At 37.6% G+C, this 72,089-nt stretch overlaps 3 protein-coding genes and 2 long non-coding RNA genes across 6 annotated transcripts; 3 read left to right on the forward strand and 2 right to left on the reverse strand.

The window, feature by feature from the left end:
* Window positions 1-2,744: 2,744 nt before the first annotated feature.
* Window positions 2,745-5,958, reverse strand: LOC103423567 (NADH dehydrogenase [ubiquinone] 1 alpha subcomplex subunit 13-A). The gene is made up of 3 exons (XM_008361654.4): window positions 5,395-5,958; window positions 3,186-3,257; window positions 2,745-3,072 (listed from the first exon to the last, which is right to left on the reverse strand). Exons 1-3 carry the CDS (start codon window positions 5,607-5,609, stop codon window positions 2,928-2,930), a joined length of 432 nt encoding a protein of 143 aa, XP_008359876.1. The 5' UTR covers window positions 5,610-5,958; the 3' UTR covers window positions 2,745-2,927.
* A 13,697-nt stretch (window positions 5,959-19,655) lies between these two features.
* LOC139192790 (uncharacterized) lies at window positions 19,656-21,049 on the forward strand. Its single transcript, XR_011577157.1, has 2 exons — window positions 19,656-20,047; window positions 20,162-21,049. It is a non-coding gene; the product is annotated as an uncharacterized lncRNA (long non-coding RNA).
* Window positions 21,050-32,523: 11,474 nt separating this feature from the next.
* Window positions 32,524-32,952, forward strand: LOC103405338 (S-protein homolog 21). The gene has a single exon (XM_008344307.4). The coding sequence runs from the start codon at window positions 32,524-32,526 to the stop codon at window positions 32,950-32,952; it is 429 nt and encodes a 142-aa protein (XP_008342529.1).
* Window positions 32,953-54,728: 21,776 nt separating this feature from the next.
* On the reverse strand, window positions 54,729-55,621 carry LOC114822280 (probable leucine-rich repeat receptor-like protein kinase At5g63930). The gene is made up of 2 exons (XM_029096608.2): window positions 55,225-55,621; window positions 54,729-55,156 (listed from the first exon to the last, which is right to left on the reverse strand). The coding sequence occupies exons 1-2, from the start codon at window positions 55,619-55,621 to the stop codon at window positions 54,729-54,731; spliced, it is 825 nt and encodes a 274-aa protein (XP_028952441.2).
* A 12,687-nt stretch (window positions 55,622-68,308) lies between these two features.
* LOC139192955 (uncharacterized) lies at window positions 68,309-69,410 on the forward strand. Of its 2 annotated transcripts, none has more exons than XR_011577542.1 (3): window positions 68,309-68,468; window positions 68,733-68,830; window positions 69,006-69,410. It is a non-coding gene; the product is annotated as an uncharacterized lncRNA (long non-coding RNA). The 2 variants fall into 2 exon arrangements; XR_011577541.1 differs by lacking the exon at window positions 68,309-68,468 and adding an exon at window positions 68,595-68,649.
* The last annotated feature ends 2,679 nt before the right edge of the window (window positions 69,411-72,089 follow it).

Raw genomic sequence — 72,089 nt, forward strand, 5'->3', positions numbered from 1 at the left:
GAGAATTCCTTGATAGTTCGGTCAAAACTGCAACTCGAGGAACTAACCTATCCCGACCTCAAAAACCTTCCAAAACTTTTTTATGATCTTTGTGAAGTTGTTTTAAGACTCCCTTGAGCTTTGAAACTCCGTGAAACGCCCACGATCATGACAGAGTTGCAGAGCACCTTGCTGGAGCTCACTAGTTCCCGAGGTCCTTTCTCTAAACTAATGGTATGACTGTGTTCCTGGACTTGCAAGGAATTCGAAAATGGCCTCCACTAACTCAATCTGTGTAGGATGAAGCTGGTCAATTGTATGGATGTATGGACTATATGGACGAGGGAAGGATCTCGAGAGAGGGTGAAGGTATGTACGTGCGTGTACGTGTGTGCGTGTGGTCCGAATTGGGTATATATAAAAAATCTTAGGCCCTAATTGGGCTACCAAGTCTAGAGCTAAAATTAATCCAAAACAACCCCATTCCCAATTGGATCCAAGGAAATAGGAAGTGAAATAATTGGTCCATTTTCTTGGCACGCTTGTACATTCACAATACATCGTTTCAAGGGCAAAATCATCATTTCCACATTTTCAAGGACAAGATATATTTTAATACGGGACGGGTCGTCACTCGTCTACAGAACGTATACAAGGGTATGATCATCCTAGGCTAGGTCCCTCGTTAAAACCTAGCTAAGTAGCAAAAACTAAAGGGAAAATGCCCTTACTCGTAGGAAAAAGAGTACATTAAGGTCAAGTAAGTATGCTTCAGAATACCCCCCAAAGTTGCAAATCAGAAAATTTAGGCATACCAATTCATTGAACATCACATGCTTCTGGAAAGTAGACTTCAACAGTGACTTGGTGAAGCGGTCAGCTAAGTTGTCATGGGATCGGATTTGTTTAACTTCAATCTTTTGTCGTTTTTGTTGCTGATGGGGAAAGAATAACTTCAGCGCAATATGCTTGGTGTTCTCTCATTTGATGTATCATTTCTTAATTTGATTGATACAAGCAGCGTTATCATTATTAATCGTTGTAAGGACATCGACGATGAAAGAAACCCCACAATTTCTTCGAATTTGCTCAACTATAGCTCTCAGCGAGAAGCATTCACATATAGCTTTGTTTATGATGAGAATTTCAATATGGTTTGAAAAATTCATAACTAAAGTCTATTTGGTTGACCTCCAAGATATTGCGGTATCTCCAACGGTAAAGACATAAACATTTGAGAACGTGCCTTGTTCGGGTTAGATAAGTAACATACCAAAAAAGCAAGCATCATTCCCAAGCCCAAGATGGTGTGATCTCTTTTGAGATGCATAGTGATAGAATAAACCCAAATCCAAAGTACCCTTAAGGTAACGAATGATATCTTTAACACCAGGTGTGTTGCTATATCTTGCTAGAAGATTAACATTGAAAGAGATGTCAGGTCTAGCACATTGAGTTAAGTACAATAAAACACCAATTACACTAAGGTATGGAACTTCATGCTTCAAAACCTCTTCCTCATCATCTTTAGGATGGAAAGGATCTCATTTTTCATCTAGCATTCAGGCAACCCTATGAGTACTCCAAGGCTTCGCTCTATCGTTAAAGCTTTCGCAACACCTTTTGGGTGTAGTTTGATTGTTGGACCAGATTACCTCTAAACAATGCTTAAGCTCCAATTCGAGACTGTTGTGAACGTGTAAATTTTGGTGAAAATAAACGTTTGCTAACACATTAAATCTCGACATGTTAGGGCTTACGTGGCACACAACATGTGTCTCACAAATTGTACACATGGCATGTGACTCATAAAAAACTAGACAAGTCATCAAGAGGGACATGTGTCAATAATTGGTGGAAAGTAATTATTTGATTTTAATTTTAATTAATTAATTAATTAATTAATTTTAAGTCAAATCAAATATTAATTGATTGAGTCAAATCACGAACCAAGATACAAATCAAATCTTGGTTCTTTCGTAGGAAAAGCTTGGAGAGCCTGTAAATGCAAGGCTCTAAGACAAAGAAAGTGTCCAGAAAAATCTTTCTCACATTCAGACACTAAAGCTCTCAAGCCCCCCATACTCACAATTCCTAAACGACATAAAAAAGACTTAGAAAACTCTCTGCGTTCTTCATCAAACTCGTGAAGAATCATCAAGCACCACTACATGAAATGATTCTTGCATCGCCACAAGCCAAACCATTGTGGCATCCGTTCATCCGAGATTAAGTTATTACGACCCTTAGATCAATCACCCCCTACACACACTTTACATTCCAGACATCAAATCAAATGATTCAAACTGTAAACAGAGATTGTAACCCTACATTTACATTAATACTAAACATTTATTTTGTACACTTAGTGTTTTCCGTTTTATACATTCCCTTGAGACCTGAAGATTTTGTATCCCTGAATTGTGCATTATTCATCTTCACTCAGGGCAATAGCTAATTAGTTGTCCCCAAACGTATAGGTATGTCTTTCAATCCATGGGATCCAATCCGCTACCGGAGTTTGCCCCGCTGCACTCATACTTATGTAACAAGTAATCTAACCCTTTCTGAAGTAAAATTAATGCTTGTAAAATTTGTTCAACACAATCAGATAAAAGATCATCTGTTTTAGGCATCGTTAAATAGCGCTTACGGACATCTCATGACTCGATGTCTGTTACAATCACTAAACATTTTATCAAAATCCCGCATTGAACAAAGTCTTCCTTGTGCTAACTCTTAATCTTAGGTAATGAAGAAGAGAATGATGATAAAGGGGATAAAATAAGACAATTACTGTTGTAGTATTTGCAAACATGTGAAAAAAGGTTTTCTGCTGCATTTTTATTTCACAACAGAGCTATGACATCCCACCAAAGGAACCATGCAATAAGACAAAACAAACCAACTGGAGCCAGCTGCAGACGCAACTGTAGTTGAAAAATGAATCACCACACTTCAGGGCGGAGCTCGCCCGTTGCTGGGGGCATCCATTTTCCAGAGTTGTAGACACTCTCACCAACTTTCCAATTAGGCACATCCTTCATGACTTCAGCCTCATAGTCGAGATACTTTTTCCACTCTTTGACATATCTGAAGAAACAGAACAGACAGATAAGCGGATCCATTTACTTGGAATTCATGGAGATGAAGATTACGGGCATGATATGACTGGAAGGGGACAACCAATAATATAATCAGATTACCTTTCATCTTCTTCAGCTTGAAGCACCGGCAGTATTGCTCTGCGAGCAGCATACTTTTCTTCCTTGAGCGCCCTACATAGAGCCAAATTTTAAGCTTGTAATATACCATATATCAAGGAAATCCTCGACAAGAACAAATAGTTGGCTTTGCTTACCCAAATAATCAATTACTTGTTACTATGACAGGAAAATAGAGTAGGCTAGTGCCCCAACAAAACCAAGCATTCTCCTAAAGGTGTAAAATGAAATTTAAGTAAATCAATATTTCCATCTTCCACCCTAACCCCATCCCCGACCAAAAATTAAAGTCACGAGCATGAAATTTAAGAAAATATGTCCGAATAAAGATAATCAATGCTGTCCAAATAGTCACGAAGATAACCATATTTTAAATTATCATATGAAAAGTCAACATATACGAATCTCCTGGATCCCCCAAGTCCACGAAATGATTTTAATAGCCAGAAGACTTAGAAACTCATCCAAACATTTTCATCCCAAAGAACAAAGATCACCGTCTTATGATTATCAAAAATCTAAGAGGGCACATATCCAATGGAAGCATCCAATTTTGACAGACATAATTTAATTTATAATAGCTTTTCACATCTTGTGGAGAAAGCCTCATGCAATGTATTCAAAATAGACACACATGACAACCTAGTGGAGTAACCTAGCCAAATGTTTGACTTGAAGAAAACCTTCCAATAAGCAAGGACTATAAATGCTGAGGAAGCTGCAGGGAAAAGTGGATGGAAGAACTCACCAAGAATACCTGCCAATTGGCTCCAAGGATCAAAACTGACAATGCAAATTAAATGGTAACATGTAACAAGTAAGAAACAACATGAAAAGGCACGAGAATTTCCACCTTCTGGATTTGTTACGGCATCGACCACAAACATCCTTATTCACATATGAAAAAACATAGACTGAAAAGCCTAGTCTATATAGCACAAACAAAAAAAAACTTGAAACTAACCATTCGTGGTAGATTTACTTCTTGAGTAAATAAAGAAGTGAAAAGTAGAGGCTTTTAACTCTGCATTGACTTCCTTCTCATTCTTAGCACTAAACAAGTGGAGTGAAAACCATCATCTTCCATTCTTTTATTTTTTGGTTTTATTTGAACACACAGAAAAACACACACAAAATGAAACTAAGGAGAAACCTCTACTCTGATTCTTCGTCTTAGTTGAACACTTATCCTGCAGACAATTTCAACATGCCTCCAAGTTTATTTCTTTTCGGGTCTTATGATACACTAGATCAATCCATATTCTGATTATGCAAGCTAAGTTAGCACACCCATCAGCACTGCACCAATAAGCATAGATTGGGGATAGGATGGTTACTAGAGTTGGGATGGCTGGTTATGGCTCCAATCTGGTGACTGGTGGGTGCAAGGAGATGTGGGAGGAGGAGGGGCAGCAGATCACAAACACCTGTGCAAACAAGGCAAGGGAGAGGATTAAGGGGCAGATGGAGTGGGGATGATTATACGGAAAAAGGGAGCAGAGGGTCTAAGAACGCCGTTACTGATAAGTTATTAACTTAATACTCTCCAGCTGTTACTCGCACCCACACCTCTATTTGTTAATAGTGTGGATACCATCCAGAGTGGCATCCAGATAAAATAGGCAATGCTAAGTAAAATCATTCCAAATATGGAATTCAAGCTATCCGATACCATTCTTAGTTGTTAACATTGTCTTACAGTCCGCAAAATGAGCCCCTTAGCAAATTATGAATGTATTGGCGTCTATTTTCGCTAGTATCAAACGGACTACCCTAGTAGTCGAGCATAGAACCAAAACTCTCGGACCATGTGCTTACCACACGGCTACACCTGAATTCTTCCCCTTTACCCCTTCATCCAAAATGCTCTTTTTACTTGATTCTCAGATCAACCCAAATTAACCGTAATCTATACACCATCCTGCATATCATCTAACTATTCACATTTCCTCAACAATGAAGAATTAACAGTTTGCATATTATGCATACAAAAATTGATAAATAGGAATTAAAACCCCAGAAATTGTAATCTAAACATCGGAAATTACAGTAATTTATCAAACAAAAAACACGAATCCTGTAACAATTGCAAAAAAATTCAATGAAACGAAAAGGAAAAGTAAAAAAAATTAAAACAAAACCCATACAATCAAATTTAAAAATAAATGTGAAAAAGAAAAAAAGCTCAGACCTGCGGATCTTGTTGCCCTTTCCGACTTGGTACATGCCCCAAGAGAAGGTGCCGAAGGCGGCGAGGAATATGGCCACTGAGCTGGGACCCTTGTTGGGGATCCGGCGAGCGTACCGGACCGGAGCGAATCCACCCGGCGGCGGACCGTCCTGGAGAACCGGCATGTCCTTCACGCTCGCCATACCCGGCTTATTTCTTATCACTGCCTCTGTCATTTTCGGAGCTGCTTTTGCGTTTCACTGATTCAGAATCTCAGCCGAGTCTTGTTGGTTGTGCTGTTTCGGGAAGATTGAAGGGGAAACAAAGTGAGGGGGGTAATCTGCGGTGATGGTGCTGCCTTGAATCGATGCAAGAGAAACTTCAATAGCTATGGATTTTCACATTTAGCCCTAATATGTGAAGTTTTAATTTGGTATCGGTATTGGATTTTCTGTTCACGAGATTCGAACATAACATCTCTCATTTTCAGGCAAAATTTTATATTTTTTTTTTTTCAAACAATAGGTTTTGTTAGATTAAATGTTAGATTAGTAATCGATAAGATTTGAACTCATACCGTTATGCAAGACCTCAACATATTTCTACTACTGTATTTTGTATATGTGTGGTCATCCATTCGATTAAAGACTAGTTTGGTATAGCAATGTTTTTGTTTAGACCCAATATTAAATCATCGGTACATGCAATCGAAGTAAGATAATTTTTTTAATTATTATTGAGGGGTAATATTGTGATTTTAAATCATAATTATTTCTTACTAGTGTATTGAATTATCTTGGTATTTTCTTATACAAGATAAATGAGATGCAACCTATATTTCCAATTTACAAGGAAGTAATACAATTCAAATTGATCTGGGATTCTTACAGGCATTGTGTGAAACGTGTAAGGCAATTGCCTGGCAAACAGGTTATGTCTGTCGTGTACATGTCGTTTTCGTATAACATCTGTTATCTTAACGAGTCATATCGTGTCACATCCGTTATCTTAACGGGTCCTTAACAGGTCGCGTCACTTTACCCAATAAGTAAAGTGACCCAACCCGTTATGACCTGTTAAGAAAAATATTTTTTTTTCTTAAATTTTCACATACCACACATTGCTACATAAATATTACTTCAAAACATTAAAACACATTTGTCGTTTAAGTACTACATCTACATTCGAAAATAAGAGACTAATAAACAAACATTCATACACTATTAGTCTATTACAAAATATTAAATGTGCAAGGATATACAAAATGAAAGAGTTTTTGTTTTCAAGGTTGTGAACCCTTTCTCAAAAGTTTAAACATTGCCAATGGAACTCAAAGCTTGCATGTTATTCCTTTCACAAAATCCTCAATTTTCATCAATCATCATGACATAACATTTTGTGGTATCCACTAGTGTAAATATTTTAAATTGAAGATCGAATTCATTCATTGTATTCATATAGGATCAAGTAGTGTAGCTGTAAAAAATCATCAAAATCGGAGTTAAAGAAATCGTTAAATCGTGATTTTTCGTTGATAATCGTCAAAAAGTTTTGTCCCGTTACTTGATCTCTGAATGTTTTTTTTTTTTGCGATTTTTGGCGTATGCGATCTTGAAGAATATATAAACAAGTTTGACATTTGGATAGTTGAAATTAGTTTCGTACAATGCGTATCTCATCAACACGATATATTCACTAACACTTGGAGTTTATTTATACTTTCATGAAGTATAACATAAGATTTTGTGGTATTCACTAGTGTAAATATTTTAAATTAAAAATCGAATTCATTCATTGTATTCATAGAGGGTCAAAGAGTGTAGCTATAAAAAATCATCAAAATCAAAGTTAAAAGAACCATTAAATCGTGATTTTTCGTTGATAACCGTCGAAAAGTTTTGTCTCGTTACTTGATCTCTGAATGTTTGTTTTTTGCAATTTTTGGCATATACGATCTTGAAGTATAATCAAACATGTTTGACGGTTGAATCGTTGAAACTAGTTTCGTAGAATGTGTATCCCATCAAAACAATAGATTCACTAACACTTAAGAGTTTATTCATACTTTCATTAAGTATAACATAAGATTTTGTGATATCCACTAGTGTAAATATTTTAAATTGAAGATCGAGTTCACTGATTGTATTCATATAGGGTCAAGGAGTGTAGCTATAAAAAAATCATCAAAATTGGAGTTAAAATAACCGTTAAATAGTGATTTTTCGTTGATAACCGTCGAAAAGTTTTGTCCCCTTACTTGATCTCTGAATGTTTGTTTTTCGCGATTTTTAGCGCATATGATCTCGAAGCATATACAAACAAGTTTGACGGTTAGATCATTAAAATTAGTGTCGTAGAATGCGTATCCCATCAAAACGATAGATTCACTAACATTTAAGAGTTTATTCATACTTTCATTAAGTATAACATAAGATTTGTGGTATCCACTAGTGTAAATATGTTAAATTGAATATCGAGTTCATTCATTGTATTCATATAGGGTCAAGGAGTGTAGCTGTAAAAAATTATCAAAATCGGAGTTAAAATAACTGTTAAATAGTGATTTTTCATTGATAACTGTCGAAAATTTTTGTCTCGTTACTTGATCTCTTAATGTTTGTTTTTTACAATTTTTGGCGTATGCAATCTCGAAGTATATACAAACATGTTTGACGGTTGGATCGTTGAAACTAGTTTCGTAGAATGCGTATCCCATCAAAACAATAGATTCACTAACACTTAAAAGTTTATTCATACTTTCATTAAGTATAACATAAGATTTTGTGGTATAATGTAAATATTTTAAATTGAAGATCAAGTTCATTCATTGTATTCCTATAGGGTCAAGGAGTGTAGTTGTAAAAAATCATCAAAATCGAAGTTAAAATAACCGTTAAATTGAGATTTTTCGTTGATAACCGTCGAAACGTTTTGTCCCTTTACTTGATCTTTGAATGTTTGTTTTTTGCGATTATTGGTGTATACGATCTTGAAGAATATACAAACAAGTTTGACGGTTAGATCGTTAAAATTAGTTTCGTAGAATGCGTATCCCATCAAAACGATAGATTCACTAACACTTACAAGTTTATTCATACTTTCATTAAGTATAACATAAGATTTTGTAATATCTACTAGTGTAAATATTTAAAATTGAAGATTGAATTCATTAATTGTATTCATATAGGGTCAAAGAGTGTAGCTGTAAAAATTATCAAAATCAGAGTTAAAATAACCGTTAAATTGTGATTTTCGTTCATAACCGTTGAAAAGTTTTGTCTCGTTACTTGATCTCTGATTGTTTGTTTTTTGCAACTTTTGGCGTATACGATCTTAAAGCATATACAAACAAGTTTGATGGTTGGATAGTTGAAATTAGTTTCGTAGAATGTGTATCCCATCAAAACGGTAGATTTACTAACACTTCGAGTTTATTTATACTTTCATTAAGTATAACATAAGATTTTGTGGTATCCACTGGTGTAAATATTTTAAATTGAAGATTGAATTCATTCATTGTATTCATATAGCGTCAAGGAGTGTAAGTATAAAAAATCATCAAAATTAGAGTTAAAATAACTGTTAAATCGTGATTTTTCGTTGATAACCATCGAAAAGTTTTGTCCCGTTACTTGATCTCTAAATGTTTTTTTTTTGCAATTTTTGGCATATGCGATCTTGAAGTATATACAAACATGTTTGATGGTTGGATCGTTGAAACTAGTTTTGTAGAATGCGTATCCTATCAAAACAATAGATTCACTACAACGTAAGAGTTTATTCATATTTTCATTAAGTATAACATAAGATTTTGTGGTATCCACTAGTGCAAATATTTTAAATTGAAGATCGAGTTCATTCATTGTATACATATAGGGTCAATGAGTGTAGCTGTAAAAAATCATCAAAATCGGAGTTAAAATAACCGTTAAATCGTGATTTTTCGTTGATAACCGTCGAAAAGTTTTGTCCTGTTACTTGATCTATGAATGTTTGTTTTTTGCGATTTTTTGCTAATATGATCTCAAAGCGTGTACAAACAATTTTGATGGTTGGATCGTTAAAATTAGTTTAGTAGAATTTGTATCCCATCAAGTTCAATGGTATATATATATTTATTAAGTAGATTTAAATTTATTTATTTTTTAAATATAACACTTAAGAAATTGAATGGTATGTAAATTTAAGCTGATCCAATGGTCACCAATTTTTAATATTTAATTTAATATATAATTATATATATAATTATTATAGTTTTTAGGGGTATAAAATTGTTAAATTAATATATATAATTTTTATAGTATTTTTTAGGGTTATAAAATTATAAAATTAATATTTTGTTTATCGTGTATCGTGTTACCCACGTGTATATCCGAACCAACCCGTTATCTTAACAGGTGCTTATCGGGTTACCCGATAATGACCTGATTCGTTATCGTATCGACCTGAACACTTGTTAATTTTGTGTCGTGTCGTGTCAGGTTATCGGATCGTGTCAGGAATTGCCAGGCCTACTTCGATCTGAAGGATGACAATGATTCGAAGATATCTTTCGATATGAAGGACAATAACGATTTGAACTAAAGGATAACAACGATTCGAAGCCTTCGGTATGAAGGACGGCAACGATTCGAAGCCTTCGATCCGAAGGATAGCAACGATTTGAAGCCTTCAACTGAAAGTCGCCAGGCTTCTATCAGAAGGATGACAACAATTCGAAGCCTACGGCTGAAAGTCGCCAGGCTTCGATCAAAAGGATGGCAACAATTCGAACCCAACGGTCATGAAGGTTAGATGCGACATGAAGAAGAGCGATGGAGAAAGCTTGGGGAGAAAGAGGAGACAAGATCTTAAGGGTTCAAATTCAAAGCTTGGCCAATTGAAGGAGAAATTTTTAATTGTGATGGGAACATAAGTGGTACACCACGTGTTTTAATAGAAATTGTGGAAAATTTCATTTTTAAGTTATTAACTTTTTAGCACATATATCTCACAATTTGTATAATGATATGTGATGTATCATCTCATGTACTGGTCATACTGAAAAATCTCTCCAATTGAAGGAAGACTAGGTTGTCGGTTGTCCTAGAGGTACCCTGCAGGGGAAAAACGAGAGAATAGGAAAGAGAGAGAATGTTAGGGACAAAGATTGTCATTTTGTAAAAATGACGAGGTTGTTATTGGAGTTTTGAAAGTTTCACTAAACCTTCACTATTGCTTCATATATTTAACATACTACTTAGTACTACGGTCTAGTGGTATTCTTCTTAACTTGGAAGTGAGAGATCTTAGGTTCGAATCTCGTGAATGACTAATTCGATACCAAATTAGGCTGCTCATTGTGTCATGAACTCCCATTCCCTTAGTGTAAAAATATCAATGTACTTAAAAATAAAAAATAAAAAATAAAAAAAAACCTTTAACATAAAAAATTATAAAATAAAGGCTTTTTAGCCAAAATGGTCCCTAAGATTTGCATAACACATCACTTTGGTCCCTAAGATAGTTCACCATCCATTATTTTGGTCATTCCGCTAAAAACTCCGTTAAGTGTCTCAGAGCTCTTGGTCTGAAGTTTGGGCCATTTTCAAAACTTTATAACTCAATCGTTTCTTAACCAAATTCGACCCATAATATATCAAAATAAAGATAGGAAAGTGTAGAAAAAGATTATACCTATTTGGAAGCCCAATAGTTGTCGTAGATGGTCGGAAAATAGCCTGAAAAGTGACTGGTCCACAGAAAAACTGAAAAATTCACCGGAAACTTGGTAAAATTTAAACATTCATAACTTATTCAATACTTAACAAAATCGAGTGATTCAAAACAAAAATCATACTTCTCAACGAGACAAAGAGAATGGTACCTTCAGTCACATTTTAGATTATTTTTTCGACCGTCTCCTGCAACGATTGGGCTTCTAAATGGATATAATCTTGTTCTACAATTTCCTATCTTCATTTTGATATATTATGGGTTGAATTTGGTTAAAAACGATTGAGTTACGAAGTTTTGAAAATTGCCCAAACTTCCGGCCAAGAGCTCCAGGACACTTAACGGAGTTTTTAATGGAATGACCAAAATAATGGATGGTGTACAATCTCAAGGACCATTTCTATTGATTTTCAATCTCAGGGACCAAAGTGATGTGTTATGCAAATCTCATGAACTATTTTGGATAAAAAGCCTAAAATAAATTGCTTTTGAAAAGCACAACAGTCCTAAATAAGTACTAAAGTTTGCTAATTCAAATCGCAATGGTGGGTTTTGTTGACTAAAAAAAAAAACAAAAGTAAAAAATGTTAAAAATAAACTAAACTGCAATTAATTGGTATCAATTATGGTTTTGAATTTTTGTAAAGTGACTTAAATCGAAAGGACTGGCCACTCCAAATTTTAATGATTTCATTTTTCAAGTATTGTCTTTTTATTGGTTAAGACATTAGATTTGAAGGTTGATAGAAGCTTGAAGAGCTTTGACATGTAACTATCTTTATTAAGTTTTGAAGGTTGATGGTGTGTTGTTTTTTGGATAGTTTCATGTATGAGTGCGTTTTTGTTCACCTCCTAATCCAAGATAACTGTTACCTTCCCTCCAAAATTGTACCACGTGTCCATTTAACTAACTATCATTACCTTATAAATTTAATTATGTTATAGATATTCTAGATTATGATTGTGTAAATCCTAGATAGATTTGATTACTAGTTATTCTTTCCATATAACAATATGTTTACTTGGAGGACAAGTTATAAATAAAGGCACTGTGTGGGGGGAATAACAACACACAAGAAATCCCTACAATTCTCCATTCTCTCTCTTTGGCTGCGCCCCTCTATTCCCTTTCAGTTAAATAGGCAACAACACGTTATCATCATGCTCCTCCACTGCACTTAGGAATCTGACGAGGAATTTTCTGCTACAAATCAGTTCATCAATATCATCACGCAATCAAGTTTTTCCAAAACAACGATCTTAATCTTGATTATTTTTTCAGCCATGATTGCAAGAACCTTCACCATAATGCATGACCTAACTTTACATTTTACAAAGTTTAGATTCTACATAAATTGTTTTTGCATTATATCCATAATTATGCAATTATTGTAAATTGATATTATGAAATAATTGAAAAAAAAAAAATTAGGGTTCTCGAAAACACCATCGCAAGCAATGGCTTTGAGCCGAGTCGTCGAGTAAGCATAGAGCCCTATAACCCAAGCCACGGAGCCAGTAGCTCCAGGCCTACAACCCAGAAAATCCCAATGACATATTTGGCATCACCACTGATAAACCATCGTGGGCTTGGAGAAATCACCTTTCTCCGTTCATATATGTGGTCACCATCAAACCACATATATGAAAGGCATAAAGTGAAGCTTTCATTGTCTATCATGAAATTGATGTAAATGATACTGATTAGTTGCTTGTTTATGCTCCAGCTCCTCATAGTACTTCACTCAATGTCTCTAACATTGAGACATTAACTGGTTCAAATTTTAAGAAATGGAAGAAAGATGTAGAGATAGTTTTGGGACTGATGGATCTTGATTCAAGCACTAAGAGAGGATCAGCTTGCAGCTCCCATTGATTCAAGCAGTGCAGATCAAAGAATCAAATTTGATAAATAGGAGAGGGCTAATAGGATGTCTCTGATGATAATGAAGAAGGCTATGACTCAGTATGTGAAGGGAGGCATTCCAAAGCATGCCAATGCAAAGGAGTTTCTTGCTGCCAATGCAAAAGAGTTCGTTGTAATTTTCTCATACAAATTTGTACCAAGTGGAGTATCTTGCAAATAAAATTTAACTTTGTACAGTAGACTAGTCAAATGAGCTAGTCAACTAGTTACAAGTTAGTCAGTGATATAAAGAGTAATTGCAATAAAAAAATCCTGACTAACCAATACGTCCAACTAATTAGAGTCTGCCTAGATTAGTTTCACAACAATAATTCCTAAACTTGAACACCTTTACATATCAGTTCATTATGCAAACAACAATGGCAAAGCAATTATGAAACAAAGTATGCTAGATTGACTAGTCAAGCTCACCAGTCAACTAAATACAGATTCGTCAATTAATCAAATGCAAATATACAAATCAAACTTAGTTCACTACAAGTTATCCTAGTTAACAACAATATAGTTCATTTCTCATAATATGCAGTGTAAACTTGGTAGCTAACACATATCATAGAACAACTTATACTGATGTATGAAACATATTCAAGTAAGTAAGATATGTGGACAAGTTTAAGAGACAAGGAGCACAAAAAGTTTTTGGCCGGAAAAACCCACCTTTGGGTTAAAAATCCGGGGACTCTCCACTGAGTCCAATCCACTAGTGTAAACAAGCTTCATACAAAGACCACACAAGCTCAATTCCTATATATCTATCTACTAAGCAGCTTTACCTTTATGCAACCTTGCCTTACACAAAATGAACTCCTTCGGTCTTCATGAAGTCATAGCTCCTCTTGAGCTCTTCACCTTGTGGCATCGATATCAACACAACCAAATGATATGACAATGATGGTTATGAAAAATCTAGATTCAATAACCAGGCAGTTTCTCTAGACAAATACTTGAAGGATAAAACTGATGAGAATCCAAAACGGGTCAGTTTAAAGATTTGAAACTTGAAGAAATTGACCACAAAATTAAAACAAAACCATTAAGACAATGATACCCTAATATGCAGTGATTGGGTGTTTGATGCATAAACATAGTTTTGTGGCTAGGGTTTCAATGAAGAACACAAGAGGTAGCTCAAAGCTAAAATTGTAATACCCTGAAAATTTAAATATATAAATTTTATATTCATAATTGTTAATATGTGAAGAAATCGAAATTAAATCGATGTACGGTCCCAAAGATAGAATTGGGAAAATCATAAAGTTTTGTTCCGGGAATTATTATAATGTACATATTCGTGGTATTGAGAGTTTATATTATTTTTCAGGAATTTATATTAATTTATTTGAGTTTTAAATTAAACTGCTTACGAGGTTTAAAGTTTGGAAATTAACTATTTAAAATCCGTAGACCTTTTTAGGTCACCAATTATATTTTTGAATAGGGCTTGAACTCACAAACGCGTAGGTACAAACCATTAGTGAAACGAAGTTATAACGAAGAAGTTATTTATGTTTAAAGTCAGGGATAAATTAGTAATTTTAACCATCTTTGGAAGGCTCCAGAAAATCTGGAGCCATGTGACATGCCACGTGTGTGGCTGGGATTAAAGGGAAAAAATGAGATGGATGACTGTGATGAAAAGAAAGGGTTAGAAAGGAGAGAAAGGAGGGAAAAGGAGGGGGGAGCGAATGAATGAGGGGGAGAGGAAAGGAGAGAAATAAGGAAAGGGAGAAGGAGGGGAGAACCAGACCCTCCCTTTTACCTAAGACCCGACTCGGCTCCCTTAACTAATTCTGGTAGTTTTTAGATGATTTTTCCTGCTAATCATGACCTCTACCCATGGTGAAAACACTCCCCATCGTTCCCTCATCCCATTGGACCCCAAAATCATAGGAATTTGACATTGAAAACGGAGAAACCGCACCAGTGGGTGTTCTTCCCGTTGAATCTACAATTTTTGAAACAAGTTCCCTCAATTACCACCACCAACCTACTCCTTTAGAACCCAGGAACAAAGCCCAAACAAGTTTAGGGGTGTCGGAGCTGCTATGGAGTCGAATCGTGGGCACCCAAATTATAAGGTTTCCGGCGGGTTCGAGGTAAATTGGAGCCTTTCCCGGCCAAATTGGTCTTGGCCACAGGTATAAAGTTTGCTCTACTCTTTGAGATCTTTATTTTTGTAATTTTTGAGAATTTTTAGAAATAGTTATATTTTTCAGCAAGTCAGGGCAGCCGACCGCCACTTACGGTGGCGCGTGGCCAGTGGCCCGATGTTGCCATTTTATGAAAATTCTAATATCATAAATATGAATTTGATATCCAATTCATGTGTTTTGATTATTTGACCCAATGTTGGTTATTTTGGTTATTTGGTTGTGATATGTGAAATTGAATGAAATTGAAGTGTGAACTATGATTGGCTTGATCCCCTCGATGGGTATGTAGGCAGTCTAACGAGACGTTAAATGCAGCCATAAAATATGTGAGGTTAAATAAATCCAAGATTAAAGGTTACTAAAATGGAAATTGGTCTATAAGGGGAAATGACGTTAAAATATGAAGATAATGTCATACATTTGGTATGGAATTATAATTATGGAGCGTTAGTGAAACTTAAGTAGAGATTGTAATTATGGATAGTTAACTAAACTACATTAAATATTTTGGGCATACTGACAAATTTAATTCCTAAAAATAAATATTTCGGGGTCGGGGTCGGGGTGTTACAAATGATATCAGAGCGAATGATCCTACTCTACGAGATGCACTATTCTTGAGTTTTGTTGGTCTGAATTATGACATGCATTGTGGTTGCATTAATTCACATTTTTAGGAATAAAGTGGCATTCGTGTTTTATATGTGAAATACATATATAAATTGTATTATGATTGTGGTGCAATTTCCTTGGTAAATATGAAAGTTTCGTTAATGGGAATTGTGATTTGCATTTATATTGCATTATTTCATAAGTTCTATGAGTATGACGGAAATTATGTGGAATACATATATTGTGAGTTATGATGCTTTGAATTGAATTGAATGGGAGTAGGAAAATTTTAAATATCGTATTCATGGTATATCTTTGAGGGTGAGCATTTGATTAAAGTTTTGGATTAATCTTGAATTGAATCGATATTATGTTATGCACTATGAAAATGTTGAATGTTAAGGTGATTGTGAGGTGGTGATAAGTAGATGGAGAATTTGTATTATAACTCACACTTGAGAAATTGAATTGGGCAAAAAGGCCCGTGGATATAAGGGTGGATGTGTGAATTGGGCAAAAGACCCGTGGATGTGTGAATTGGGCAAAAGACCTGTGGATATGTGAATTGGGCAAAAGACCCGTGGATATAAGGGTGGATATGTGAGATTGGGCAAGAAAGGCCCGTGAATGTGAAATGGGGCGAAAAGCCCATGGATGTGAAATTGGGTGAAAATGGCCCGTGGATGTGAATTCGACGGAAAGGGCCCGTGGATGTGGAATTGAAAAAAAGAAGAAGAAGAAGAAGAAAAGAAAACGAAAGTGTGATGTGTATTGGCCATGTATATTACAATCTTTTCCAACCTACTAGTCACTGTTGGAGATAGAAGAAAATGGTGGTGGAATCATTGTGTTGACAATGATAAGTGTGGTTAGAAAATTAAAATGTTTGGCAAATGATAATTGTGGTTGGAAATTTGGTATTCATTAAAGTCATGACAATTTATCGAATGAAAATAAAAAGTATATGTTGTGGTTATGGATGAACATGAATGAAAATATGGAATGAGATCTTAAGTTAATTTAATATAAACGTTTTCCAGTGAGTTTTTGTGCTTGATGAGGAGAATTGACGAGAAAAGTTTATAATTATAAAATTGATTGGTTTGGTTTGCCTTAATGAATTATGGCTTGAAATTTGATATTTGATTGTGCCAATATCGTTTATGGCCATAATTTCTGGTATTCGTGTTGCCAAAAGTAATGGGAAGCGGATTACCAATAATTACGATGTAAATTTCCAAATAGCAGGAATGGAATTTCGTATGAAAATTCATTGAGTGAGAATGGAATCATAAATTGAGGTTATGATTTGGTTATTATAATTTAAAATGGTGGAAAGACCATGAAGTTTTCTTCATTTATTGTTGGTGGATCTAAGTAAAATTATGAAACGAATTTTTGAGTTTGTTTAATATGAACGAATTTTCAGTTGTGTGAGATGTGAAATTTTATGAATTATGGAAATAATTGATGGAGAAAGTGTATAATTATAAATGTGTTGTTTTGGTTGCCATGGGTCATTGTTGGAAATTGATATTGCGAACAAAACTGATGATAAGCATATATTCTCTTGGCTATGTGATTAGTAAGGATTAATTCCGTTGACCGTTAGGGTCGTAAAATGTAAATTTCTCTTATGTGGTTGACGAAATGTAAATAGTACTCTGGAAGTGCAGCTCTCTAATTTATTCGAGCTGTGGTTACATTTTGAAACAATTTAAAAGGGAACAAATTGACAAAAAGAAAAAAGATAAAGTTTTTTAATTTACTAAGGATAATTTAGTTAATTGTGGATATGCATGAAATCCTAGAATGAGAGTTTGAGTTCGTTTAGTATTGATGATTGACCAGTTGTATTTTACGTTCAATGAAAAGAATGGATGAGGAAAGCTTGTAATTACAAAAATTATTTCTTGGGTTGCCATATTCAAAAGTCGTCGTTGTTGGATTCGATATCACGAACTGAACAAATGAAGAACACATGTTCTTATGGTTATGCGATTAATAAGGTTTAGTTATGTAGGCCAATTCAGTTGTGATATATATAAATTATCTTCTTTGGTTAATAGAATGTGAATGGTGCACTAGAAGTGCGAGTCACTAAATTATGTATTTGTGGATGCACTTAAAATTAATTGGAAAGAAAAACGATAAAAAAAAAGATTTAAAAGGCTTTAAATTTACTATGTGTAACTTAGTTAATTGTGGACATAAAGAAAAATCATAAAGTGAGATTTTGATTTCGTTCCATGCTAACGGTACTGTGGATTTGGTTTTAAACTTATTTCCATTACCTAGTGAGTGTGATTGGAAATTTCCATGTTTTGGCTGGAATTCTTGATATGTGTTTTGTCAATTTGATTGGGTTGGTTTGAAATTTTGATAATTACTTAGCCACTGATGATTCTGCCTTGAAATTCTGATAATTAATTTACAAAAGATGGGTATAGCTAGAATTTATGATAACCGTGGTTATTATGCTAGTATGTATCTAGCCGATGGTTGATGTTTTGGTATCTATTTAGCCAACGAGAATTATGGTTTAGGGTTGATATTATTTTTGCCAAATGGTTTGGATATTTATTTTGCCAATGAATGTAGCTGAGAATTTGAGAGTGTGAGTGAGAATCACGGTTATTATTCATTGAATGCTTATTTTGGAGCCTAAATAAAGTCATAAGACTGAGATTATGATATCTTTCACTATTAAAGGAATGGTGGAAACAATTCTAATTCTTTGTCACTATTCAATGGTTGAAATCTCGGGGACGAGATTTATTTTAACGGGGGGTGATTGTAATACCCTGAAAATTTAAATATATGAATTTTATATTCATAATTGTGAATATGTGAAGAAAATCGAAATTAAATCGATGTACGGTCCCAAAGATAGAATTGGGAAAATCGTAAAGTTTTGTTCCATGAATTATTATAATGTACGTATTCGTGGTGTTGAGAGTTTATATTATTTTTTGGGAATTTATATTAATTTATTTGAGTTCAATTTTAAATTAAACTGCTTACAAGGTTTAAAGTTTGGAAATTAACTATTTAAAATCTGTAGACTTTTTTAGGTCACCATTTATATTTTTGAATAGGGCTTGAACTCACGAACGCGTAGGCGCAAACTATTCGTGAAACAGAGCTATAACGAAAGAAGTTATTAATGTTTAAAGTCAAGGATAAATTGGTAATTTTAACCTTCTTTAGAAGGCTCTAGAAAATCTGGAGCCATGTGACATGCCACATGTGTGGCTGGGATTAAAGGAAAAAAAAATGAGATGGACGGCTGTGATGAAAAGAAAGGGTTAGAAATGAGAGAAATGAGGGAAAAATGAGGGGGGAACGGACAAATGACAGGGAGAGGAAATAAGAGAAAGGAGGAAAGGGAGAAGGAGGGGAGAATATGACCCTCCCTTTTATCCAAGGTTCTAAAAAACACTAGGCGCTAGTCGGGCGGCAGGCTAGAGCTTAGCGCCTAGGCGGTTAGGCGGGGACTAGGTGGGTGCCTAGGCGGTCTAGGTGGATTTAAGTAAATTTCTTTTATATCTTGTAAATAAGTGCATATTGACACTTACAAAAAATTATACTTGTAAAAAATACATAAATAAGATAATAAAAGAATGATAAAATGCAAACAAAATATCTAGCAAGTCCAGAATTTAAAAACATAATAAGCATATATACCATATAACTTAAGACATTTTAAATGACTATATCTAATTTTTAAAGATTAAAAGTAAAAATCCAGTTAGGTGGTTCATAATAAAAAGAATTCTGAAAAGGTGCATATGCATCCTTTCCCATTTCATAAAGCACTACGTGTGTGGTGTGGTATGACCCCTTCCCTCCAACCCTAGTTCCCATGCCTCACATCAGCCAAGACCCATGCCTTACATCAACTAAGACAGTCAGAGACTCCCAAACCAAGGAGTCTATTTTGACGCCTTGAAAACCAGAATCTTTTATGTTTTTTTATTCTTTCCTTTTCCTTATCATCTTAGTCTTCTTTCCGTTCACTCTTCTTCTTCTTCTTCTTCTTCTTTTTTCCATTTTCCCTCTGTAAACTTTCCTTTTTTTCTTCGATTACTCCGCCCGATTCCCTATCTTCTCCACCTAATTAAGTTTCTCATTTCCTCTCCCTTCATTCTTCTTCGATTGCTCCACCTGATTCCCCATCTCTCTGCCTAATTTCCATCATGAGTCCAGTCAATTTCCTCAAGCATAGCGAAGAAATCCTCTCTGGCGAAGAAATATGGGCTTCCAGGTCATAATTCTCTTTTTTTTTTTTACTGCAATTGCACTGTTATTTAGATTCCTTTTACATATATCTCTCAAGTTTACTCTTCCCTCACGCTCCAGTCAATTTCCTTAAGCATAGCGAAGAAATCCTTTTCGGCGAAGAAATATGGGCTTCCAGGTCAAAGTTCTCATTTTTTTTCTTGCAATTACACTATTATTCTGATTCCTTCTAAATAAATATCACAAGTTTACTCTTCCCTCACGCTCTCTCGATTTCTCTTTCGTCACCATAGCATATCGGTGTAGTGAGATGGAAAATTTTAACAAAACCACCGCAGAGGCCGCTTAGCCCGACGCCTAGGCCGCCTAGGCACCGCCTAATACCCATTCTGATTTCCTGAATGTTTTTTAAATAATCGTAGTGGTGGCCAGGTGCCCAGCGCCTAGGTGGTCACCCAAACTGCGTTTTAGAACATTGCTTTTACCCAAGACCCGACTCGGCTGCCTTAACTAATTATGGTGGTTTTCTGATGATTTTTTGGACTAATCACAACCTTTACCCACAGTGAAAATACTCCCCATCGTTCCCTCATCCCATTGGACCCCAAAATCAAAGGAATTTGACATTGAAAACGAGGAAACTGTACCAGTGGGTGCGGGTGTTCTTCCCATTGAATCTACAATTTTTGAAACAAGTTCCCTCACTTACCACCACCAACCTACTCCTTTAGAACCCAGGAACAAAGCCCAAACAAGTTTGGGGGCGTCGGAGCTACTATGGAGTCGAATTGTGGACACCCAAATTCTAGGGTTTTCGGCAGGTTCGAGGCAAATTGGAGCCTTTCTCGGCCAAATTGGTCTTGGCCACAGATATAAAGTTTGCTCTACTCTTTAAGATATTTATTTCTGTAATTTTTGAGAATTTTTAGAAATAGTTAAATTTTCCAGCAAGTCGGCGCATGGCTAATGGGTCGACATTGTCATTTTATGCAAATTCTGATATCATAAATATGAATTTGATATCCAATTGATGTGTTTTGATTATTTCACCCAATGTTGGTTATTTTGGTTACTTAATTGTGACATGTGAAATTGAATGAAATTGAAGTGTGAACTACGATTGGCTTGATCCCTTCGATGGATGCGTAGGTAGTCTAATGAGACGTTAGATGCAGCCATAAAATATGTGAGGTTAAATAATCCGAGATTAAAGGATGCTAAAATGGAAATTGGTCCATAAAGGGAAATGGCGTTAAAATATGAAGATAATATCGTACATTTGGTATGGAATTATAATTATGGAGCGTTAGTGAAACTTAAGTAGAGATTGTAATTGTGGATAGTTAACTAAACTAAATTAAATATTTTGGGCCTACCAACAAATTTAATTCTTGAAAATAAATATTTCGGGGCCGGGGTGTTACAAAAATCAACTATTTTTTGAAAATATAAACCTCTTAGCCAAAACAAATGAGCATATAAAACGAATTTAAGCAAGCAATTTCAAAGATAGATTTAGAAATATTCGATGAAGAACATTACCCATAAAATATGCTTGATGCTCCTAGGGGGTTTGAGATGGAGATGAAAAACAATGTCTCTCTCTAAAGTTAATTTCTCTCAACCAAAGAGGATGAAAACCCTAGCTAAGGTTATGTAGACAAATGTCATTTTTGCACATCCAACAAGGACAAAAACCACTTGTCAACCAAGCAGACAATCTAAGTAGATCAAGGGCCAGAAACAGACCACCAATAAAAAGGTGTCAGTCAGCCCATGTGGGCTATCTTAATTTGTATGTCTAGACAGCTAGAAGTCAGCACGCAAAACTGACTAGACAATCAAACTAGACAGAATGCAAAACAAATAAAGATATGAAATGCACACACATGAACAAACCTTTTATGATGATGATTGTTCTCAACCAATACCCTTAGACGCAAAATTCAGCAAGATAAACTCATAATAGAGTTGTAAATTCAAAGACTATCTAAAAGGATGTGTGGTATCATTTACAACTTTTGACAAGGAAAGCCAAACAAATAAATCTAGATTTTGTATTCTCCTCCTTTGGCTTTCATTGACAAAATAATCCCAAAACCTATAACTAAAATCACACAATCCCACATTCAAGAGAACATCAATCAACAAGAGAAGACCAAGTAACAACTCTTGCAAAAGAACATTCCTTGGCAAAAAACAAGTGAAATTTTATCATGGGCTAGGAAATAAACCATCATTATTTTCAAAACGTGCATAAGGTTTTGCAATGTTTTCTCCAACATTATGTCATGGTAAGACAAAGACAAGGCGGAATATCACACGTAATGTCCAAAAAACATAACAAATAAGTAGGAGTAGCAACAACACAACAGATCAAAATTAGCAATAAATCATATAAGCATGCCCAAGCAAAATGAAATAGTAATTTGACTAGCAACAAGTAAGCGCATGTAAATGATACAACTCCCCACAAAGGATGCATGCAAGACAAAAGAACTCCCCCATACATGATGCTCTTGATATAAACAAACTTCCCCATAATCATAGACACGGCTTGAAAAAAAAAACACAACAAACAAACCCTTAGAAGTTTGCACTTTTCTAACGAGAAACATTGACTTAGCAGAAAAAGAGGATGTCGTCCTTTGAAAGCAGATTTAAGCAAAAGCATGACACAATAATCCTAAGTAAAGCATAAGTGATGTAACTTATAATGCAAAGTCCTACAAGGAAAATTACTCCCCCAAAATTAGTACTCACGTAAGGCAACATGACTCCCACGTAATACCCAGATGTGAAGATGAGGAACAAGGCATAATATCAACACAAATTGATAGAATGATACATATGACCACTTAGGAGACAGTCAAACTTAGTGGTGTCAGCATAAGTGAAGACAAATTAGTCATATGGTGAAAACCTGAGAGATGTGACTGAGATGATTCCATGTCAAAAGCAGATAAGAGCATTCCTTGCAAATTGACAATTTCAAATGACCTAAGTAATCCTAAATTTTTTCACTCTTCTGACGAGAACCAGTTACTCGACAGATAAGGAAACATGTCCATTTAAAATTGTTTTTGTGCAAGAGCACACAACAATGTACCCAAACAATTTGGACAATACACAACAAAAAATTAAGATCAAGGAAGATATGCATAATCTCAGCACTAATAAACTACAGCTAACGAGACAATCCACAAGGGAATTGAAACACAAAGTAGTTTGAATATCTATGCTTACAAGTTATGATTAGCAATTCAAGAACTTGAGAAATAGACATGCAGTGCAGCTTTCAAAAGACAAATCTTCAAAGGCATACATGGATAGTAAAGCATAGATTAATACAAGCTCATAATGCAACAATGTGTCAAGGTATAGGAAGAGGGACATGTGATAGCCTTCTTGAAATCATAGCTCCATGCCACTAGGCCCAAGCTTAATTCAAAGGCTAACCAAACTTTTAATAATCTATTAAGTTTAACAAACAACACTTCCTTCATAATATGAACAAAGGAATAGACTCACAAAGCGCAAGACACAAGCCTTGAAAGAAAGTGACTTTGGTGTGGAACTTTGAGTGAGGCACCAATTTGAGATATGTCAAGGTCAATAGAATGAAGGTAAATATTAGACACCATTTGATTTTTAGAAATTCGAATCCATGACCTGTAGAGGGGATCTTGAAGCACAACTTCATGACATTGCAAGGAAGGCCAATTAATGGGATTTTCCCATTTTTGATGATATATAGTTTCTTTTCGAAGACACCCCTCTCATAGAACACTTTCCCATTTGAATTTTTGATTTGATATGGGAGAGGAAAAAATGAAGAAAAGAAATGACACTTGGTCCAGATTATAAAGTAAGTAAAGTCACTACAACTTAATCAAGACCAAAGTAAACTTAGCGCTCAAATCAACCCAAGCTATTGTGAGGTAAGAAAAATGTTTTTCAGGGGCTATCTGAAATAATAAGAACCATTGACACCACAATGGAAAACATTATCCAAGGTTAATCCACAAAATACTAAAAATGTATGACATTTAAAAGATGCATATAGAGAGAAAAATACAATTGTCTGATGAGTCAATTGACAAAGTAGAAATATGCATAGAAACTAGACATACTAGAAAAACTTGGAAGCTTAGTTATTCAACCTATTTAATTTAGCACAAAGACAACTAGCTGTTTTTAAGTTGGCACAGAGATTAAAGTAAGAAATTTACCCTTCATGAGATCTCTAATGAAGTGATGTTACATGTCAATATGTTTGGCTTTTGAGTGTTGGACTGGGTTATTCGAAATGTCAATTGCATATATGTTGACACAAAAACAAGAGATTGTTGGATCCCCAAAACCAAATATCTGAGAATCCATTTAACAGCTTCCCAGTGGTCTTTCCTTGGATTAGAGAGAAACCTGCTCACCACACCTACTGCATGAGTAATATCTGGCCATGTGCACACCATTGCATACATGATACCTCCTACTGCTGAAGAGTAGGGAACAACTGCCATTTTCTCATTTTCTTCATATGTTTTTAGACACGACTCTTTGCTCAACTTGATATGATTAGCTAAAGGTGAGCTTACCGGTTTGGCTACTTTCATGTTGAACCTTTCAAGCACCTGTTCAACATACTTTTCTTGTGACAGCCACAACTTCTTGGATTTTCTATTACGAATTATCTCCATACCCAAAATCTGCTTGGCTAGCCCTAAGTCCTTCATGTCAAAGAACTTAGATAACTCTTCTTTGAGCTTTTTAATCATAGAAGCATCTTAACCGATAATCAACATGTCATCAACATAAAGCAATAAAATGATGAATTTACCTCCAGAAAATTGTTTGATATAGACACAAGAGTCAGCATGAGTTCTCTTGTACCCATTACTCACCATGAATGAGTTGAACTTCTTATTCCACTGTCTCGGAGCCTGCTTAAGACCATATAAGCTTTTCTTGAGCTTGCACACCAAATTTTCTTTACCTTTGACTTCAAAGCTTTTGGGTTGCTCCATATATATCTCCTCTTCTAAATTGCCGTGGAGAAATGCAGTTTTAACGTCTAATTGCTCGAGCTCAAGATCCATGTTTTTCTGCCATTTGGAAGCTTCACCAGCTCATAGGTATCATTCTTTAACTCCATTGCCTTCATCCATCTGTCATTGTCATTATGAGCTTCGGCCTCCTCATAAGTTTTGGGCTCTCCATAATTAGTCAACATGATATACTTTGATGAAGAATACTTGGTAGACGGTTTTCGACTTCTGCTGGATCTTCTGACCTAGTCTTCATTCTCTTGCGAGGCTAGAGGCTCCCCCTGATTAGGTTCCTCTTGAATCTGCTCTTCAAGTTCCCTTTGATCAACAATTTCATGGTCTGGCTCATCTTGATCAGGCTCCCCCTAATCAACATTATCTGGTTCTGCAGGCACTTCATTAACAAGTGTTTCAGGGATGTCACCGTGACTTTCTTCATCTGAAGCTAATGGATCAACTCTTTTGACTGCGCCATCTGGTTGTGCCTCTTTATCCGAATCCCCAATTGTTTGATCTTCATATAATACCACATCTCTACTTTTGATAAACTTCTTTTGGTATGGGTCCCATAATATGTAACCAAAATCTTCACCGCCATAACCAAGAAAGATGCACGGTGTAGCTTTGTTGTCTAACTTCGATCTCTGCTCTTTGGGCACATGCATAAAAGCTTTGCAACCAAACACCTTCAGATGAGAGTAAGACACATCATTACCAGTCCATACTCTCTCTGGAACATCAAGACCTAATGGTACTGATGGAGATCGGTTGATCAAATAGCAGGATGTCCTTACAGCTTCACCCCAGAACTGCTTAGATAACTTTGCAGTCCTCATCATACATCTGACTTTCTCCATGATGGTTCGGTTCACTCTTTCAGCAACGCCGTTATGTTGTGGAGTTCCATGAACTGTCTTCTCATGGCGTATGCCATGTTTCACACAATACTCTCTAAACTGGTGAGACGTGTACTTGTCGCAGTTGTCGCTACGAAGGCACTTAAGAGGTTTCCCAGTTTCCCTCTCCACCATGGCATGGAACTCTTGGAATGTCTGAAACCCCTGGGCTTTGGATTTTAACAAAAACACCCAGACCTTTCGTGAAGCATCATCGATATAAGTAACAAAATATTTATTTCTTCCAAGTGACTCGACTTCCATAGGACCACACATATCTAAATAAACAAGATCTAACAAATTTCCTTTCTTTGTAGATGGAATAGAAAAACTAACTCTTCTTTGTTTTCCGAATAAACAATGCTCACAAAAGTTTAACGACGTACCTTTGGCAAAGGGAATGTGAGACTTCTTTGCCAGAACTTGTAGGCCTTTTTCACTCATGTGGCCTAGCCTTTTATGCCACAAGTCTAGAGATGAGTCATCCACAGCATTCAACTCACCTTTCAAAACCTTGGCATTTGACCGGTACAATGTATAACCAAGTCGTGCTCTTGCTACCACCATTAAGCCTTTAGTAAGCTTCAATTTTCCTTCGCCAATATGGTAATAATAACCTTGTCAATCAAGGGTACCGATGGATATCAGATTTAGACGTATGTCAGGAACATGTCTCACATCTTTCAACATCAACTGGCAACCAAGATTAGTTCTTAGGCAAATATCACCAATTCCCAGAATTTTGGAATAGCTTTCATTCCCCATCTTCGCTATGCCAAAGTCACCTTCTTTGTATGTACTGAAGAACTCCCATTTGGATGTAGCATGGAAGGAAGCTCCATTGTCAAAGATCCATAAAATGTCTCTGTCAGAATCACCCATATGCAGACATTCACCAACAGACAATATTTCTGGTACATCACCACATAAAACTGTGGTGGTATTGCCATTATCATTTTTCTTCTGATTATTTCCTTAATTTTGCTCTCTCTTCCAAACTCGACAATTTTTCTTCATATGGCCTTCTTTGCAACAATGGTGGCATGCACCCCAGAACCTTGACTTGGATCGGCTAGGACTCCTGCCATGACCTATAGGCCCTCTACTCTTGCTTCTTCCGCGTTTCTCTGTGACAAATACTTGGCTGTTATCTGTGCCTGAAGTCTTTGTCCTTGTTTCTTCATTAAGCAAGCTATTTTTAACATTATAAAGAGTAAGAACACCATTAGGAGCAGAGTTACTTACACTCACCACAAAGGTCTCCCAACTATCTGGCAAGGATACAAGTAGCAATAGCGCTTGCAGCTTTACCTCAATCGTTATTTTCATAGTAGCCAACTAGTTGATGATATTTTGGAAATTGTTCAAGTGTTCTGCTACACTTAAACCATCCTTGTACTTCACATTGATAAGCCCTTTGATCAAGAAAACTTTCTTGGCTGGGGTCTTCTTCTCGAACAAGAACTCAAGCTTCCTCCAAAACTCGCGGGCATTGGTTTCATTAGACACATGGTGAAAAACACTATCATCCACCCATTGTCTAATTGTGCCAATTGCCTTGTGATTCATCTTCTTCCACTCGGCATCGGACATGCTCTCGAGCTTAGCAGCATCTCCTTCAATTGGCTCATGCAGATCCTTGCAATAGAGAATGTCCTCCATCCATGGCTTCCATGTTACCCAATTGGAATTGGTGAGTTTGATCATAGTGCCACTTCCTTCCATCTCGTAGTACGAGCCAACCGGGCTCTGATACCACTCGTTAGGAATGTCGATACTACAAGATAGAGAATGCACAAGGTAAAGTAGAAAATGGACACCAAGAATTTATGTGGTTCGGCAATTTATGCCTACGTCCACGAAACAAGGATCAATCTTCACTATATGAAAATGATGAGTACAACAAGAGTAGTCTTACCAAGCCAAAGACAAGGCTTGATGGATACAAGAAAGTATGACACACACTTTCTATCACTCTAAACTTCACTCACAATGTGTAGTGGAACACTCTCACTCTCACTCTTGGAGTGGAACTCTAGCTTTGGACTTGATCCTTTGCTACTTACACTTGGTTCTTAATTGGTTACATCACTACAACATCACACCCATATTTATAGGTGAGGGCTTGGCATTCTACTAGTTTCTAGTTCCTTCTACAAATTAGAACTAGTTTCTAGTTTCTAGTATATTCTTCAAACCTCTAGCATAGATAGTTCTAAACTAGCCACAAAGTTGTAGCTTCTAGATCTTTCCATTTGCAACCAAGGAAGCTAGTACTCTCTAGCTTCTTCCATCAACTTAATAACATGTTAGAATTGTCTAGCATGCTCCAGCCACCTCACTTGATTACTAGAATAATCTAGAACATTCATCATGGGCTAGACCATATACCAACAGCTATTTCTTGGAAGAGTTCGAAAAAAAAATTTCATTACATCCTCAACTATGGAAGCCGAGTTTATTGATTGCTACTCAGCCACCAAGCAAGCTGGTTGGATTACAAACATAATGAAGGGCTTGACAGTTGTAGACAACATGAAAGACCACTGAATGTGTACTGTGACAACAAGGCTGAAATGTTCTTTTCTAAGAACAACAAGAGGTCACCGGCATGTAGACTTATGGATATCAAGTGTTTGAAAGTAAGAGATGAGGTGAGGAAAAGGACAATCGATATCCAGCACCTAAGTAAAAAATTGATGGTAGCAGATCCGACTAGAAAAGCTTTACCAGTGGGTGTCTTTAAGAGACATGTTTTCAGAAAGGGAATAAGGGAGACATTTGATTTAGTTAATGGGTGGGAGTAAGCACTTGTTTATCTTCTTGAAATTGAAAGGTTGAAGTGTTGCTTTATCAGTCAAGTTGGATTGTTATAAATTGATTCGTGCATTGATCTATATTTTCATATATATAAATATGTGAAGCTACATTGACAAAAATCTAGTACTGATGTATAATCAGTTTGTTTTAGGGAACTGATATTTCGATTATCAGTTCTACTCATCATGGCTTTGTTAATAACATAGTATTTTGAGATCAATGTGAATGGCAATGAGGTTTTGTGAGTTTACTTGGAAATTCAAGTAACTTGGTACTCAAGTTATTTGATTTACAAGGGATCTCGGTGCCTAGTCAAATAAGGATTATGGAGTTTTAATTATATGCAACTAATAAGGACCCTTATAAAGTAACTACAAAGATTTAGACTCATGAAGGGACTCTAATTGATTTGATAGAGTTTGAGTTTATATCCATTCCAATAATAGGCTGGAATTGATTGAAACCCTAACTATATAAATAAGGAGAAGTCCCTGCGTCCATACTACCGTATTCTCATATATACTACTGCCCTATTTTGATAGTAGAGATCATCAAGAGTATTGGAAGTAGAAGACCACTTCAGTTTGTGTTCAAGAATGGTCGTGCCTGCAGTTAGCCTTCTTGTTATTCATGCAAGCATGCTTAGACGTAACAATCTTGTAGCATCATTATATGTGGCCCTAGGTTCATGTTGATACATTATGTGGAACTCTTACATCCTATACGTTTGGCATACGGATTTTTCCTCAGAGGTTAGTTTCTATTCTGTCTTTTGTTAAAAGTTCTGTTACTCATTTCCTTTGATGCTCAAAAAGTAAAATTTGAATGTTTCGACCCTTCCAAACTTTTTGGCACGAATTTTGCTTTATCCGCACTCGACACAACAAGAATTTTAGAATGCTTTGCCATGTTCTTCCGGAAAGAGGTTTGCTGCCTCTCATTCTCCATCATCTCCACTTTCAAAGCCATGTTAATATCCTCTTGAAAACTCCACAGATTCTGTAGCCCAATCTTTTCTTGAATGGAGGGTTGCAGTCCATTCACATACACCGCAACCTTCTGATTTTCTATCTCCGTCGGATGGTTTTGCTCAATTAGTCGCATGAAATCATTCGAATAATCTGTCACGCTTCTATAGCCTTGGACACAGCTGATGTACATACGGTACAAAAGTTGTTTCATAATCCGTAGGTAAGAATCGATCCATCAAGAGCTACTTCATTTTCCACGTGTGAATTTGTTTATTTCTTTGCTTCTGTCAGGTGTTATGTAATTGATCCCACCAAACAATGATAGTTGCTTTGAGACAGAAGGCAACCATCGTCACCATCTTTGTCTCGAGGACCTCCATGACGTCAAAGAATCTCTCTACCTCCACAAACCAATCCAGGAAGTCTACGATTGTCGGTCCCTGCAAAAGTTGGAATGTCTGCCTTAATCCAAAAATCATCAAAGTTGTTACAGTTTTGATGATTTGGATTGTTAAACTGGGGTGGAACTCCTTGATTATTACCTCATGCAGATCTTCGGTTATTTGGACCGAGGGCTTGAAGCAACATCTTGCAAAAATCTTTGAATTGCGCAGTGAAATTTGCAATCTGTTCAGTTTGAGCATCCAGGTCCGCTCGAGTGATAGGGGTAGATTCACAATCACGATCACCCATGGATAGATAGGACAGTCAATGATGCCAAAACGAGAGAAGCCTACTCTGGTACCAATTGACATAGCATGAAGCGATCAAAAGGTTACCAATGTAATCCCTTGTGGAATAAAGTTTGGAATCTAACAGAAAATTGAGAGAAATCTCAAAGGTTGTATTTGATAATTCTTGAATGATTGTCATTGATACATCTAGATGACTTGAATAAAGACTACAAACGTTTGGAACAACTCAACTGACTTCTAAGAATTAAAACAACATTAAATAAACATTAATCAGATGACAAACGAAGAATCCAATTTTTATTATGAAACTTTAAACATTAATTTTTATTATGAAACTTTAAACATTATTTTGAAGGCTGAAACAACTCATGATGGCCAAAATCTATCGTATGTCACATCAAAGTGGTGTGTTGGGTTTGTGGCGTCGTTCTGATTCTGAAAAGGTATCACAGGCCCAAATCAGAGCTCGGACATAAAATTAAGAAATTCTCAGTGTGTCTTTTTGTCTTCATACGATCTATTTCCCCTTCGATCCATTCTGTTACATCATAAGATAGACTGTTTTCTAGCAAAACCTGCACAGTCGCAAAATGTAGACAATCTTTTTCTATTTTTTTTTCTTCTGACAAATAGAGATGTGGCGGGACCCTTTTTTGTTGTTACATCCTGCTGTTTTCTCTTAACTTGGTGCTGCTTTCTATCAAGTGCTGCTCTTTGAAGATATGCTAGATTACTAGTATTGGAACTTAAACCTTGCAGTCTTGGAGAAACACAATGATATGACCTAGATCGTGGTGTTTGTTTGGATATAAGTAGTTAAAGATTTGATTATCTCCTAATACGCACATAGTTTTAAAAGCAATCAAACAAAGAAAAATTATGTCCATGAGTTCTACCACAATGCTAGTGTGGTCCAGTAGAGATTAAGTACTAATAGAATGTAAAGTTTTAATTTTTACTATTAAGTGGTCTGAAAAATCAACAATTAAATTTTGCATATAGGAATTTAATGAATTTTGATAACGATTAAATTAAATTTGCATAAAACCCGTATTCAATCCCTTAAATTTAAATGCTATCATAATATCTTACTATCTTATAATAGTATTTTCCGATGAAAGCAATATTTGGATTGAAAGCTTATGGCTCAGAAAAATCTGTATCTTGGTGCTGCATTTAAGTGGGGCAGCATACATATGGTGTGATATTTTGTAACCCCAATTCATCTTGCATGCGTGTGTGTATATATGTTGTGTGTGTATATATATAATATATATTGTGTGTGTGTGTGTGTGTAATTAAACCAAGTGATCATAGTATATTAGGTTATATATCATTATATTTTATAATTGTTTACATCAAAGTGAATCACTTATCTTAAATTAAAGTCATTTTCTTCCTAAAGAACTTAATTTCTTCTAGTCCATTGTTATAATCAAACTGGTACCAAGGTTTTACTAAATAATTATCGTATCTTACGAATATACTTTTTGTTTACTTTTGTCATAACTAGAAAAGAAATGATTTGTGCACGCCTGTTGTAAACATCATGTTTATTTTTTACCTTTAAAATGAAAAAATCACATAAGAATCAAGAGATATAAATAAATAGGTATGCAAAAAAAAATTAAAAAATTTATGTATATTGTTGCATAAGCACTGTAAGCTAATTATACCTACATTTAGTGTATATTCACGCACCAGTTTATTGTAAGAAAATAAAATACCATAGTAAAGTAGGATATTAGGTACCATAAAAGAATTTATTTTTATTCATTCACCAAAAGAGTTTGACTCTCACTTTATAAGAAAACAATTGTTAGGTTCACTCTCCATGTCGTATCAGTACTTTCTTTAATTTACTGAATCCTATTCCTAAACAGGCAGAAAAAAATCGTGTCTATCCGTATATATGGTAATATACTACGTAGTATATTGGCATACCATTATGACGTTATCATTCCAAGCTCGTGAAAAAGATTTTTTTTGTTTGAGGCCACCTTTAAAAGAAAGGCTTGTATTTGGCCTGTATTTCATTCGATCATTTCCACCATACCTTCACACTCAAAACATGAAGATCCTTACCAGCATTTTGCTTATTTTTTCTCTTGCATTCTTCGTAATCTGCATGTCAATACTAGAACCCCAGAACTTCTACGGCACCGAATACAACATTCGAGTCGTCAACGGCTTCACAAACAACTCGTCCTTGCCGTTGGTGATTTGGTGTGCATCACAGAACAGTGATCTTGGTGGACGTGCGCTTCAGGAGCATGACGATTTTAGCTGGAGCCTGAGGACCAGTCTTTGGGGCACTACTGACCTTTTCAAATGTACCATGAAATGGGACCGAATAAGGAGGAGTTTTGAGGCGTTTAAGGCTTCGAGGGATATTCAGAGGTGCGGTCCTTTTAGGAAGTGTTCTTGGTTGGTCAGAGAAGATGGGTTTTATTTCAGCAATGATGAAGTAAATTGGAAAAAAGATTTTTCATGGTTGTAAGGTATAATTAGTATTTCAGAGCAGTAATTTTTATAATTTGCAAATTGCATGGATCTAGAACTTTAATATAATTTAAAGGGTATGTGTTTCTGGGGTTTCTTTTTTCTCTTTTATATTCGATATTTTCATGTTGCTTTGCTAAGATACAGATGGAAACCACGTTTGCTTTTTGTAAGTTTGGTGCCCCAGAATGCCAGAATCAGTAATCTGGGTCTTTTGTGGAAAAGAATTTTGCAGAGTTTTTTCCCCCAATATACAACTTTTTTTATCCACTGATTTTTCTTTTATTTTTTTAATCCAAATGCTAGAAATAAACAAACGCACACACGAGAAAAAAAAATGTGTATTAGAAATCACTTCCTTATATGTTAGTGAGGTAGCATTTGAAATATTTTATCCAACATGATCCTCTTTGGATTCTCTTTGTGAGGATCATGAGAATTCGTAAATCATGTTCGTTCATCGTACATCATGCGATCAATTTTTGTCGAGTATTGTTTGTGTTTAATTTTAAATAAAAAATTTTAAATGATTTATGACCTACAATGTACGATGAACAACACAATTCACGAATATCCTGAATTCTCACAAAGAGGATCCGATCAGGATCCGGATTCTTATTTTATGCTAGAAATGACTAGTGGAAATTTGGTTCGTTTATAAATAATAATAATAATAATTTCCTACAGTAATGTAATGAAACAGTACTCTTTTCCGTAAGAAATTGCAATTGAAAATACCACTTAATGGTTATGTTAGTTTGGACTTTTCGTTGCTCCAGTCTTCCTCTGTGGTATTTTGTTTTCTGTCTGCAACTGTACAAGCAACAAAATATCCTATGACCAATCTGTTAGAAAGAAAAAACCAACGAAAAACAAAAGACTATGTGCCAAAACAGATGCTAATTATGATCGCATATTCAAAAGAGTACAATTTCATCTTTACATGCGTGCCATTTATATTTGATTGTTTACATTTGTAGATAGTGGTGAGACTAGCATGGGGTTATTGGTTGTCTTTCCTCTCTCAACAACTTCAAAAACCTCATATTTATTTATTTGTGTATTGAATTTGACCCCTATAAACAGCTAAGAACTAAACTACAACCTGCACATCCTTCTTCTATTTTCTTTAATCATATTTGTTCCGTCTCTCTTCTTGTGAGAGATTCTGTTGTGCGATTCATGTGCTCAATGAGATACTTTAGTTAAAAAGTCTTGATAGTCTTCAATATTAATCCACAGTATCCTGCATCACCCTCAGTAAGCCTCTACATAGATAATAATAGCTATCAATATATGTTGGTATAAACTTTCGGCATATGTTGACAGGAATTGACAGATGTTTACTATGTGCTCGACGAAATAATTCAATAAAGCATTTTTGGATAATATTATATATAACCCCATTATTTGAAAATCCTGACCATGTCACTGTGTGCAGGGTACTGCAGCCCAGCAATATATAGTTGCAAGCTACCAAATTAGTAATTAAACAACACCAATTTTTTTTTCAAATTAGTAATGAACTCTGGGATACATTTTCAAGGGCCTTTACCATGACATTTTCGGATTGCTTCTCTAGCTACGTAAAAAGTACTTATGCTCATAAGTGCTCATGTTATATATTTTTATTAAATATCCAAATGTCTTTTCTTTTGGTGCTTGTCGAGAAAAGTTTTTTATAACCAAAAACACTTTTAAGTTTTTGAATCGAACACAATCAGAAGCCTTTCTCATCGCTGGAAATGTTAGCATACTCTTCTCCAGTAGTTGATTTTCACTTCACGTGAACTCTCATACGCGTCATCATCATATTGCTATGTGTCGATTCAAAACCTTGTGTCTGGCTTAGTGGTACAAAAGCAAGTCTATCTCTCCCACCAAATTGCATGCATCACTTATCAGTGCACAAACAAAAGTAACTACAAACAACATTTGGCATGTTCAATCCCAACTACGTACCTTTCAAAGATAGAGACAATTCATTTCTTGCACTATATATCAGGTCTTTCCTTTAATATCCGTATATCAGGTCTTTCCTTTAATATCCGTATTCAAATCAAAAGTTTCTTTCCAACGTTTCTTTCTATCTATCGACTGTTCCCTTCACAGTGTATTTCCACTCCCATAACATAATTCGAGATAATTATCCTTCTCTCAATCATGCATGCTTTGAATACAAGATGCGATAAGTTATGATATCTAAATATTAAAAACCTTAAAATCGATTGAGTATCCGTCTCAATAATACAGCACCAGAATAAACACCCTTTTTGAGATCAAAGAATTTAATTTGTCGGGCAAAATAAGATTTTGTCGCCTATTGTTTTGGTCGACGGATTTTTTTTTTTTTTACAATATTAGTCAGGCAAATATTGTGACATCCCACATCGCCCAGGGGAGTGATCCTTAAATGTATATTCCCATCTCTACCTAGCACGAGGCCTTTTGGGAGTTCACTGGCTTCAGGTTCCGTAGGAACTCCGAAGTTAAGCGAGAAGAAGGCCAGAGCACTCCTAAGATAAATGATTAATGCGAACTACGAATGGCTTGATCCCTGTTTAGGATACGTAGGCAGTTTAACGAGACGTTAGATGCAGCCACGGAACTCGAAGTTAAGCGAGAAGAAGGCCAGAGTACTCCCAAGATAAATGATTAATGCGAACTACGAATGGCTTGATCCCTGTTTAGGATACGTAGGCAGTTTAACGAGATGTTAGATGCAGCCATATAAGAAATGAGATTAAATAATCGAGACAATAGCCTTGTTTAAGGAATTGAGCAATAGGTGTGGGCTTTTAGTTTTAGGAATATATGTATACACTTGATGGTTTTCCCAGAAAATGCAATTATATGATTTATGCTTTAAAAATGCCATGCCTATTGAATAATACATAAACGATGAGTTGAATTGGTTGCATATATATATAATTGTGGTGCTATGAACGCTCTGAAGTGCAAAGGTGAATGCAGGACACACAGGTAAGTTCAGGTAAGTTCAGGTAAGTTAGGTAAACTCAAGTAAGTATACGGTATTAGATGATTAATGAGATATGTGATGAGATATGAATATGTTGTATTGGTCACTAGAGGTGACTCCGACTTATATGCTAGCCATGATTAATGAGATATGTGATGAGATATGAATATGTCGTATAGGTCACTAGAGGTAACTCCAACTTATATGCTAGCCATGATTGATGCGATATGTGATGAGATATGAATATGCCGTATAGGTCACTAGAGGTGACTCCGACCTATATGCTAGCCATGATTAATGATATATGTGATGAGATATGAATATGTCTTATATGTCACTAGAGGTGACTCCGACTTATATGCTAGCCATGATTGATGAGATATGTGATGAGATTTGAATATGTCGTATAGGTCACAAGAGGTGACTCCGACTTAGATGCTAGCATATATGTGATGATATATGATGAATTGCTAGTATATATTTATGATGGGAGATGTGATGAAATGCTAGCATATATGTAATGAATATATCGGATGAGCTAGCATGTGTGGTGAACGCAGGATGAGTGGGCAGACGTGATGAATATGCGATGAGTTAGCATATGATTATAAATATGTGAAGCATGACTTGAATTGATTTATATATATATATATATATATATATATGTATAATTCTATATTCTAAACTTTTTAGAAATTATACATGTGTTGTAGCGAGGGGTTATAGAAATTTATATGGTTCCTATTAAAATTTTAATTACTGGGCCAATCACCTTTGTCTTGTCTTCACCCTCCAAGTCTTTTTTTAGCTGAGCTTTCTTATCGTCAAGGAATCGTGGCGATTCTTAGTATTGAAGATCATTCAAGGGTACGATTCTTAATTTACTCTTCTGTACTTGCTTATGCTCTAACGTCACGTGTGAAGTGGGTTCATTCCCGCTCACTAGTGCACTTTGGTATTTAGGCACTCTTAGATTTAAATTTATTCATAATATTTTCACGTTATCACACTTTATGGCTTCGTCACCTTCCAGGTATCGGCCAACACAGCCCGATTCAGAGACCTAATGGATATTCCGGGTCGGGGTGTGTCAGTTTGGTATCAGAGCATAAATTGGGCAGTATTGCATTCATCACACACGTGATGTGAGCATTTTTGGCTCGAGTCTAATGTTTGAATCTTGCCACCTCTTCGAATACGGAAAATTTGTTAGTTGTTTCTAAATTTTGAGCAAAAATTTGAGGGCTTGGAAACCTGGGAGCTTAATTGGTTTTATGATGTTTACTTGAAGAGCATGTGGAGATTTTGGGGAAAATATCTGATGAGGATTTCGGTGGTTGTATCATGAAAATAGTTATATAGCATAGAAGGGAATTTTTCAATCAGCTCTAATTTCCCAGATTATGCTTTTGTTGTTATACTTATTAAATGGGTGAGAATAGGCTTGCGAATGTAAGTTTTCATATCCTGGGAGTTGTAGAAATCTGAAAGGCAGTCATCCAATCCTCCTAGGATCAATGAACTACTTCGCTTGAGTCGTATAATCTAGGATCGTGAAAGCTTAGGATTAAGCTTTGTATTAGAATAGTTAACTCATAGTTGTTTTCACCTTATCACCTACCTAAGTAAACGAAATCTCTTCGACTAGCCACCTCTCAATCACTTCCATAGGTAAACAGTAAAATCGAGGTATGTGTTAATATCTCGCTGTTAGAGTGATTTGAATTTCGAGAAAATTGTGAAGACCTTTAGTACGTGTCGTAGAGTTGGTTAGTAGTATTGTACGTTTTAAGGGCGTGTACTTTTGGCGTCATATCCTACCATCTTACCTGGGATATCACCAAATTGCAAACTGAGGTACATCACCGAGGAAAGTTAAATTAGAGTGGGTGTTGGAAATGACTAAAATTTCTGACAACTGAGGTGTTGTCTCATCTTACCCCTATTTTTTTACACCTCCACTGACCTAGAGTATAAAGTTGATGATTGGATATTTTTAAAGTTATCACCACGGAAATGAGTAGTAAGGTTCGGGAAAAAGGGTTAGTTAAGTCCTAGGTACATCGGACCGTACCGGATCCAGAACGAATCAATGAAATTGCTTACAAGTTTGAGTTGCCTCCAGAGTTGTCTAAAGTACACAATGTTTTTCATGTTTCTATACTTCCCCATTATGTTTCAAATCTATCACATATGATCCCTCCTCAACCTGTAGAGATTAATCTAGATTTGTCATATGGAGAGGAGCCAGTGACGATTTTGGGTTGGAATGATAAAGTTATAAGGAATCAGGCCGTGCGTTTAGTAAAAGTTTTGTGGAGGAAGCCACCTGGGAGACTGAGGATTGTATGAAAGACACTGGTAAGGACAGCTAAGATAGATGTAGGATGTTGTTAAATTATCTGCGAGACATGATCTAAAAGGTCATCGATCGTGATATGATCAAATGAAAATTTTAAGTTTAGACTCCATTAGAGGTACTTAAAGAGAAATTTTAGTCTAGGCATCTCGCCTTCGGTTGGAGTAGAAGAAGGTTGAGAAAATAAAGTCCAAACTTTCTGGACAACCACAGTTTCTTCTCTGTTTGCTTTTGTAGGATGATGGCGTGTTAAGAGAATTGCTTCTAGACTTTTATACAAGTTCAGGCAAACAGAAAACAACCAGATTATTATCTTGACATATTTCTATTACATTGTGGTGCACATTTTACCTTCAAGCCTTTGGAAGTCATTTAAAGGTCGTAAGTATCAAATGTTGTTTAGTATCACATTTCCACCCTAGACTAAAGATTTGACTGAAGTGAGTTACTCAGACTTTGGTGGACATGTTACGTTTTTGTTCGTCCCACAAGTAGTATGGTTGTAACATACCACTATCTCGATTTTAGTTGTTTGTATTCATGGTTAACTATGATACCATTGGAGTTGATATACGGAGATTTTATGCACTGTACATGATTGTTAAACACTTAGCCTTGTTAGAGTTATGTGTAATTGCAGTCACATTATTTGAAATTGGTAGTAGTATGTAAGTTGCAGCAAAGAATTGCGAATGAGTATTTAATGGTGACATGACGATTTTAAGATATTAACGATGTTGCCTAAGAAGGTAGTGCGGGAGTATGTTTGAGGCTTGTTCAGATGCTGGTGTGTATTCCAAAAAGGGATTCTCTTTTATACAGCCGCTTTAACTTAATGTTTTCCTTGTGTATGTATTTGCGTGCACATTATTTTAAATTTCGAGGATGAAATTTTTTTAAGGTGGGTAGATTGTGACAACCCGTCCCAAATTTTACATTTCTATTAATTTTAAAAGCGTGATTTTACAAAAAATACCTTTAGAAGCAGAACTGTAAACTCGAGAAATACTTTTGTTTCAGTCACTAATTATATTTTTTTTTTAAATATGGATATTATTTAGTAATTAATTATTTAAAGAGGAAGAGGAAGAAGAGAAGGGGAAAAAAGAAAAGAAAAACAGAAACAGAAAAAGAAGGAGGGAAGGGGAAAGCTGCACAATCGGAACAGGAGAAAGGGAGAAGTTAGGCCAACCAGAAAGAAGAGAAAGTGGAGGACCAATCAAAGGGAGAAGAAAGGAGGGAAAGGAGGGAGAGTGATGAACGGGGAAAAAGGGGGAAACGGGTCATCCTTGACCCGTGCGACCCATGCCTTCAAACCTGCGGTTTCTCACCATTCTCATTCAATTTTCCGACGAATTGGACCTATGAACCATTTCTAATCATCCCCTTGGCCCTTTCTCTTCTTCTTTCACCAAAAATTAGAGGGAAATTGATAGTATTTTGGTACAAAAATGGGATGGGTGCCACGGGAGACTTTGCTCAAAATCGATTAATTGTGAAACCATCCCCTTCAATTACCATCGTCAAAACACTCCTCTAGAACCCAGGACCAAAGCCCAGGCAATGATTGAGGCGTCGGAGTTACTATGGAGCCGAATTGAAGACACCGAAAACTAGGGTTTCCGATGGGTTTTGATGAAATTGAAGCCTGTCTAGGCCAAATTGGACTTGTCCACAGGTATAAATTTTACTCTACCCTTTGAGATCTTCAATTATGTAATTTTTGAGAATTTGTAAAAATAGTTGAATTTTCGGACAAGTTGGGGCGGCTGACCACCACCCGCAGCGGCGTGTGCAGCGGCACGTGGCCTGTTGGCCAAAGATATTTTGTTTAAGTACTATTAGATGCCTTCGGTTCATAATTGATACTCGTATGACGTAATTTTATTATTTGGGCTTAGTTTTAGTTCGACAGGTGAATATGTCAAAATATGAATCGACGATCCGACCGTTGGATCGTCACTAAACTTTAATACATTATAGTGCGTAATATTTGAGTATCATAGGAACTTACAGATTGGGAATCCGATGTACGGATCTTCCCGAATTGGATTTGTAAGTTTATAAAATAAATGTTAATAGCCTCTTGGTTTTGGCAATTGGCGGAGATCCGACCGTTGGATCGTTCCGAAACTTTAGTATGTTATTCTAGAAGCATAATGTGGATCCTTAAAAGTTACGGATCAAAGATCTGATTTGTAGATCTTCTGGAACGAGTTACGTAGACTCATGTACGATGTAAATTATGTATCGTATCAACGAGAATTCTGAGATATGGTTTGATAATTGGTCACAGGCGCCTATCGTTTGTGACCCATCGATGTTTATGCTAGGAAGTTGTAGTGCGGACTCCAGGTGAGTGGATCTTTCCTTGCTTATCATATTTTTCATGATTGATAATTCTATAAATACTTTTAAATAAAAATGAGAAATCTATGCCATGATATATATACATTTATAGGTTATAAAATACTATGAGATGGTTGAGTTTAGATTTCATCATGATATATCCATATGTGTATTACTATAAATGATTAATGCGAACTACGAATAGCTTGATCCCTATTTAGGGTACATAGGCAATCTAACGAGACGTTAGATGCAGCCATATAAGATATGAGATTAAATAATCGAGACCATAGCCTTGTTTAAGGAATTGAGCAATAGGTGTGGGCTTTTGGTTTTAGGTATATATGTATACATTTGACGCTTTTCCCAGAAAATGCAATTATATGATTTATGCTTTAAAAATGCCATGCCTATTGAATAATACATAAACGATGAGTTGAATGGTTGCATATATTTATAATTGTGGTGCTGTGAACGCTCTGAAGTGCAAAGGTGAATGCAAGACACATAGGTAAGTTCAGGTAAGTTCAAGTAAATTAGGTAAACTCAAGTAAGTATATGGTATGAGATATGTGATGAGATATGAATATGTCGTATAAGTCACTAGAGGTGACTTCGACTTATATGCTAGCCATGATTAATGTGATATGTGATGAGATATGAATATGTCATATAGAGGTCACTAGAGGTGACTGTGACTTATATGCTAGCCATGATTGATGAGATATGTGATGAGATATGAATATGTCATATAGGTCACTAGAGGTGACTCTGACTTATATGCTAGCCATGATTGATGCGATATGAAATGAGATATGAATATGTCGTATAGGTCACTAGAGGTGACTCCGACTTATATGCTAGCCATGATTGATGAGATATGTGATGAGATATGAATATGTCGTATAGGTCACAAGAGGTGACTCCAACTTAGATGTTAGCATATATGTGATGATATATGATGAATTGCTAGTATATATTTATGATGGGATATGTGATGAAATGCTAGCATATATGTAATGAATATATCGGATGAGCTAGCATGTGTGGTGAACACGGGATGAGCGGGCAGACGTGATGAATATGCGATGAGTTAGCATATGATCATAAATATGTGAAGCATGACTTGAATTGATTTATATATTTATACATATATATATATATATATGTGTGTATAATTCTATATTCTAAACTTTCTAGCAATTATACATGTGTTGTAGCGAGGGGTTATAGAAATTTATATGGTTCCTATTAAAATTTTAATTACTGGGCCAATCACCTTTGTCTTGTCTTCACCCTCCAAGTCTTTTTTTAGCTGAGCTTTCTTATCGTCGAGGAATCGTGGCGATTCTTAGTATTGGAGATCATTCGAGGGTACAATTCTTAATTCACTCTTATGTGCTTGCTTATGCTCAAACGTCATGTGTGAAGTGGTGTTCATTCCCGCTCACTAGTGCACTCTGGTATTTAGGCACTCTTAGGTTTAAATTTATTCATAATATTTTCACGTTATCACACTTTATGACTTCGTCACCTTCCAGGTGTCGGCCATCATAGCTCGATTCAGAGTCCTAGTGGACATTCTGGGTCGAGGTGTGACAGTTTTGGTATCAGAGCCAATCCCTGGCTGGAAGTGTGCCGACGAGGATGTCGGGCCCCTAAGGGGGGTGGATTGTGACATCCCACATCGCCTAGGGGAGTGATCCTTAAATGTATATTCTTATCCCTACCTAGCACGAGGCCTTTTGGGAGCTCACAGGCTTCAGATTCCGTAGGAACTCCGAAGTTAAGCGAGAAGAAGGCCAGAGCACTTCCAGGATGGATGACCCACTAGGAAGTTGCTCGTGAGTTCCCAAAAACAAAACCGTAAGGGAATGGCAACCTAAAGCGGACAATATCGTGCTACGGTGGTGGAATGGGCCCGGGATGTGGTGGACCCGGGCCGGGATGTGACAAATTTGGCCTGGAAGGCCCTCAAATTGGCTCGCACCCAACGAACCCTAAGGTGGGTGTTCTTCAATTCGGCTTCCTTGTTGTTCCAACGCCCCAACCACCAATTGGGACCTGTTCCTGGGTCCAAGGGAAGTTGATTAAGAGTGATGGTTAATGGTGATACTCTTCGGAACTACAATTCGTCGTCAAAAACCCCCCGGGTTCTCCTATGGGGTTCTACCCGAGTTAGACCTTAAAACCCCTTGATTTTTGGTGGAGATGGAATGAGGAAGGTAGTTGAGTAAGTTGCAAGTGAAGGAGATAGGAAAATCAGCTGAAAAATGGAGGAATTGGCCGATTTGAAATTGGTTGGTGGAGCTCAAGCCTCACGGTTTCACAAAATAGGGGGGGAAAGAAAAGTGGCCCTTCCTTTCTTTCCAAATGGGTCCTTTCATACCCCTTTTAAAAAAAATCTGACAGGTTCCCTCTTTTCTATATTTTTTTTTCTACTAACTTAACCTTTAACCCATGATTCCCACAATCTATAGTTCACAACTTCAAACGTCCATAACTATACCGTTATAATTCGGACTCACAAACGGCTTTCGCCTATGCGTTCGTGGGTTCGAGATCTATTTAAATACACTAGTTGTAACTTCGAAATATCAACAAAAGATAAAGATTGATTATGAAACTTCCAACTCGATAACTAATCAATTACTAAACTTATAATTAGTGGAATTAAAATTAACTAATAAAGATAATGTAATCGTGAAATACGAATTTAAATTATGAAATACGTAATAAATGGTGAAATTCCGGGGATGGGATTTCACATTATCGTTAGACTTGATTGTACATGGGTAAAAAATATTGTAAATTGGTTTAGAAATAAAAGGATTATATATAACAAATGAATACTAGTTGTAACTTCGAAATATCAACAAAAGATAAAGATTGATTATGAAACTTCCAACTCGATAACTAATCAATTACTAAACTTATAATTAGTGGAATTAAAATTAACTAATAAAGATAATGTAATCGTGAAATACAAATTTAAATTATGAAATACGTAATAAATGGTGAAATTCCGGGGATGGGATTTCACATTATCGTTAGACTTGATTGTACATGGGTAAAAAATATTGTAAATTGGTTTAGAAATAAAAGGATTATATATAACAAATGAATATATGTGGAAATATTAAGTTTGTTTGAATGTATTTTTCATAGATTGATTGAATGTACAAGGGGGGATATATAATGAGGTAGAAAGTTACAAGCAACCTTACCTTGGCAAATCCTACTAACCCAGTAAACCCTAAAGCTTACACTCCTTAAATTAAGGGAGTGCAACAAGTAGTTAGCACACAACTATCAACAAGTCATATAGATGTCAATCTTCCTCAAATTACGGGATTAGACTTAATAGAGAATCCCATGGAAAGATGAAACATAAAATATGGCAGCATCAGTCACCCTATATTGTCTGATAACCCTAAAACCATATGTAGCATTAGTCATATGTAGCATCAGTCACTCTTAACTTTCAATACTCCCCCTCAAGCTGGGTCCAGAATGTTGATGGAACCAAGCTTGGAAAGAAGACGCTGAAACTGATTTAGAGGTAATGATTTGGTGAAAATGTCTGTTAACTGATCAACACTCCTTGTGTAGAGAGTTTGAATCACTTGAGTTTGTACCTAAGCACAAACATAGTGGCAATCAACCTCAATATGCTTTGTTTGTTCGTGAAACACTGGATTGGATGCTATGTGCATTGCAACTTGATTATCACAGTACATTGACATAGGTTGCTGAGTTTGGAACCCCAAGTCACTCAAAAGATCCTTAAGCCATATTAATTCACATGTAGTGGATGCCATCAATCTATACTCGGCTTCTGCACTAGATCTTGCAATTACATTTTGCTTCTTACTCTTGCATGTTACCAGATTTCTTCCCACAAACGTACAATAACCAGTGGTAGACTTTCGATCTATTTGGTTTCCTGCCCAGTCAACATCACAGTAACCAATAACTTGAGTGTTATCATTCTTCTTCATGAGAATTCCTCTTCCAATAGAACCTTTCAGATAACGAAGTATTCTCTTAACAATGTTGAAGTGTTCTATGGTAGGTGCATGCATGAATTGACTAGCTAAGCTCACTACAAACATAATATCTGGTCTTGTGATAGTTAAATAAATTAACTTACGAACAAGCTGTTGATAGTAACCAACATTGGGCAAAGGGTTGCCTTCCAAGCTAAGCTTAAGCTTGTTATCGAGAGGAGTTTGAACTGGCTTGACATCCTTCATGTTTGATTCATTGAGGAGATCGAGGATATATTTCCTTTGGTTAAGAAATAGCCCTTTATTTGATGAAGCCATTTCTATTCCCAGAAAATATTTTAACCTTCCAAGATCTTTGATGGAGAACTTCTATTGCAGGGAGACCTTGAGGTTTGTGATTTCATCTGCATTATCCCCAGTGATTATCAAGTCATCAACATAGATCAACATTACAAGTTTTCCAACCATTCCTGTTCGAACAAACATGGATGAGTCTGCATGACTTCTTTGAAAACCAGCTTTTTGCTTTGAGCAAGCCTCTAAGTGTTTTATATCTTTACCATAAAGTTGATATTTTCAATTTATTATAATGTTAAACTTGCTGTTGTAGAAGAGTTAATTTCTGGTAGGCAGATAATTATAGTGTTGTTTCTATTATGCATAAAGTCGTGGTAATAATATTGTGAGATTTTGTATCTACATAAATCCAATAGTGGTTTTGATAATCAGAGCATAAATCCAGATGATTGAGGAAAATTGAAGGGTTTGATTGGAAGAAAATGTGCAAGGTTCAAATGTCCTCATGTTCCAATGTCCTTAATTTTGCAAATCTTTTGAACATTTGATATTTTGTAATGATCTAATGTTTTTTTTTTATTATTATGCTCTTATTTTGGGTATGTAAATATATACTTAAAAGAAAATTGCGTTTTTATGTTTTGGATGTGACAATATGATATGTATATACTTATTTAGTATTATGTTTTTCACTTCATTATTTATTGGTTTAAAATATATTTTCCTTAACAGGTAACGGGTCGGATCATATTACCTGTTAATATTATCGGGTCGATTTTGGATCAGATCATTTTACCCGTTTATTTTAACGGGTGTTACATGACACAACTCGTTAAGATATCGGGTATAACACGAAAACGACACAAACATGGAAAACACGACACGAATGCAGGTCTAATTGTGAGTTTAAGAACGACCATTTCCTTGTACATAACTTGCAGTTAAAATTTGAAAACTCAACGTTTTTTTTCTCCCTTTCTATATTGAGGATAAATTTTCCTTTCACACAAAGCATTCTCGAACAACTGCAAAGTGTACACTAAAAGAGAAGAAGAAGAAGAAAAAAAAAAAAAAAAAAAAAAAAAAAAAGGCTAACGCCAATCACACAATGGCATTCCTACTTCACGTTTAATTATATCAAAACTCAAATTTAATAGAACAAAATAATCCGTGAGTGACACTATTACTCGGTGGATTAGGATTTAAAAATAAACATAATCACATTTAAAAAGCACAGAGTATCATACTGCTAACTATACACTAATTTTCACTATTTTGTATAGACTGCAGAAGTTGCAACTTCAATTTACCCTGTTACAAATTAAAAAAGCAAATTCTAGTGAAAAAGATGTACAAGATATTACCATTTCCTTGTTGCAAATAATATGTGCAAGAATTGGAGCCCCAAAAAATCATTAGAGTAACTAAAATCTAGGGATGTGTCGTATACTTTCACCGAGTATCATCTGTCAAAGGAAGATCTGCATCGTCTTTCAGAAGATCCGTAGCATCTTTCGAAGGAAGATTGAAAGTTGGAGACGGAAGAAAGTCCCCATCTTGCTCATTAGACTCAAAAAGCATCAACACAACTTCTCGAGTTGATTGACGGTCAAAAGGGGACATACTTGTGCAGATCAAAGCAATTTTTTAATACAGTAAGCGTGTGATCAACAAGAAGTCTGTCTTGAAGATTTAACCGACCATCGAGTATCCCAGATGTCAATGAATGTCTTGAACATAGTGTCTCACCCAGGTGACCAAGTGGCCTCCTTGATCTAGTCATTGGACTGGAGTTCTTCCGGTTAGCAACTCTAATAGAACAACCCCGTAGCTATAGATGTCACATTTTTCTGTAACCCTCATGGTGTATGCATACTCTTCGATAACCAAGTAGTGGTTGCTACATTACATATCAATATGGAGAAAAAATGGATTTCCTTTTCTACTTTACGACATGTAAACAAAGATTTCTAATCTTTAATATAATCATTAAAAAAATAATCAGTTGTTTCAGCGTTAAAGAATATTTTTTTCTTCGGCAGTATTCTCAATGAAAAAGGTTATTAAATAACTATTCAAGTGATAAAGAATACCACAAGGCAAGCTTTTACCAGGAGCAATATATCCATACGACCCTGCAACTGCTGACATTGATTTTGAATGACGCATATCAATCACTTTGGCCAAACCAAAATCACCAACATGGGCTTCAAAGTTCTCATCTAGCAAAATATTGTTGGACTTTATATCATGGTGGACAACCCTGGGTTTGCAGTCATGATGTAAATAAGCAAGACCTTCAGCAGCTCCTAAAGCAATCAGAAAACGTGTTGGCCAGTCGAAGCTACAAGATTCACCATGAAGCAATTCACCCAAGCTACCCTTTGTTGGATTTTTAGATCCGTCAGGTGTGGGGTTTTACCACAAAAGACCCTTGGTATTAGTTAGAGTAGGGTAATTCTCTATAAACCCATTGTGGGACCTTATCCCCACCGATGTGGGACATTTAACACCCTTTGCCATGTACTTGTACAGAAGTAGATTGGAACCCTGGTGATAACAGAAACCATACAACAACAACAACAACAAAGCCTTTTCCCACTAAGTGGGGTCGGCTATATGAATCCTAGAACGTCATTGCGCTCGGTTTTGTGTCATGTCCTCCATTAAATCCAAGTACTCTAAGTCTTTTCTTAGGGTCTCTTCCAAAGTTTTCCTAGATCTTCCTCTACCCCTTCAACCCTGAACCTCTATCATGTAGTCACATCTTCGAACTGGAGCGTCAGTAGGCCTTCTTTGCACATGTCCAAACCCATTTTGTGTACGTGTTGATGCTTCACCACCCAACATTATGTGCCATACAGCATCGCTGGCCTTATTGTCGTCCTATAAAATTTTCCCTTGAGCTTTAGTGGCCTACGACGGTCACACAACACGCCGGATGCACTCTTCCACTTCATCCATCCAGCTTGTATTCTATGGTTGAGATCTCCATCTAATTCTCCGTTCTTTAGCAAGATAGATCCTAGGTAGCGAAAACGGTCGCTCTTTGGTATTTCCTGATCTTCGATCCTCACCCCTAACTCATTTTGGCCTCCATTTGCACTAAACTTGCACTCCATATATTCTATCTTTGATCGGCTTAGGCGAAAACCTTTAGATTCCAACACTTCTCTGCAAAGGTTAAGCTTCGCATTTACCCCTCCTGAGTTTCATCTATCAACACTATATCGTTTGCGAAAAGCATACACCAAGGAATATCATCTTGAATATGTTCTGTTAACTCATCCATTACCAACGCAAAAAGGTAAGGATTTAAGGATTGTTGATGCACAAAATCAATGAGGACTTTGGTACAACAAAAAGTATTACGTTTGTGATCTTCGCTAGATTGCTCCGGTCATTAGTGTGGATAAGTATGTAAATGGATATAGACAGGAAAGCAAACACAAGATGTACGTGGTTCACCCAGATTGGCTACGTCTACGGAGTAGAGGAGTTCTCATTAATTGTAAAGGGTTTACACAAGTACATAGATTCAAACTCTCCTTTAGTGAGTACAAGTGAATGATTTAGTCCAAATGACATTAGGAAATATTGTGGGAGAATGATCTCGTAATCACGAAACTTCTAAGTACCGAAGTGTGGTATCGTCTTCACTTGCCTTATCTGTCTCATAGGTAGATGTGGCATCTTCTCTGGAAGTACTCTTCCTCCATCCAGGGGTGGCATCTTTAACTGGTGGAGATGCACAAGGTAATGTATCAATTTCACTTGAAGCTTACTTGTAGTTTCAAGCTTGGTCAAGCGCGATACAAACCCTATAGTAGGAGTCCCCCAAGTCGCCGAGCTAGGGGATCTGCTGAAAGAGGTGACAAACAAGGTAAGCAATCAGAGCTCCAAGCAATCAGCCCCAGATCAGAAGTTTGATTTCGAGTTCCGGCTGATTGTTCTCATTCTCCCTATCTTGCAGGCAGCATGAAGGATAAAGAGAAGAAAAATGAGAATGGATGATATGAGATACTTTTGCTTTTGAAGAAGTAACTTTCCACAGGCTTATTCTTGAACTGGGCTGAAGGGTTTTCTGATTTCCTCCAGAGTATAAGGCCGACTGAAGAATTTAAGGGTCAAAACAAGTCCATCAAATCTAGAGTATGTTCGACCTTGCTGATATGGGATACTTTTGCTATTGACAAAGTAGTGGATGTATCGGCACGTGTTCTGTTACGCTTGTCTCCACATGCTTCCTTGTATCCTTCTCACTTTCTCTATTTGTTCCTCAAGCAGATGTGGTATCTTCTCTGGAAGCATAAGATGTTGAAGATGAGTACTCGAGAGCAATGCCAGGTAAGTAATTAGGTAAGGGGTTCTAGGCAATCAATTCCTGACTGGAAGCTTGATTCCAAGTGCTGACTGATTGCTCTCTTTCTCCTTGTCTTGCAGGTAAGAACAAGGCCAAAGGAAAAGACAGGGAAAAAGTATGATATGAGATACTCTTGCTTTTAACCCTGATGATATGAGATATTCTTGCTCTGGTGTAGCTTGTTTGTAGAGGTATTATCGGGGGGGAGAAAGCTGAGTATTTCGAGAGGCTTCGTTGGGAGTGCCCTCTCATATATGAGGAAGGGTTGATCATTTTCGCAGGTCTGCCTGTCTGTTGAGGATGGAGGTCGACATATATAGGAGTCTCCCTAACAACAAGTAGTATTGCTATTCCTTTACCCTGCTTGGTCATAGCACAGTAGTGGGAGCTGCCAGCTTCACGTGTGTTAGAGTACTTTGAAAAAGTGGTCTATGGTATCTGGAAAGCTGATGTTGTGTGTGAAGATTACAGACAAGCTTTATCCAAGGAGATCTGGCTCTCGAAGTTGAGAAAGCGGTGCATCTTTGGTTTTTTAACAAGCAATCCTGTCGGGGATCTGGCTCTCGAGATTCGAAGAACGGTGCCTCTTCGATTTTTGAGAAAACAATCCTGCTAGGAGTCTTGCTCTCGAGATTCGGAGAGCGGTGTCTCTTCGATTTTTGAAAAAGTAATCATGTTGGGAGTCTGGCTCTCGAGATTCGGAGGGCGGTGCCTCTTCAATTTTGGAGCAAGCAATCTTGTTGGGAGTGTTTTCTCGAATGTGAGTAAAGGTTGGGCATGTTTGCTAGTCTACCTTGCCACGGAGCACAGAGGTTGACACACAAGGACTTTCCAATTATCCAGCAGTGGTGCTGTTCCTTTACCCTTGTGGGTAATAATATGGTAGCTAGACCTTCAAAATTTATGTGTTTAAACTTTGTTAGTGCTGTTTCTTTGCTATTCTTTTACCCTTCTTGGTCATAGCAATGTAGTGGGAGCTGCAAGCTTCACGTGTCTAAACTTTGTCAGAGATCTTTAGCAAAGTTATATGTGGTACCCATGAGCTGATGGTGCGTGTGGAAAGTGGATGATTGAACAGTAAGATTCACGTGCTTTCTACTTCACCAAAAATCTTCAACAGAATGCCCGTAATTTCAGCAAAGCTGAGTGTGCATGTGACAAGTGCTGACAAGGCTGAAAAAGCAGGTGCCTCTTCGATTTCTGAGATCGGCCCTCGTGGTCTCTGAGCAGCCCAGCTTTTGAGAAAGCAAGCGCTTCTTCGATTTCTGAGATCGGCCTTCGTGGTCTTTGAGCAGCCCAGCTTTTGAGAAAGCAAACGCCTCTTCGATTTATGAGATCGGCCTTCGTGGTCTCTAGCAGCCCAACTTTTGAGAAAGCAAACGCCTCTTCGATTTCTGGGCAGGCGCCTTTTCGATTTCTGAAGCTCCGTCGAGTGCAGATTTTTATAGAGGTTGGCATTAAGTTCCAAAGCACACTTGGATCTCCACCAGTAGAAGCTCCCTTCTTGCACTTCTAAGATCTTGATTTGTCTGACCTCTTCTCTCTTCAACACCTTTGAAAATGTCTGGCCCTTCCGACCGTCGTTTTGACTTGAACCTTGTTGAAGAGGCAGTTACGCCTTCTCCCCTACTGGTCCTCTTACCGTTGGGGATTCCGTGATGAAGAATGATATGACCGCTGCGGTGGTGGCCAAGAACCTTCTCACTCCCAAAGATAACAGACTACTTTCCAAACGGTCTGATGAGTTGGCGGTTAAGGATTATCTGGCTCTGAGTGTTCAGTGTGCAGGTTCTGTGTCTAATATGGTCCAACGCCTATATGCTCGAACCCGCCAAGTTGAGTCATTGGCAGCTGAAGTGATGAGTCTCAAACAGGAGATTAAAGGGCTTAAGCATGAGAATAAATAGTTGCACCGGCTCGCACATGACTATGCTACAAACATGAAAAGGAAGCTTGACCAGATGAAGGAATCTGATGTCAGGTTTTACTTAATCATCAGCAGTTTGTGGGTTTGTTCCAAAGGCATTTATTGCCTTCATCTTCTGGGGTTGTACCTCATAATGAAGCTCCAAATGATCAACCTCGGATGCCTCCTCCTTCTAGGGTTCTGTCCAGTACTGAGGCTCCGAATGATCCCCCTCTGGTGCCTTCTCTTTCTGGGGCTCTACCGATTGCTGAGACTTCTCTTAAGCAACCTTTATGAAGGCTCCCTCTTGTTTGTTTATTTTGACTCATGTATATGTACATATTTGTAACTTATCGAAGATATCAATAAATAAGCTTTACTTCATTCCAACGTATTGTGTTAAATACATCAAAACCTTCTTCACTAAGTTCTTTGATTTTTTCTTTTGTTGAAGCTTTGTGAGTGGAGCATGTAGGTTGAGGTAGTGTTCCCTTAATTTCCCGAATGAGGAAGACTTCTCGGTTGGAGACTTGAAAAATCCAAGTCACTGAGTGGGGTCGGCTATATGAATCTTAGAACGCCATTGTGCCCGATCCTGTGTCATGTCCTCCGTTAGATCCAAGTACTCTAAGTCTTTTCTTAGAATCTCTTCCAAAGTTTTCCTAGGTCTTCCTCTACCCCTTCGGCCCTGAACCTCTGTCCCGTAATCGCATCTTCTAACCGGGGCGTCAGTAAGCCTTCTTTGCACATGTCCAAACTACCATAACCGATTTTCTCTTAGCTTTCCTACAATTTCGACTACTCCTACTTTACCTCGGATATCCTCATTCCTAATCTTATCATTTCTCATGTGCCCACACATCCAACGAAGCATCCTCATCTCCGCTACACCCATTTTGTGTACATGTTGATGCTTCACCGCCCAACATTCTATGCCATACAGCATCGCCGACCTTATTGTCGTCCTATAAAATTTTCCCTTGAGCTTCAGTGGCATACGGCGATCACACAACACGCCGGATGCACTCTTCTAGTTCATCCATCCAGCTTGTATTCTATGGTTGAGATCTCCATCTAATTCTCCGTTCTTTTGCAAGATAGATCCTAAGTAGCGAAAACGATCGCTCTTTGGTATTTCTTGATCTCCAATCCTCACCCCTAACTCATTTTGGCCTCCATTTGCACTGAACTTGCACTCCATATATTCTGTCTTTGATCGGCTTAGGCGAAGACCTTTAGATTCCAACACTTCTCTCCAAAGGTTAAGCTTCGCATTTACCCCTTCCTGAGTTTCATCTATCAACACTATATAGTCTACGAAAAGCATACACCAAGGAATATCATCTTGAATATGTCCTGTTAACTCATCCATTACCAACGCAAAAAGGTAAGGACTTAAGGATGAGCCTTGATGTAATCCTACAGTTATGGGAAAGCTTTCGGTTTGTCCTTCATGAGTTCTTACGGCAGTCTTTGCTCCTTCATACATATCCTTTATTGTTTGGATATATGCTACTCGTACTCCTTTCTTCTCTAAAATCCTCCAAAGAATGTCTCTTGGGACCCTATCATACGCTTTTTCCAAATCTATAAAGACCATGTGTAAATCCTTTTTCCCATCTCTATATCTTTCCATCAATCTTCGTAAGAGATAGATTGCCTCCATGGTTGAGCACCCTGGCATGAACCCGAATTGGTTGTCCGAAACCCGTGTCTCTTGCCTCAATCTATGCTCAATGACTCTCTCCCAGAGCTTCATTGCATGACTCATTAGCTTAATACCCCTATAGTTCATGCAATTTTGTACGTCGCCCTTATTCTTGTAGATAGGCACCAAAATGCTCTTTCACCACTCATTTGGCATCTTCTTCGTTTTCAAAATCCTATTGAAAAGGTCAGTGAGCCATGCTATACCTGTCTCTCCCAAGACTTTCCACACTTCGATCGGTATATCATCTGGGCCCACTGCTTTTCTATGCTTCATCTTCTTCAAAGCTACAACCACTTCTTCCTTCCTGATTCGACGATAAAAGGAATAGTTTCTACACTCTTCTGAGTTACTCAACTCCTCTAAAGAAGTACTCCTTTCATGTCCTTCATTGAAAAGATTATGAAAATAACCTCTCCATCTATCTTTGACCGCGTTCTCTGTAGCAAGGACCTTTCCATCCTCATCCTTGATGCACCTCACTTGGTTTACTGCCTTATAAACTATTCCACAAGCCCCCCTTCCAATAACATAGCTTTCATGAAAGTTGTTTGTCGCCTCAACTAGATCTTGGAACGTAAATCCCTCCTTTGCAGGTAAGTACATATCTGTATCAGGAGATAGAGCATCCTTATATTGCAAGAAAGGAACCCTCTGGCCTGGACGTCTCATGAAGTATAGGATAACAGCAATTAGAATAAGAGAAACACCACCTACAGCAGCTGCAATTACTGTAACAATTTTACTGCGGTGAGTAACTCCACTTTCTAGAGATGGAACAGATTGAGGAGATGAATTTACATTGCAACCACCAAGCGATCCGCCACAGAGCCCTTTGTTACCAATGAAGCTGCTAATATCCATGTTCTGAAACAATGGGGTGGAAGGTAAAGCTCCAGTAAGGTCGTTGTAGGAGAAGTTGCACCCTAGTAAGCTTGACAGACTCTCAAATGTGCTGGGAATTTCACCAGTCAAATGGTTGTTATTGAGCAAGAGGAATTCAAGTAAATTAAGATTTCCAAGCGCTGGCGGTATTCTCCCAGTGAAATTATTAAAACTGAGATTCATTGCAATCTGAAAGCTTGAAAGAGAACCCAATTCCGGTGGTATTTCACCAGAAAACAAGTTAGCACCCATCTGCAACTCTGTCAAATGAGAGAGGTTTCCTAATGCTGCTGGTATGTTTCCAGTGAAATTATCTTCTGAAAGCCTGAGAAGCTAAGCGTTCCCAGCTCATCTGGCAAAGCACCTATGAACCTATTTCGACTGAGATCAAGTCGCTGAAGCATCGTGCAGTTAACAATTTCTGGTGGAATCCACCCGGTGAGCAAGTTGGATGATGTGTTGAAAGTCACCAGTTGAGACAGGTATCCTATTTCCTTTGGCAACTCAGATGTAAAGTAGTTGTCTGAAATATGAAGCCTTTGCAACTTTTGGCAGTTTCCAATCTCTGAAGGAATTGGACCAGTGAATTTGTTCTGGTTCAACCCAATTGCAGAAAGGTTTGGCAAATTGCATAGCTGTGAAGGAAAGCTCCCAGTAAGCACGTTTCCAACAAGACAAAGTTGCACCAATGATCTGCAGCTCAAGACTCCGGACGGAGTATTTCCATTAAGATCATTATACTCCAGGTTCAACAAAATTAGACTGGAACATTGACAAATATATGGAGGTATTCTTCCTGTCAGTAAGTTATCAGATAAATCAACTACCCACAGTTGGTTGTGAAGTCCAAACCCCCATGGTATGCTACCGCTTAGAGAGTTGTCAAACAGCTGTAACTGGTACATTTGAGTCAAATATCAAAACCCATCGGGAATAGGACCCTTGAGATAATTAATTGAAAGGTCAAGCTTTGTCAGGTTCCCCAAGCTACTCAGTTCATTTGGAATCACACCAGTAAGCTGGTTCTGGAAAAGATACAGTAAGGTTAGACCGTTTATCTTACTTATCTCTGAGAAATCAACCTCAGCTGCCAAAGAAAGATTTCCAATTTCCCTTGGAATGGTTCCATTCAAGCCATTCCTGTAAATGTACAACTTCCTCAATGACTTTAGGTTCCCAATTTCTGGAGGTAAAGGCCCCACAAGATTGTTCTGATACAAAGCAATTGTCTCAAGCCTAGAGCAATTTCCAAGCTCCTTAGGTATAACACCCGAGACCTGGTTACCCCACAGAACCATATCTGTCAAGCTCTGAAGCATCCCAAGCTCCTTAGGCAATTCCCCTCCTATAGAATTTTGGGCAAGACCAAGCAATTGCAAGCCTCACATTCTCCTATTTCAGCTGGTAGGCTACCAGAAATAGCATTTTGCCCAGCTCTAAACGTTACCAGATTCTTCAGATTCCCAAAAGAATGAGGTATTGAACCAGTAATATTGTTGGTGTAGACCACAAACTCAACCAGTGAAGACAAGTTCCCAATCTCCTCCGGAATAGGACCACCGATTCTGTTATTACAAAGGTTCAAACTTGTTAAGTTTGACAGCTTACCCACTTCAGAAGGTATTTGGCCAGTGAACTTGTTATTGTTCAGATAAATTCTTTCCAAACTCGTACACTTTCCTATCTCATTAGGGATACCTCCCACGAGACCATTGTCCGAAAGATCAAGAAAAGTTAAGTGGACCAAACATCCGCAAGGTGTTTGATCGGAGGAGTTCCAATTTCCCAAAGAATCAAATCCATCCTGCATACTTTTCTTCAACTCAAAAAGGTAGAGCCCTTCATTATTCAACCCCTCTGGAGTAGAAGCAAGTAGATTTAAGGCAAGTAAAATTCCTGCAAACTGCACTTCCAAGGCCCTCCTTACCTCAAATGTTTTTTACATTATAGTAACACTGAGACAAGCACAATTACATAATTAAACACCTTCCCATCTAAGCTCATCAGATGCGATGCAATACAGATTAACCAATCCTTTACATCAAGTAATACATAACCAATTTCTAATCACAAAAGAATTTGATAATTCAGAATCTGGTTTAAACAAGGCAGTTTCAGTGTTTCACAGCACAAAATCCAAGCATATCAAGTGCTTAAGGAATCAAACCATCCATTTGAAAGAACAAACTTCGATATTTTGATAACTCAAAATCCAAATACATGACAGAAAGAGACTAAAAATTGAATTTAGACACCTAAAAGCTAAAAGGGTAGGAATAATATAGTCATTTGAAGCAACCCAATAACACAAAACTAATGAATTTAGCAAATTACCAACTCAAACTGAATGATCAGATTTAACCAGATAAGAGTACAGAGTGACAAATCAGTAGTAAAAAAGGAACCAAAACTGAAAAGTAATAACCAAAATTAAGCACATTAGAGCTAGGAACATACCTCTCAAAGTCTAGGAACACTCATGAAAAAGGGAGTGACAATGTAAGCAGCAAGTCCAGCAGAAGTGGGAGCATTAACTTCCTGGAGTGACAAACTGAAAACCATGGGAATTATGAACCAGAATACGAAAGTGATACAAACCCAGTTCGCCTTTTCGGACAAATGGTGGGGATCTCCGGTCTACAGGCCAAGATTTGCGCAGAAATATCTCAAAGCTCACACCTTTATTACGGCCTTTTGAATCAAGAAAGAAACTCAGTAGATTACAGAAAGATATCTCTGGGAATATTCTATTCCCGAAGAGAGAGGGCAAGGCAAGTGCTGGAGTTGAGTTGGAGCTTGTGGGGGTGCTGGGTGTCGTGAAAGGAATGATGGGTGTTAGGAGGGGCCAGAGCTCTGAAGCTTTAATGGCCGATAAAGCATGGTTTCATCATTTTTCACATGTTTTCTATCTATTTGGCTGTGCGTACTCTCTGTGCTGAGCTACTGAGTCTCTTTCTCTCTCTATCTAGAGGAGAAGAAGAAGATGGCTGATTGTGGGGACACAGTTTTCCTCTTTTTTAGTGCCTTGGAATGGAGAAGTGGGGGGAACTGTGAACTTTTGGGGCAACCCAAACTAGTTTGAATCTTTTTTTTATTTTAATCTTTTCAGAAAAGCTGTGGGATTTTATCTGTTTTTATTAATAAAAATCTAGAACAAACAATATTCTTTTTGTATCGTATTTATCTGTATTAAGATGATTTGGGGATTGATTCGTGATTTGGGTTTGGATTGGGGTTTGTGGGTCGGAGACACTTCTGTCAAACTGATTCAGTTTAGTGATACTCTCAACTTTTGATGTGGATGTGCCGATTTTTTAGCTCGGATCTATTGCAGCGCTGCCTTCTGTGTTCAGATTTGTTGCAGCGCCGCCTTGGAATCAGGTTGTTGCACAACCTTGGCTGAGCACATCTAGGGGTTGCACCGCCTGGACCGCTCTATTTTGGCGGTTGCACCGCTTAAGTACTTCAGATTTAGAGACTCCGGCACCTGCGTTTTCAACGTTTGCAGCTCCGGTTTGACCTGTGGGTGTTGCATACCCATTTTGTGCATAGTCATAACTGGTAGTCTTCGCCTGAGTATCCTATCCCTCCATCATTTTGTGCCATGTTGTGGTCTTCCTTCTCTGAGTTTTCAATTTAATTTAGTTTAGTTTAATTTGGTTGTCTAGTCAAGTTCTATTGTTTCGCCTAGTGAGTGTTGTGGCCACGCTGCAACGTTGGCTGTATTTGGTTTTCACTTTGAGGGATGAGTTATGTGGTCTTGCTCCGTGATGAGTTATGTGGTCTTGTTCCGCAATGATTTTATGTGGCCTTGCTATTCGACGGTGTCCGTTTGTAATCGCCAATACAAATATGTTATATCTATCGTTTTGTGATAGGTTTGTATGGGTGGCATGTGAAGTTCTCATACATGTGGTAGTCGTCCAAGGGTTTACTATTATTGTCTTGTTTGTGTAAATTCACCTCCAGATCATCATTCTCTTGGTCACTGGAGTATTGTACCTAATTGGCACCTTTGTATTGTTTGGGATTATGAATGAAATATCAAATATCGTTGCTTGTCAAAAAAAAAAAAAAAGTTGAATTCAAGGGTTTATTTGTTCTTATGTTATTGTTTGTAATGAATGACTAAGATTAGAACTATGAGCTATATGAATGACAACTGTTATAGCAGTTGTGTGTCTTGAGTTGTACACATGGATAAGTATGATTGTTTTCCGCCACTGTGGTAAACGCCATCTCCCTTCTTTTTTTTTAGTTTGTTTAGTGCTATTTTGAAATTAAAACTTAGCATGTGATAGGAAACCATGAATCTTGTTTCTTATTATAGAAGACATGACAAAAGCACGGACGAGTCATACTATTTTCATTTAGAAAATTGATGCTCACACACAGTCAGGGGCGAAACCAGACAATCGATTTTCACTATTTTAATATAATTAATACAAGAAAATGGGTTAGAGGGAACCTATGCTATCCAATAACATACCTCCTTCCACTCCTATTCACACACTCATTTTTTTCATTTGCACATCACTTATTTATTCCTAACATTTAAATAAATAAATAAATAATCAAAAAAATAATAATAAACAAGTAATGCATACAAAAGCAGACACAGAATATTCAAAAATCATTTCCCTTAAAAATTTAAACTTAATTAGCATTATAATCCAAGGTAGGCAAAGACAAGTACAATGGCAACAATGGTCCACAAATCTCAAGGACATGGACCTTAGAAAATTGAAATAGGGTGAGATAGCTCCCTTAGCTTGCCCAACCACTAGGCAAGAGCTTTACGTCCATATCATGAGCGGCCAGTCCATTTTTGTGGGCTATAGATGATTCCGACGACTAATCATAGATATGTTGAAAGGTGAATCCGGCTCCGAGGTCCCGCATAAAAATTCAACAACCTAACAATTCACTAAGAAAATAAAATAAGTTGATAACTATTGGAGCACAAGGCAAAGGGTAAGGTTCTTCTTGCTATGCTGCCCATTTACCTCTTTGACTTGGAATGTTGTGGATTGGCTCATCTCCACTTTCCTGACTCCTCCACTAAACATCCTCCATCAATTCATGTTGGTAAAAATCGACTGATTTCGTTTAATCATATTTTACTATTTAGCATTACGAATTAATGATAGTTTTTATTTATTTATAAGGATATGTGACACACCCCTGATCCGGAAAGTCCAATTGGACTCCAAATCGAGTTGTGTTGGCCGACACCTAGAGGGTGACGAAACCATAAAATATAGTGATGTGAGAAATATGAATAAATTTAATCCGGACTCGCAAACGGCTTTCGCCTATGTGTTCGTACCAACGAGTACTACAAGGATATGCTAAAAGAATAAGTCCTACATCTCTCAAACCGATGGTCAACAGAAGTCAAAAACCTTGCCTTTAGGGCATTTTCTTAAATTCACGCTTTTAAAATTAATAAAAACATAAAATTAGGGACGGATTGTCACAATATGTCTTATTTTTTATTATTGCCCATGACAAGCCCATTATGATTGAGCTCAAATCTCTCACTCTATTAGTGTTAATCTATCATTGTATTAAAAAAATATCTTAATGCATTGCGTAATCTCAAAACAAACAACAACAACAATAAAGTCTGATCCCACTGAGTGGGGTATGTGGTTCAAATTCGCGTTTGGTAAAAATTGAACATAAGACTTTTCACTTATAAGTGAATAAGAATACCATTAAACCATAGTACAAGTGTAATCTCAAAAACCAAAAAGAAATTTAAACTTAAAATTTTGTTGCTAGATTAGGGTTAGGCAGGCCGACAGGTGTAGCAGTCCCTTAAACTGGTGGAGGAGTATTTCACTGAGAGATGCCCAACCGCAGCAAATCGGTATTTGGGGAGTGTGACTTAAACCTGAACTTGGGCATGCAAGAGCTAGTCGTTGACAAACACGGAATCGGAAAGAAAAGTACTATGACCTAGTTGAGGTTCAGCAGAAAACTCTTGCTTGCTCGTTTGCCCTATGTGGTAGCTAGGGGTTGACGACCATGTCCCACAAATGGATGGTTTTGCTATGTTGGGACACAACTACAACCAATCTTGTATTTAGCTTAGGCTTGGGAATTTCTGACACAACCCGATAACTCGACACGACACGAAATTAACAGGTGTTCGGGTTGACACGATAACGAATCGGGTGTTATCGAGTAACCCGATAAGCACCTGTTAAGATAACGGGTTGGTTTGGGTATACACGTGGGTAACACGATACATGATAAGCAGAATATTAATTTAATAATTTTATAACCCTAAAAAATACTATAATAATTATATATATTAATTTAACAATTTTATACCCCTAAAAAGATTAAAACTATAATAATAATTATATATATATATATTAAATTAACTATAATAATTATACCCCCAAAATATTAACTAAAATAATTATACCCCGAAAATATTAACTATAATAATTATATATATATATATATATATATTAAGTTTTAAATTAAATTTATACCCCTAAAAACTATAATAATTATATGTACAAAATAAATAGATTTAAATCAACATAATATATATATACACACACCATTGAACTTGATGGGATACACGAAACAAATTTCAACGATCCAACCGTTAAACTTGTTTGTATATGCTTCGAGATCGCATTAGCAAAAAATCACAAAAAAAAAAAAACATTCAGAGATCAAGTAACAGGACGAAACTTTTCGACAGTTAAAAACAAAAAATCATGATTTAACAATTATTTCAACTCTAATTTTCATGATTTTTTACAGCTACACTCGTTGACCCTATATGAATACAATGAATGAATTCGATTTTCAATTTAAAATATATATACTAGTGGATACCCAAAAATCTTATTTCATACTTAATGAAAGTATAAATAAACTCTTAAGTGTTAGTGAATCTATCGTTTTGATGAGATACAGATCCTATGAAACTAATTTCAATGATCCAACCGTCAAACATGTTTGTATATGCTTCAAGATCGCATACGCCAAAACTCACAAAAAACAACCATTCAGAGATCAAGTAATGAGCAAAACTTTTCAACGGTTATAAAACAAAAAATCATGATTTAACGGTTATTTTAACTCCGATTTTGATGATTTTTCACAACTACACTCCTTGACCCTATACAAATACAATGAATGAATTTGATCGTCAATTTAAAATATTTACACAAGTCGATAACACAAAATCTTATGTTATACTTAATGAAAGCTTAAATAAACTCTAAGTGTTAGTGAATCTATCGTTTTGATGGGATACGAATTCTATGAAACTAATTTTAACGATCCGACCATTAAACTGGTTTGTATATGCTTCGAGATTGCATATGCCAAAAAAAAAAAAAAAACATTCAGAGATCAAGAAATGAGACAAAACATTTTGACGGTTATAAAACAAAAAATCACGATTTAACGGTTATTTTAACTCCGATTTTGATGATTTTTACAACTATACTCCTTCACTCTATACAAATACAATGAATGAATATGATCGTCAATTTAAAATATTTACACAAGTGGATACCACAAAATCTTATGTTATACTTAATGAAAGTATAAATAAACTCTAAGTGTTAGTGAATCTATCGTTTTGATGGGATACGAATTCTATCAAACTAATTTTAACGATCAAACCGTCAAACTTGTTTTATATGCTTCGAGATCGCATACGCCAAAAATCACAAAAAACAAACATTCAGAGATCAAGAAATAAGACAAAACTTTTCGACGGTTATAAAACAAAAAATCACTATTTAACGGTAATGTTAACTCCGATTTTGATGATTTTTTACAACTACACTCCTTGACCCTATACGAATACAATGAATGAATTTGATCGTCAATTCAAAATATTTACACAACTGAATACCACAAAATCTTATGTTATACTTAATGAAAGTATAAATAAACTCTAAGTGTTAGTGAATCTATCGTTTTGATGGGATACGAATTCTATGAAACTAATTTTAACGATCCAACCATCAAACTTGTTTGTATATGCTTCGAGATCGCATACGCCAAAAATCACAAAAAACAAACATTCAAAGATCAAGTAATAAGCCAAAATTTTCGAGGGTTATAAAACAAAAAATCACGATTTAACGGTCATTTTAACTCCGATTTTGATGATTTTTTTACAACGACACTCCTTGACCCTATACAAATACAATGAATGAATTTGATCGTTAATTTAAAATATTTACACAAGTGGATACCACAAAATATTATGTTATACTTAATGAAAGTATAAATAAACTCCAAGTGTTAGTGAATCTATCGTTTTGATGGGATACGAATTCTATGAAACTAATTTTAACGATCCAACCGTCAAACTTGTTTTTATATGCTTTGAGATCGCATACACCAAAAATCACAAAAAGCAAACATTCAGAGATCGAGAAATGAGACAAAACTTTTCGACGGTTATAAAACAAAAAATCACGATTTAACGGTTATTTTAACTCCGATTTTGATGATTTTTTACAACTACACTCCTTGACTTACGAATACAATGTGTTGATGCACAAAACCGGAGGTCTTGGAACAACGTAAATCCGACCGTGAATCTGCAATGAAATGTAAATAACACAAGATGTATCGTGGTTCACCCCAAGATTTGGGCTACGTCCACACTGATTATGTATTTATTTGAGGGAATAGAGAGGGAGAGGGTGAGAGCTTCTGAGAGCTTCTGAGGGTGAGAGAGGGGATCTCAGGCCTAGGAATTGGCCTCCTCCTAATTGTGAGGATGAGGAGTCATTTTATAGAATAAGGACTCCTCACTTATTACATATTTGCCCCTTCCCTTATTGCATAATTACATTTGAGTCCCCCGAGTATTTATACGAGGTCTAAATACGGAGGCCCTAAATATGGTATAAACAGTAGTCCCCCAAGTCTTCAGTCAAGAGAGTCTTTTGGCTGGAGACTTGAAATTCAGTACATGTGTGGGCCGAAGTAACTAGATATTGTCTTGAACTGATGCTCGATATGAGGCAGTGCTCAATCTGAAATGACACTCAACTAGAAGTAGCACACGCTGCGAGGCTGCTCGGCTTGTGGCTTATGTTGCCTTGGTTGGCTTAGCTTGTGGCGTTGAAGGTGAGGGAGTCCCTTTTATAGAATAAGGGCTCGCTCCTCAATACATAAGTGATGGGTTAGGAGTGATGCTCACGGCGAGGTTGTTGCTCAGCTGGCGGCGTTGCTCTCTAATGAAGGTGAGGGAGTCACTTTTATAGAATAAGGGATCGCTCCTCAATACATAAGTGATGGGCTAGGAGTGATGCTCGCGGTGAGGCGGTTGCTCAGCTGACGGCGTTGCTCTCTGATGAAGGTGAGGGAGTCCCTTTTATAAAATAAAGGCTCGCTCCTCAATACATGAATAATGGGTGCTCTCTAATGAAAGTGAGGGAGTCCCTTTTATAGAATAAGGGATCGCTCCTCAATACATGAATAATGTGCTAAGTCCCCCAAGTATTTTTCATGAGGCCCAGTTGAAGGCCCAATATATGGTACATAATGTAGTCCCCTAAGTCTTCGGTCAATAGAGTCTGTTGGCTGGAGACTTCAAATTGAATCCATGTATGGGCCGAAGTGGCGGTTGTTCGGAGGCGGTATCTGTATATCTTGCACTGAAACTTTGTAGGTGAAGCTTTGCAAGTGAAGCTTTGAAGCTAGAGCTCTGTAAATGAAGCTTTTGAAGTTGGAGCTTTTGTAAATGAAGCTTTTGAAGCTAGAGCTCTGTAAATGAAGCTTTTGAAGCTAGAGCTTTGTAAATGAAGCTTTTTGAAACTGATTGACATGAGTGATGCTCATGAATGTTTATGTTGATTGACATGAGTGATGCTCATGGATGTTGTTATGAGTAATGCTCATGAGTGTTAACATGAGTGATGCTCATGAATGTTGACATGAATGATGGTCATGAATGTTTATGTATGATTGTCATGAGTGATGCTTATGAATGTTTATGTATAAATGACATGAGTAATGCTCATGTATAATTTGGAGTACTGGGCGTACTTTTGATCACCTGGTTGGTGGCATGAAGGAGAGTACGGGTTGTAAATTTCATCACCTGGTTGGTGGCATGAATGGCTAGTTGCCAAATTAGAGTATGAGTTGTGTTGATGCACAAAATCAGCGAAGACTTTGGTACAACAGAAAGTATCAGGTTTTGTGACCTTCGCTTGGTTGCTTCGGTCACTAGTGAGGATAAGTACGTAAATGAATAGAGACAGAGAAGCAAACACAGGATGTACGTGGTTCACCCAGATTGGCTACGTCCACGGAGTAGAGGAGTTCTTATTAATAGTGAAGGGCTTACACAAGTACAAAGGATCAAGCTCTCAATTTAGTGAGTTCTTGTGAATGATTTAACACAAATGGCATTAGGCAATATTGTGGGGGAATGACCCCTATTTATAGAAAAACTTGTAGCTTTGTCACATTGACATGTGTCATGTTATGATTGGTTCTTGATGTTGACACGTGCTGCGCTCTGATTGGCTTCTAATCTTGACACGTGTCGAGTAGTGATTGGCCTCCTGGTCGGAGGGGAACTCTTCTGGGTCCTTGATAGTATAGCGTTGGCCGGTGCTCGGTAGTTTCGGGATTGGTCAAGTATGGTACAAACAGTGCTCCCCTAAGTTCCCGAGTGAGGGAAACTCCTCGGTTGGGGACTTGCAAGATCCAATCCCTTGAGTAATCACGAAACTTCTAAGTACCGAAGTGTGGTCTGATCTTCATCTGCCCTTCTCTGGAAGTACCTTTCCTCCATCCGGGAATGGTGTACTTAGCTGATGTTGACGCACAAGGTAATGTATCAATTTCACTTGAAGCTTAGTTGTAGTTTCGGGCTTAGTCAAGTGTGATACAAACCCTATAGTAGGAGTCCCCCAAGTCGCCGAGCTAGGAGATCTGCCGAAAGAGGTGACAGACAAGGTAAGCAGTCAAACTTCCAAGTAAGCAACCCAGGATCAGAGGTTTGACGTCGGCTTCCGGTTGATTGTTCTCATTCTCCTTGTCTCTCATTCAACTGCCAGGATAAGGAGAAGCAAATGGATAAGAGATGATATGAGATACTTTTGCTTTTGAAGAAGTAACTTTCCACAGGCTTATTCTTGAACTGTGCTGGAGGGTTTTCTGGTGCCCTTCAGAGTATAAGGCCGACTCAAAAATTTGAGGGTCAAAACAAGTCCATCAAATCTAGAGTACGTTCGACCTTGATGATATGGGATACTTTTGCTGTTGACGGAATAATGAATGTGGTATGGAAAGGTGTCGTGCTGTAGTGATCTGTTTCAGCTCACCGTTGAACCTTCTGCTTCAATCTTTTGCATGGCAGAAGTGGTGTGCAACCTTTGCATTTAAATGGTCCTTCAGAACATTCCTTCATAGTGACTCATCCACGCTTGGCAGCTTCAGTGTAAAGAGCCAATATCTGATCAACTGTCATGAGGTATTTGCCGGTGGAATTCGTGACCTTGACAGCAGTTGAGGATGAGTACTCGAGAGCAATGCTAAGTAAGCAACCAGGCAAAGGCTCCAGGCAGTCAGTTCCAAATTGGAGGTTTGATTTCAGGTTCCGACTGACTGCTCTCTTTCTCCTTGTCCTGCAGGTGTGGACAAGGACAAAGACAAAGACAGGGAGAAAGCATGATATGGGATACTCTTGCTTTCGACCCTGATGATATGAGATACTCTTGTTCTTGGTGTGGCTTATTTGCTGAGGTATTATCGGGGGGAAATAAAGCTGAGTATTTCGAGAGGTTATGTTGAGGGTGCCTTTTCGAATGTGAGAAAGGGTTGAGCATTTTTGCAGGTTTGCCTGTCCGTTGAGGAGGGAGGTCAATGTATATAGGGATTTCCCAATAACAAGTAGTAATGCTATTCCTTTACCCTTCTTGGTCACAGCAATGTAGTGGGAGCTGCCAGCTTCACGTGTTTTAATTTTGTCAGAGCACTTTGAAAAAGTGGTATGTGGTATCTGGAAAGCTGATATTACGTGTGGAGATTACAGACAAGCTTTATCTAAGGAAATCTGGCTCTCGAAGTTCTGAGAGTTGTGCCTCTTCGGTTTTCGAACAAGCAATCCCGTCGAGGATCTGACTCTCGAGATTCAGAAAGCGGTGCTACTCCGGTTTTTGAGAAAGTAATTATGTTGGGAGTCTTTTCTCGAATGTGAGTAAAGGTTGGTCGTTCTTGCCAACCTGTCTTGCCACAAAACACGGAGGTCGACACACATAGGGACTTTCCAGTTGTCAAGCAGTGGTGCTGTTCCTTTACCCTTATGGGTAATAGTAGGGTAGCTGGCACTTCGAAATTCTCGTGCCTAAACTTTGTCAGAGATCTTTGACAAAGTTATATGTGGTACCCGAGGAGTTGATGGTGCATATGGAGAGCGGTGATTGATCAGTAAGATTCACGTGCTTTCTACTTCACCAGAAATCTTCGACAGATTGCCCGTAATTTCCGCAAAGCTGATTGTGCATGTGACAGGTGCTGACGAGGCTGCAAAAGCAGGTGCTTCTTCGATTTCTGAGATCGGCCCTCGTGGTCTCTGAGCAGCCCAGCTTTTGAGAAAGCATTCGCCTCTTCGATTTCTGAGATCGGCCCTCGTGGTCTCTGAGCAGCCCAGCTTTTGAGAAAGCAAACGCCTCTTCGATTTCTGAAGCTCCGTCGAGTGCAGATTTTTATAGAGGCTGGCATTAAGTTCCACAGCACACTTGAATCTCTACCAGTAGAAGCTCATTTCTTGCACTTCTAAGATCTTGATTTGTCTGACCTCTTCCTTCTTCAACACATTTGAAAATGTCTGGACCCTCCGACCGTCGTTTTGACTTGAACCTTGGAGAAGAGACAGCCACGCCTTCTCCAGACAACATATGGCGCCCATCCTTCATATCCCCTACTGGTCCTCTTACCGTTGGGGATTCTGTGATGAAGAATGATATGACCGCTGCAGTGGTGGCCAGGAACCTTCTCACTCCCAAAGATAACAGACTACTTTCCAAACGGTCTGATGAGTTGGCTGTTAAGGACTCTCTGGCTCTTAGTGTTCAGTGTGCAGGTTCTGTGTCTAATATGGCCCAACGCCTATTTGCTAGAACCCGCCAAGTTGAATCATTGGCTGCTGAAGTGATGAGTCTCAAACAGGAGATTAGAGGGCTCAAGCATGAGAATAAGCAGTTGCACCGGCTCGCCCATGACTATGCTACAAACATGAAGAGGAAGCTTGACCAGATGAAGGAATCTGATGGTAAGGTTTTACTTGATCATCAGCGGTTTGTGGGTTTGTTCCAAAGGCATTTATTGCCTTCGTCCTCTGGGGCTGTACCTGGTAATGAAGCTTCAAATGATGAACCTCCAATGCCTCCTCCTTCTGGGGTTTTGTCAAGTACTGAGGCTCCGGATAACCACCCTCCGGTGCTTTCTCTTTCTGGGGCTCTACCGACTGCTGAGACTTCCCCTAAGCAACCTTTGTGAAGGCTCCCTTTTGTTTGTTTATTTTGACTCATGTATATGTACATATTTGTGGCTTATCGAAAATATTAATAAATAAGCTTTGCTTCATTTCAACATATTGTGTTAAATACACCAAAGCCTTCTTCATAAAGTTCTTTGAATTTTTGCTTTTGTTGAAACCTGTATTGTTGAAGCTTTGTGAGTGAAGCATGTAGTTTGAGGTAGTGTTCCCTTAATTTCCCGAGTGAGGAAAACTTCTCGGTTGGAGACTTGAAAAATCCAAGTCACTGAGTAGTCACGAACTTTTGAGTACCAAGGCGTAGTAGCATATGGTGGGAGTCCCCCAAGTCTCTAGTCGAGGGAGTTGACGAATGAGGTGTCTTGCTAATAGTCCATGTCGTAAGTACCAAAACTTCATTCTTTTGTTTTCTAAGTGGTAGCCCCGGACTTTTTCTTCATAGATTTTGTTGATGAAGGTTGCTAGGCCCGAATAAGTGGAATTGCAGAAGGTGTAACCGTTGGTGCATTAACATCATAATGGAAGCATCACAATGATGGAAGCATCACAATGATGAAAGCATCATAATGATGAAAACACCATAATGATGAAACATCATAATGATGTTTCTTTGGTGGAATTGTTTTTCATTTCCCCTAACAACCGGAATTGTTTTTCAACATAACACCATCATCTGTAGGTCGAATCACAAAGTTGTCTTCATGAAAGTTGTTCGTTAATTCCTTAACTACAACATATCCAAATTGGAGAGCCATCGGAGCAGTACAACTCCAGAAATCCAGGTATGATGAGTGACTGTTTATCATTTGTCTGTCAACCCGTCAGATTTGTTGTGAGCTTTGAAACTCTATTTTCTCTTGCTCAGATCAGCATGCTTTCTTCATTGAAGTTGTTCCTCAGCTTGTGAACTACAACATATCCAAATTTGAGATCCCTCGGAACTGTATAACTCAAGAAACTCAGGTATGATGAATGACTGGTTATTATTTTTCTGTCAACCCGTCAGATTTGTTGTGAGCTTCGAAACTCCATTTTCTCTTGTTCAGATCGGTATGCTTTCTTCATTGAAGTTGTTCCTCAGCTTGTGAACTACAACATATCCAAATTTGAGATCCCTCGGAGCTGTATAACTCAAGAAATTCAGGTATGATGAATGACTGGTTATTATTTTTCTGTCAACCCGTCAGATTTGTTGTGAGCTTCGAAACTCCATTTTCTCTTGTTCAGATCGGTATGCTTTCTTCATTGAAGTTGTTCCTCAGCTTGTTAACTACAACATATCCAAATTTGAGATCCCTCGGAGCTGTATAACTCAAGAAACTCAGGTATGATGAATGACTGGTTATTATTTTTCTGTCAACCCGTCAGATTTGTTGTGAGCTTCGAAACTCCATTTTATCTTGTTCAGATCGGTATGCTTTCTTCATTGAAGTTGTTCCTCAGCTTGTGAACTACAACATATCCAAATTTGAGATCCCTCGGAGCTGTATAACTCAAGAAATTCAGGTATGATGAATGACTGGTTATTATTTGTCTGTCAACCCGTCAGATTTGTTGTGAGCTTCGAAACTCCATTTTCTCTTGTTCAGATCGGTATGCTTTCTTCATTGAAGTTGTTCCTCATCGACTCTTTCATAACATATCAAAAATTCAGGATGAACTAACGGTTAAATATTTCCAGATCTTCGAAACATCACAACAGCTTCGAAATCTGCAAGAAGCCGACTATCATGTTTGGAGCTTCAACACTTTAATTTCCGTCGCTCAAACAGAAATGGTTCCTTCTTGAAAGTTGTTCATATGCTCAAGAACTATAGGGTGTCCAAAATTCAGCTCCATTGGAGAAGAGCAGAGGTTGCAGAAATTTGATAGATGAAAGGAGGCGGAAGAGGGAGAGAGAGAAAAAGTCTCTTGGGTTGGATTTCTATTTTGGGGCAGATTCCAATTTTTGTAGCACCTTCATTATTGATGAATTGCTTGTACTTTTGTCCATTATGAAATTTGGGACTTTGGCTTGTTGTTGGATCTATTATAATATGTTTGGGAACATATATAAGTGAATAAATAAGAAGGAAAATTTTGGGCCCTTGTGGGTGTAAAACAAAAAATGTTTATGTTTACCCAAGTGTTTTTGTACAAGTTCAAGGGCATCTTGGGTTTTGTGAACAAAATTTGTTTATTTGGAGCAAGGTTTTGTGTTGAAGCTTTGTAGGTGAAGCTTTGGTGTTGAAGCTTTGTGGGTGAAGCTTTGGAGGTGAAGCTTTTCGGGTGAAGCTTGTTGGGTGAAGCTTTTTAGGTGAAGCTTTTTAGGTGAAGCTTTGTGGGTGAAGCTTTTTAGGTGAAGCTTTTCGGGTGAAGCTTTTTGGGTGAAGCTTTTTGGGTGAAGCTTTTTAGGTGAAGCTTTGTGGGTGAAGCTTTTTAGGTGAAGCTTTTCGGGTGAAGCTTTTTGGGTGAAGCTTTTTAGGTGAAGCTTTTCGGGTGAAGCTTTTTGGGTGAAGCTTTTTTAGGTGAAGCTTTGATGGTGAAGCTTTTTGGGTGAAGCTTTTTAGGTGAAGCTGTTTGGGTGAAGCTTTTTAGGTGAAGCTTTGATGGTGAAGCTTTTTGGGTGAAGCTTTTTAGGTGAAGCTTTGTGGGTGAAGCTTTGGAGGTGAAGCTTTTCGGGTGAAGCTTTTTGGCGCTTGACACGGTCTTCATTTGCTTGTTTTGTAGTGACTGTGGAAGACATATTGCTTTCTGATTGAGAAGGGTTCCGGCATCGCTTGCTATGAATGTAAAAGAGTGAGGGCTGAGTTGGCTAAATTACCTCTTTATTGAATTCATTGCCAAATGGCCTTCATTACATAGGATGCCGAACGGCTATAGCTCAACACTTGTACATCGTGAGTCTATTTGTAGTAGTACTTCAAGTGATCAGCGTTCCATGGATGGCCAAGGGTCTTGCCATCGGAGCTTCTAAGTGTGTAAGAGCCAGGGCGACTGATGCCAATGACTTCATACGGTCCATCCCAGTTTGGACTAAGTGTGCCTTCACTCGGGACTCTGTCGCAGAGTAATCTTTTCTTTAAGACCCAGTCTCCTATTTTGAAAGAACGAGGCTTGACCCTAGAGTCATAATAGTTGGAGATGCGCTGCTTGTAGGCGACATTCCTCAAGTGAGCTTGGTTTCTGTGTTCCTCGACTAAATCCAAGTTGAGGGTGAGTTGTTTGTCATTTTCACTTTGAATGTAGTTCTGGACTCGGAATGTTGCTTGCTCGAGCTCAACAGGGACAACCGCCTCTGTGCCAAAGGCAAGTGAGAATGGAGTTTCTCCTGTTGAAGTCCGATATGAAGTGCGATATGACCAAAGAACTTGGGGTACAAATTCTGGCCAACAGCCTTTAGCTTTGTCCAAGCTGGTTTTCAAAGTGCGCTTGATTATTTTGTTGATGGCCTCAACTTGTCCATTAGACTGGGGATGAGCTGGAGAGGCAAAGCATAAGTTGATGTTAAACTTAGAGCAGAACAACCTGAACTTCTTGTTGTCAAACTGTCGCCCATTGTCAGTGACTATCGCATTGGGAATGCTGAATCTACAAAGGATGTTATTCCACACGAAGTCTTCTATCTTTGCCTCAGTAATGGTTGCCAAGGGTTCTACTTCGGCCCACTTTGTGAAGTAGTCCACTGCAACGACTGCGTAACAGACTTTGCCCTTCCCTGCCAGCATTGGGCCGATCAAATCAAGTCCCCACTGGGCGAAGGGCCAAGGGCTGATCATAGGAGTAAGAGGCTCTGGAGGGGAATGAGGAATAGCAGCATATCGTTGACATTTGTCACATGAGCGGGATACTTTGATGGCATCCTGGTGGAGTGTTGGCCAGTAATATCCTTGGCGAAAAGTCTTGTGTGCTAGGGACCGAGATCCAGCATGATCTCCACAGACTCCCTCATGTATTTCCCGAAGGACGATTTCCGTCTCGGCAGGCGTAAGACACCTTAAGTATGGCAGGCTAAAACCTCGCTTATAGAGTTGATCATTGATGATCAGGTAGCGGGTAGACTTGTATCGAATTTGCTTAGCCTGGACTTTATCATTTGGGAGGGTGCCATGAGCAAGGAAATTATAGATCGGGGTGATCCAACTATCCCCCCGTTGTAAGTTGCATACTTCTGCGACCATGGTGCTTGGTGTTGCCAACAGTTCGACATGAATTTTTCTTCCAATCTTGTCTTCCACAGCTGAGGCGAGGCGAGCCAGGGCGTCTGCATGACTGTTTGCCGCTCGAGGAACTTGGGTGATCTGGTAGTGGAAGTGCTTGAGCAAAAGTTGTGTTTGCGCAAGATATGCTGCCATGGAGCTCTCCTTAGCATCAAAGTTGTTGGTAACCTGGTTGACCACTAATTGGGAGTCACTGAAAACATCAATTTGTTTAACCCCGAGGTGTTTGGCCAAACGTAATCCTGCTAGAAGGGCTTCATACTCGGCCTCATTGTTTGATGCCTTGAATTTGAAACGAAGAGCATACTCCATTGCTACTTTGTCGGGCGTAGTCAAGACTAGTCCCGCTCCACAGCCCTGTTGGTTGGATGAGCCATCAACATACAGACTCCATGCTGAGGTCGTTGATTCTACTTTCTGAGCTTCCGATGGTAATGAAGCTACTGCTTCAGGTGTAGAAGCAATGTCAACAGGATATGTGAAGTCGGCGATGAAATCTACTACTGCTTGGCCCTTCTCAGCTGGCTTTGGTTGGTAGGAGATGTCAAACTCACCCAACGCTATTG

The sequence above is a fragment of the Malus domestica genome, chromosome 16, assembly GCF_042453785.1.
Source record: "Malus domestica chromosome 16, GDT2T_hap1".
In the NCBI taxonomy this organism is placed as follows: domain Eukaryota; kingdom Viridiplantae; phylum Streptophyta; class Magnoliopsida; order Rosales; family Rosaceae; genus Malus; species Malus domestica.

What these genes read in the sequence shown, in the direction of transcription:
- LOC103423567 (XM_008361654.4), bottom strand. Translation starts at nt 5,609, where the DNA reads ATGACAGAGGCAGTGATAAGAAATAAGCCGGGTATGGCGAGCGTGAAG. An exon ending in AAGGGCAACAAGATCCGCAG is followed by an intron (nt 3,258 to 5,394) that starts GTCTGAGCTTTT and finishes GGCTCTATGTAG; the next exon opens with GGCGCTCAAGGAAGAAAAGT. An exon ending in CAAGCTGAAGAAGATGAAAG is followed by an intron (nt 3,073 to 3,185) that starts GTAATCTGATTA and finishes CTGTTTCTTCAG; the next exon opens with ATATGTCAAAGAGTGGAAAA.
- LOC103405338 (XM_008344307.4), top strand. Translation starts at nt 32,524, where the DNA reads ATGAAGATCCTTACCAGCATTTTGCTTATTTTTTCTCTTGCATTCTTC.
- LOC114822280 (XM_029096608.2), bottom strand. Translation starts at nt 55,621, where the DNA reads ATGCAGGATGGATTTGATTCTTTGGGAAATTGGAACTCCTCCGATCAA. An exon ending in TGGGCAAAATGCTATTTCTG is followed by an intron (nt 55,157 to 55,224) that starts GTAGCCTACCAG and finishes AAAATTCTATAG; the next exon opens with GAGGGGAATTGCCTAAGGAG.